The sequence below is a fragment of the Onychomys torridus genome, chromosome 3 (assembly GCF_903995425.1).
Source record: "Onychomys torridus chromosome 3, mOncTor1.1, whole genome shotgun sequence".
Classification (NCBI taxonomy): domain Eukaryota; kingdom Metazoa; phylum Chordata; class Mammalia; order Rodentia; family Cricetidae; genus Onychomys; species Onychomys torridus.
The window spans coordinates 143,048,578-143,120,666 of record NC_050445.1 but is presented as its reverse complement, the minus strand read 5'-3'; the positions used below and the strand labels follow the sequence as shown (position 1 = coordinate 143,120,666).

Sequence of the window (72,089 nt, the reverse complement as noted above, 5' to 3'; positions counted from 1 at the left end):
TTTCTCAGAAACTATTTATGGATAAAAGGGAAGGTTAAATCCCAAGGTGACATATGCTTTCCTTCAAATGTGTTCCTACCACTTTAACATGCTTGTTTGAAAATGTATTTATTGAGAAAAGACTGTTGTCTGTATGGGTATAATATTGACTGCATGTTTTTGTTAGTCGTGCTGAAATTCTTGGCTCTTCGACACTGAGAGATTTCAGAGTCCAGGGTGAGTTGTCATTGGCTGTGTCCCTTCCCTTTTCCCTGTCTTTCTAGCTGGGATCCCAGTGGAGGGAAAGGCTAACACCATTATTTTCATGCATGACAGTGTCACAGTGAAACCCAATGTCTTTCAATATACTAATAAAAACAAATAAACTCAATGTCCTTATTTTTTAAAAAAAAGAGCAAAGTTGGACTTCTATCAGATGCTTTCATACAAAATTAACCCAAACTATAGCACATACATGTAGGATTTTAAATTTTAGAGCTTTTAGCAGGAAATAGTCTTAGATAGGCACTAAAAGAAAAACTAGACACCATCCAATCTTATACTACTGTATCTGAAAAGAAGCCATTGAGAAAGTGCAAAGGTAAGCTACCAAGTGGAAGAAACTATTTGAAAATTGTATATCTGGTAAGAAATTTATGTGTAGGATATATATATGCCTTGTACAATTGATAATTTAAAAGATAACCCATTTTTAATGTATTTACAGGTCTGTACAAAGGCCAGAAGATAGTAATAGGTCCCCTGCAATGGAGTTACAGGAAGATGTGAGCCATACCATGTGGGTGCTGGGAACTGAACTCAGGTCATCTGCAAGAAAAAGACCTCTTAAACACTGAGGCACTCAAGCCAAACATTCCACTATTAAACTATTTAAATGAAAAAAGAGCCAGCCATAATGGCATATGCCTGTGAACCCAACACTCAGGTGTCAGAGGCAGAAGGTGCCTCACAACTTTGAAGTATAGTGAGCCCAGGCCAGCCCTTGACCACTGTTCACATATTTGTTTTCCCTCTATATTTACAGAATAGTTTTCTTCCTTAAACAGCTGGCCTCCACAGCCTTTCATAAACCCCTTGTAACTTCCTTAGTTTGTGGACACTGAAACGTCAAATGTTGTTCGGCTATAAATATATCTTTTAATGCAGTGAAATTGTTGTACGTGGATGTGATGTGCTCATTGCTGAAACTTGCAAGATTTTAATGATATTATATGTAGGTAATGCATGGTTTTAGACAACTAGCAGTTGCTACGTTTGATTCTTGTACTAAGGCCCATTAACACCACAGTGTGTAAAATAGATGTAGGCTCTGATATCGAAAAATGATCCTCCGCTAAAGGTCCAGCACTAATGTTTTCAAACAAAATGTCCAGCCTAGTTCCCTTCGCAAGTACATATAGTTCTATTTCCAGTATTGATAGCTTTATCATCATAACGCTATCATCTCAAGCCTTCTCATCTCTCTAGATAAGCAAATTCCCAGTGGACATGGGGTCAGTCTAACTTCCAGCAATACCAAAAATACTTTTAGTAATGTAGTGACTGTATAAATACAAATTAAGATTAAAGTTTGTAGGGCCCAAATTTACTCATCCTAAATACTTTAGGACTATGATCTTTTTAAGAATAATAGGTATTGATGTCACTTATAAGTTGTATGTAAATGGCCTAAGATTGATGCATTGGCAGTTTTATATAGTGATTTATGTAATCATTTGAAGATTAAAGGAATCAATCATAAATATCAAAGCCTCTAATTTTCATAGGCAGGCTATGAGGTACAGTTATACTCATCCAAGCAGACATGCATATTTTGATTTTGTTGCTGAAGTAAGAAGCAGACAAAGAAGTGTGGATTTCTCAAAGTAAACTCCAAGTTCCTGTCGCTTGTGACACTGATGAGGCTGGAATCAAGTCATGTTTTCTCAGCACAGTAGGCTTTTGATTCCAGGAGCAAAGCCTTTACAGTGTGCGATTTGCCTTGTTTTCCTTTGTGTCCAATCTTAATAAATGTTGCTGACATGAGTAAGCAGGAAACACTTGAAATTTCAGACAACATAGATTCAGATATAAACATCAGTATTGGATTTTCAGAGTGTATCATCATGTCTATTCAGAACCATTCATCCATTCCCAGGGTTTGCCTTGTCCCAACTCTGCCTAGTCCACTGGTCAGAGGGGCCTATGGACCTCAACAGGAAATGGTTCGTTCAAGATCATGACTGACACCCCAAATGGACAGCGCATGTTTAGTAATACCAGCAAGGCTACAATAACTGTGCTGACATTTAATTTAGTCTTACGCCTTTGTCTCCCCCTTTATACTCTGTCACACGTTACATCTTTAAATATCGGATGTTCATTTTTAATTTTCAAAGTTAATCTTTAAGCTAACATACTGATACGGCTTGTTATGGCATCTTCACACATTTTTCTCATACACTTGTGATGTTGGAATTTATTCTTATACATTTCTCTCCCATTACCTCTACGTGTCCTTTCCCCAATTCTGGTTAGTTTCCCCCTTTTCCTCCTGGGGACAACTATTTCTGCTTTCTCATCACATGGTGCTTCTCCTGAGAATCTCAAGGAGAAAAGACCAAGTCCACAATTGTCAAGTTAAAGCAAACTGTATTTTGGGGTGTACCGGGGAATGGCCAGCGAGCTGTCTTACTGTAAGTCGGGGCTTGAGAGAGCAGCCATCTTGCAGAACCTTTCTATAGAAGAGAAAAAGTGTGCCCAGAGATAAGAGAGTTGACTGTTATATATTGTTAGAAAACCACTGAAGGGGAAGGAACAAAGATAAGACTGTATATCATAAGAAGGGGGTCACAGTTTAATACAGGTCGAAAAACATGCTTTGCAGTTTTCATCAGATCTAAGAAACAGCAACTTATTCTTAATTACAAATAGAAACTTTGACTTGTAAGGACTTGACAACACAGGACAAGCAGGAATTTATTCTTTAAGTATAAACAGAAACCTTAATCTGCACAGGATAAAGAGGAACTTATTCTTAACTGTCTTAACCGCAAACAGAACCTTTAACCCGCTAGGGACATAGTCACTGTTTTTGCTCTCACTTCCTCTTCCTCCCAGGCTAAGATCTCTTTTTCATTGTTTACTGTCTATTCTTCCTCATCTGTTTTGTTGTTTGTTAGACAAAATCGTTTATGCAATCCTTCCTGTCCAGGAGCTGACCGTGTAGACCAAGATGGCCTCAAACTCACAAAGATGCCCTGTCATGACCTCCTGAACACCACAATTAAGGGGGTGTGTGCACCCCCATGCTTATATCCACTTCCTTCTTATGTTCTTTCTAGATTTACATGCTTATTAACATGAATCTTCAATTGTTAATTTATGCATTTCCATAAACTATATATTTAAAAAAGAGAGGTTGAAAATGATGCCAAAACACTGTAACTCTGAGAGGCTGTTTTTTTTCCTTCTCCCACCTGCACATATTGCTAAGATTAAGATCATTCTTTGTGCTACAGATCCACATTACAATCTGTGTCTTGTCCATTGCTGGGAAATTCTCCTTTAGCATTTCTCAGAGAAGTTCTACTGGTAGTGTCTTCCTATGTTGATTATCTGTAAATTAATTTATTTCCTTCACTTTTTAAAGGATGCTTTGGCCAAGTATATCATTCTTATTTGACATGGCTACAAAGCTATAGTCTGGAAGGATCCTGGAAGGTCTATGTGTTAAAGTATGCTTGTCAGCCTGTGCCTCTGTTGGAAGTAGTAGAACCTTTAAAAAGTGAGGTCATGCTGAGAGAGTTGGTTCTTTGGGAGGATACTCTTAAAGAGGCTATCAAAACCTTGAAACTGAATGCCCCCTCCCTCTACTATGGTTTTGGGCTACTATGAAGTGAACAGGAGCCCTCCACCATGCACTCTGTCCATGATACACCATCCCAAAAGCAATAGTACTAAGCACCTTTGAAGCCATCAGAAAAAGAAAATTTTCCTCCTAAGTTGATTCTTTCAAGTATTTTGCCCCAACAAAGCAAAGTTACATCTCAGGCATGGTAGCACACATCTGCAGTCCCAGCAATTGGGAGACTGAGGTGGGAGCCAGGCTATAAACATGATGTGAGTAGGCTACAGTGTGAAACCTTGTCTCAAACAGGCACAACTACAACAGTTCTGTTTGTCCTCTGTAGCATGAATCTTAGAGGTCTTATTAATGAAATCAAACCCGAGGCCAGTTATTGAGGTGAATGCTGAATGATCAGAGAAACAGAACAAGCCACAGCTACCTCACCTTGCCAGTTCCTCAGCTGATCCTGTTTCCTCAAACTGGAAGCTTCTGAGTCCTCATGCAAATGGGTCTCAGCTGAACTGTGCTACTCCAAAGCCTGAAAGCTTAACCAGCCAAATGCTTCTAGTTTCTGGTCTTCATGCCTTATATATCTTTCTGGTTTCTGCTATCACTCCCCGAGATTAAAGGCTCACTTTCTGGGATTGAAGGTGTGAGTCACCATGCCTGGCTATTTCCAATGTGACCTTGAACTCACAGAAATCCACCTGGCTCTGAATCCCGAGTGCTGGGATTAAAGGCGTGTGCTACCACTGCCTAACCTCTATGTTTAATATTGTGGCCGTCCTGTTCTCTGACCTGGCCAGATAAGTTTATAAGCGTGCACAATATTTCTGGAAACACAACACCACCACACTTCTCCTCCTCTAAATGTGTCCTCCCACTGTCTCTAGTATCTGCAGTTTCTCACAAGAAAGCAGATATTTTTAATCTTATTAAGGATCAAATTAGTTCAGCTCCTATACTCCTCTGGTCTGGTTGCTCTTTGGTTCCTTTTCATATTTCTAACTCCTTACTGACATTCTCATTTTGTTCATATATTATTTTTCTCAGCTTCCTTCTGTTCTTTGTCTACTTTTCTTTAAAGCATTGTAAATATTTAAGATGGCTGATTCAGTGTGCTTAAGTAATAATTCTAATATCTGAGTTTCATGAGGGATTATTTCTAGAAAATATTTTGTTTTGCAAACGGACTATTCTTTGTACATTTTGGAATGTTTTGTGGAGGACCAGATGTTACTAAGATTATATTAGGGTTGCTCTGATACTTTTGCTCTCCAGGGACTGTGCTAAGTCTTCCTTTTGAAGGAATGTAACTAACTGTAACTTTCTAAACTATTTTTGTAGAGGAAACATTGTTCACTTTGACATAGCCATCAAAATTTCTTGTCTGTTGTCTCTGCAGTTAGCCAGCTATCTGAGAAAGTCTTCATGGAATGCTCTTCCTCCAGAGTGCAGGGGGGGAAAGCAATGTAATTCCTTTAAGATCCTAATCCACTTCAGCCTATTCTGGGCCTATTTGCCCAAGAAAGCAAATGCCTCAAAAATCAGATACTTGGTTCTGATATTTGAATAAACAAGTCTCTGTTGCTCACTAGACTCCAGCACCTACACCAGAAACACAAACAACCGTCCAAGCTCATGGCATGAAGAAATGTGGGGAAATAGACTGAAATGTAATCAGACTTTACCCAAATTATGTTCATCAAAGTATTTGTTCAATGCAAAAACTGTTTATTTAAGACTTAAGGCACAAGTTAGACTCAAAAGGGCCAAGGAACAGGTAATCTTCAGCTCAGGATGACTTAGCATATGACTTGGGACTTCATGAAAGAACAAAGTGATGGGCTTCAATAGAAACTAAACTTTGAAAACTGAATTCTTAATTTTGGTGGGCTAGTTTTGTTTTTTTCTCCTTTTTTATTTATTATATTTGTGGTTTAATTTTACACATCAGCCATGGGTTCCCTTGTCCTCTCCCCTGCTGCCCACACCCCCAAATCTCCCCCAGCTCCTCCCCTAGATTCCCATTTCCTCCAGGGCTAAGATTCCCCTGGGGATTCAATTCAACCTGGTGGATTTAGTACAGGCAGGTCCAGTCCCCTCCTTCCAGGTTGAGCAAAATGTCCCTATGTAAGCCCAAGGATTGAAACATCCAGCTCATGCACTAAGGACAAGCCTGGGTGCCTCCCAAACAGTTCAAGCTATTCAATTGTCTCACTTATCCAGAAGGCCTGATCCAGTTGGGGGCTCCTCAGCTTTTGGTTCATAATTCATGTGTTTCCATTAGTTTGGCTATTTGTCCCCGTGCTTTTCCAATCTTGGTCTCAACAATTCACACTCTTACAATCCCTCCTCTTTCTCAACAATTGGACTCCTGGAGCTCCACCTGGGGCCTGGCTGAGGATCTCTGCATCCACTTCCATCAGTTATTGGATGAGAGTTCCAGCACAACTGTTAGGGTGTTTGGCCATCTGATCACCAGATTAGGTCAGATCAGGCTTTCTATTGACCATTGCCAGTAGTCTACACTGGATGTATCATTGTGGATTTCTAGGGACCTCTCTAGCACTTTGCTTCTTCCTGTTCTCATGTGATCTTCATTTATCATGGTCTGCTATTCCTTGTTCTCCCTTTCTGTTCTTGATCCAGCTGGGATCTCATGCTCCCCTGACTCCCTTTCCCTCAAACCTTGCCCTTCATTACTCCCACTCACGTCCAGGTTGTTCATGTAGATCTCATCCATTTCTCTGTCATTGGGTGATCCCTGTGTCTTTCCTAGGGTCCCGTTTTCTAGATAGCCTCCCTGGAGTTGTGTAGCAGTCTAGTCATCTTTGTTTTATATCTAGTATCCTATTATGAGTGAGTACATACCATGTTTATCTTTCTGAGTCTGGGTTACCTCACTCAAGATGATTTTTTATAGATCCATCCATTTGCCTGCAAACCTCATGATGTCATTGTTTTTCTCTGCTGAGTAGTACTCCATTGTGTATATGTACCATATTTTCTTCATCCACTCTTCAGTTGAAGGGCATCTAGGTTGTTTCCAGGTTCTGGCTATTACAAACAATGCCGATATGAACATAGCTCAACAAATGGCCTTGTGGTATGATTGAGCATTCCTTGGGTATATGCCCAAGAGTGCTACAGCTGGGTCTTGAGGGACATGGATTTCCAATTTTCTAAGGAAGCACCATATTGATTTCCAGAGTGGCTGTACAAGCTTGCATTCCCACCAGCAGTGGAGGAGAGTTCCCCTTGCTCCATATCCTCTCCAGCATAAGCTGTCTTCTGTGTTTTTGATCTTAGCCAATCTGACAGGTGTAAGGCGGTATCTCAGAGTCATTTTGATTAGCATTTCCCGGATAATTAGGGATGTTGAGCAATTCCTTAGATGTCTTTCAGCCATTTGAATTTCCTCTGTGGAGAATTCTCTGTTTAGTTCTATAGCCCATTTCTTAATTGGACTATTGGGCATTTTGATGTCTAATTTCTTGAGTTTTTTATATATTCTGGATATCAGCCCTCTGTCAGATGTGGGCTTGGTGAAGACCTTTTCCCATTCTGTAGGCTGTCGCTTTGTCTTGTTGACCATGTCCTTTGCTCTACAAAAGCTTCTCAGTTTCCACAGGTCCCATTGACTGACTGTTTCTCTCAGTGACTGGGCTACTGGTGTGATATTTAGAAAGTGATCTCCTATACCAATGCATTCAAGAGTACTTCCTACTTTCTCTTCTATCAGGTTCAGAGTAGCTGGGTTTATGTTGAAGTCTTTGATCCACTTGGACTTAAGTTTTGTGCACGGTGACAGAAATGATCTATTTGCAGCCTTCTACACATTGACATGCAGTTATGCCAGCACAATTTGTTGAAGATGCTTTCTTTTTTCCATTGTACAGTTTTGGCTTCTTTGTCAAAAATTATATGTTCATAGGTGTGTGAGTTAATGTTAGGGTCTTCAATGGAATTCATTGGTCCACATGTCGGTTTTTATGCCAGTACCAAGCTGTTTTTATTATGGTAGCTCTATAATGGAGCTTGAGGTTGGGGATAGTGATGCCTCCAGAGGTTGTTTTATTGTACAGGATCCTTTTGGCTATCCTGGGTTTTTGTTTTTCCATATGAAGTTGAGTATTATTCTTTCCAGGTTTGTGAAGAATTGTGTTTGTAATTTGATGGGGATTGCATTGAATCTGTAGATTGCTTTTGGTAAGATTGCCATTTTTACTATGGTAATCCTGCCTGTCCATGAGCATGGGAGATCTTTCCATTTTCTGACATCTTCTTCAATTTCTTTTTTCAGGGACTTAAAGTTCTTGTCATATAGGTCCTTCTCATGCTTAGCTAGAGTAACCTCAAGGTATTTTATATCATTTGTGGCTTTTGTAAAGGGTGATGTATCTCTGATTTCCTTCTCAGCCTGTTTGTCGACTGTATATAGGAGGGCTACTGATTTTTTTTTTTTTGAGTTGATCTTATAACCTGCAATATTGCTGAAGGTGTTTATAAGCTGTATCAGTTCCTTGGTTGAATTTTTGGGGTCACTCATGTATACTATCATGTCATCTGCAAATAGGGAAAGCTTGACTTCTTCCTTTCCAATTTGTATCCCCTTAATCTCCTTATGTTGTCTTATAGCTCTGGCTAGAACTTCAAGTACTATATTGAATAAGTATGGGGAGAGGGGACAGCCTTGACTTGTTTCTGATTTTAGTGGTATTGCTTTGAGTTTCTCTCCATTTAATTTGATGTTTGCTATTGGCTTGCTGTAAATTGCCTTTATTATGTTTAGGTATGTTCCCTATATTCCTGATCGCTCCAAGACCTTTATCATGAAGGGGTGTTGGATTTTGTCAAATGCCTTTTCTGCATCTAGTGAGATGATAGTGTGGGTTTTTTTGTTTGAGTTTGTTTATATAGTGTATTACATTGATGGACTTACGTATGTTGAACCATCCTTGCATCCCTGGGATGAAGCCTACTTGATCATGGTGGATAATTGTTTTGATGTGTTCTTGGAGTCTGTTTGCCAGTATTTTATTGAGTATTTTTGTTCATGAGGGAGATTGGGCTGTAGTTCTCTTTCTTTGTTGCATCTTTGTTTGGTTTAGGAATCAGGGTGATTGTAACCTCATAGAAGGAGTTTGGTAATAATCCTTCTGCTTCTATTGTATGGAACAATTTAAAGAGTATTAGTGTTACATCTTCTTTGAAGATCTGGTAGAATTCTGCAGTGAAACCATCTGGTCCAGGGCTTTTTTTGGTTGGGAGACTTATAATGACTGATTCTATTTCCTTAGGGGTTATTGGACTATATAAAAGGTTTATCTGGTCTTGATTTAACTTAGGTATGTGGTAACTATCCAGAAAATTATCCATTTCTTTTAGATTTTCCAGTTTTATGGAGTAGAGGTTTTTGAAGTATGACTTGATGATTCTCTGGATTTCCTCATTGTCTGTTGTTATATCCCCCTTTTCATTTCTGATTTTGTTAACTTGGATGCTCTCTCTCTGGCTTTTGGTTAGTTTGGATAAGGGCTTGTCTATCTTGTTGATTTTCTCAAAGAACCAACTCTTTGTTTCATTAATTTTTTTATTGTTCTCTTTATTTCTATTTTATTGATTTCAGCTCTCAATTTGATAATTTCCTGGCGTCTGTTCCTCCTGGAAGACTTTGCTTCTTCTTGTTCTAGAGCTTTCAGATGTGCTGTTAAGTCACTAGTGTGAGATTTCTCCAGATTCTTTATGTGGACATTTAGTGTTATGAATTTCCCTCTTAGCACTGCTTTCATAGTGTCCCATAAGTTTGGGTATGTGGTGTATTCATTTTCATTGATCTCTAGGAAGTCTTTAATTTGTTTCTTTATTTCTTCCTTAACCCATTGGCAATTCAGTTGAGCATTATTCAGTTTCCATGAGATGGTAGGTTTTCTGTAGATTTTTTTTTTTTGTTGAAACCTAACTTTAAACCATGGTGGTCTGATAGAATACAGGAGGTTATTCCAATTGTTTTGTATCTGTTGAGATTTGCTTTGTGGCCAAGTATGTGTTCAATTTTAGAGAAGGTTCCATGGGGTGCTGAGAAGAAGGTATATTCTTTTTTGTTCTGTTGGAATGTTCTGTAGATATCTATTAAGTCCATTTGAGTCATAACATCAGTTAAGTCCATTATTTCTCTGTTAAGTTTCAATTTGGCTGATCTGTCCTTAGGTGAAAGTGGGGTGTCTAAGTCTCCCACTATTAATGTGTGGGGTTGTATATGTGGTGTAAGCTTTAGTAATGTTTCTTTTGCATATGTGGTTGCCCTTGTGTTTGGGGCATAAATGTCCAGAATTTAAACTTCATCTTGGTGGATCTTTCCTGTGATGAGTATGTAATGTCCTTCATCATCTCTTTTGACTGATTTTGGTTTGAAGTCTAGTTTGCTGGATATTCGGATGGCTTCACCAGCTTTCTTCTTAAGACCATTTGATTGGAAAGCCTTTTCCTAGCCTTTTATTCTTAGGAGGTGGTTATCTTTGAATCTGAGGTGTGTATGCAGCAGAAAGATGGGTCCTGTTTTTGTATGCAGTCTGTTAGTCTGTGTCTTTTTATAGGTGAATTAAGTCCATTGACATTAAGGGATATTAATGACCACTGATTGTTCATTCCTGTTATTTTTATTTTTTGGTTTTAGTGTGTGTGTACTTCTCTTCTTTAGGGTTTACTGCTGTGGTGTTATCTATTGCCTGTGTTTTCGAGGGTGTATCTGACTTCCTTAGGTTTGAATTTTCCTTCTAGTGCTTTCTGTAGGACTGGGTTTGTGGAAAAGTATTGTTTAAATCAGGCTTTGTCTTGGAATGTCTTGTTTACTCCATCTATGATGACTGAAAACTTTTCTGGGTATATTAGTCTATGATGGCATCCATGGTCTCTTAGTGTCTGCATTATATCTGTCCAAGTCCTTCTGGCTTTCAAAGTCTCCATTGAGAAATCGGGTGTTATTCTGATGGGTTTGCCTTTATAAGTCACCTGGCCTTTTTCCTTTGCTGTCCTTAATATTCTTTCTTTGTTCTGTATGTTTAGTTGTTTAATTATTATATGGCAAGGGGACGTTTTTGGTGGGTCGTGTCTGTTTGGTGTTCTATAGGCTTCTTGTATCTTCATAGGCATTTCCTTCTTTAAGGTGGGGAAGTTTTCTTCTCTGATCTTGTTGAATATATTTTCTGTGCCTTTGAGTTGGTATTCTTCTCCTTCCTCTATCCCTATTATATGTAGGTTTGGTCTTTTCATGGTGTCCCAAATTTCTTGGACTCTTTGGGTCATGACTTTGTTGGCTTTAGTGTTTTCTTTGACTGATGAATCTATTTCTTCTAGCATATCTTCAACACCAGAGATCCTCTCTTCCATCTCTTGCATTCTGTTGGTTATACTTGCATGTGAAGTTCCTGTTCGTTTACTCAGATTTTCTATTTCCAGCATTCCTTCTGCTAGTGTCTTCTTCATTTTTTTCTATTTCCCTCTTCAGGTCTTGGACTGTTTCCCTCATCTGTTTCATTGCTTTTTCATGATTTTCTTTCAGGGACTTGTTTTCTTCTGCTTTATTTGTCCTTTTCTCTAGTTTTTGTTGTTGTTGTTTGTTTGTTTGTTTGTTTGTTTGTTTTTATAGCATTCTTCCCATTTTTTGTTTGTCATTTCATCCACATTATTTTTTGATTTCTTCTATATAAGGCTCTAGCCTCTTCATGATGTTACTCATAAGTTTGTTTTCTTGTGCTTCTTCCATTCTGTGATTGTTCAGGTCTAGCTGTTGGAAAAGGGCTAGGTTCTGGTGATGCTGTATTGCTCTTTATTTTGTTGTATGTACTTCTTCCTTGATGTCTGCCCATATCCTTGTGGATTTGTTCTTGGTCTTATCGGTGCACTTGGTCCAGACAGAGCTGACAGATTTAGGGAGCCTCTCTCTGGTCCAGATGGAAGCTCTGGGCCAGATGGGAGCTCTGGTCCAGATGGGAGTGCTGGCAGGATGGGAGGTGGGGTCTGTTCTTTGAGTTTCAGGAAGTCCCTGGGGTCTCCATATCTTGTCCAGATGGGAGCTCCTCTTGTCCAGATGGGAGTTCCAGGGCAAAATGGAAGCTCTGGTCCAGATGGGAGTTCTGGGGCAGATGGTACCTGGGGGCTGGTCTTTGAGTCTCAGGAAGTTCTTGGGATCTCCTTATCTTTCCAGATGGGAGCTCCTTTTGTCCAGATGAGAGTTCCGGGGCAGGATGGAAGCTCTGGTCCAGATGGGAGTTCTGGAGCAGACGGTAGCTGGGGGCTGGTCTCTGAGTCTCAGGAAGTGGCTGGGGTCTCTGGCAGATGAGTGTGGGGGCAGGATGTGTAGATTGCAGGGTCTGTCTGCAGTCTCTGGTCCAGATGGGAGTTCCAGGGAAGGATGGAAGCTGGGGACTGGTTTCTAAGTCTCCGGAAGTGTCTGGGGTCTCTGGCAGATGGGTGTGGGGGCAGAGCGTGGAGGTTGTATGGTCCACCAGAGGGTCTTGGAGAGGGGTAACCTTCCTGGTGGGGATCGGGGGTCCTGCCCTATGGCCAGAACCTGGGGCCAATTGGGCAGGTCTTCCCCAGACTGGCTGGTGCCCAGGTCTGGGACCTAGGGGTTGGTGTCTCTGGGTGTGACCCCAGGCACTCACCTCTTGTCCAGATGGGAGCTCTGGGGCGGGTCTGGTGGGCTAGTTTGTGAGACATGAGCTTTCTCATGATACTAGGCATTGAAGCCACACCTCCCTGTCAGCCACATGGTCAGCAACTGGTACTCAATTGTATACTGCATGGCTAAGCTACAATGCTCAATCTAGGGCCAGCATCCCGATCCAATCATCAGACAATGGGCACTGGACTTCAAGCAGATTATGAGGCATAAATCACTGTTAGACAGACGTACAGATTCCTGAAGCTTCCTACTCTGGCATCAATTCCTGCTTGTCTCAGTTTGAAATGTTACTGACTTCATACACAATGCTAATATGTTCTTTAACACTCCTGTTAAATGTATTGTCTTCTATAGGATGGTGAAAATCCCTGCAGACATGATATACCAAAAGGCAAAGCATCAATCCAAAGTGACACTATCTGTAGTCTGAGATCAGGAATAAGTTAATAATAGTATAGATTCTGGGCCTGCATTTAATCTGCTTCATCTGCTAAATATGGGTGTTTGGCACTATATACAGTAGAGACTCAGCTGCTGATCACATGTCTGACACAGAACTATGTCTAATTGCTACTGCCCTTGGTCATAAGATATTCTATCCCATTTTGCCAGCTTAGCAGATCTAAATTCAGCTTTCAAACCTTGCCTTCTTGGATTTCAGCTGTGTTGCATTTTCTTAAATATCAGAAACAAGAAAAGTAGCAATTGAAATATAGTTCTCAAATGCGCTGTATGATAAATTAAACAAGGCACATGCTATAATGCTCTCTTAGAAAAATGCTTTGGTGTGTATGGAAAGTCTTCTAGTTAATTATGTGATTTTTCTTGGAGCTATCAGATACTTAGATCTTGTTATTTGATCTGTTAGACTGTGCCTTTTAATTAATTATTTAAAAGCATTTATATTCTGGTTATAATTGAGACAGTTTTACTATTGTTAGGGCTTTGCTGTTTCTTGTTCTCATTGGTTGACTTACTGGGAATTCCTTTCTTCCTTGCCTGGATGTGTTGGATGTTTGCTGGCTTGCTGTGTTGACTATGTATGATTCATTTCTTACCTATTCTCCTCTATTCATCTGTTGCTTTCATGAAATGTCTTTTTTCCCCCATGTTCTTCCTTCTTTCTCTGAATCAATTATTCCTTAAGAATTTTCTGTGGTACTGACTTTGTTGTCATAGAGAAAATTAACTTGTGTTTCTCTTGAAATGGTCTTATTTCTACATCTATTTCAATAGATAATTGCTCAAGGTATATCAGTTTTGATCAACAGTAACTTATTTTCAAAGCTTTGAAATATATCATCTTTGCTTCCCTGGCTTTTATGATTACTGACAATGTTATTCCTGTATTTCTGCCTTTGTGTGTTAGTTGATGTTTTCCCTTATATCCTTCGCATTGTTCTTTTGAATGTATTTTTGAGGTCTTAACTATGATATGTTATAGAGAAGTTTCTTTGATCATGTCTTTTTGAGTTCTAAATTACTCTTTATATTTGGATATTTTTTGTTGTTGTTTGGGAAATTATCATTGAATAGCTTGTCTAAGTCATTTGTTTCATCTTTTATTTCTCTACGCCATAGAATCTTACATTTGGCCTTTGAGAAGATACCAGACTTCATGAACATTTTATTGACTGTTTTCTTTCTATGACTTTGTTTTCTTATATATGTATTAATAATGCAACCTTGTTCTCTATCCCTGAGACAGTTCTTCTGCTTAATTTCACCTGTTGATGTTGCTGTCTGCTGTGGTTTTCTGTTTCTTTGTTTGTCTTCAGAATATTTTTTATTCTTTGAAATTCTACATACAAATACAATGTAATTAAATCATATCCACTCAGACTTCTTCCCATTCTCTCCAAACACCCATTTAGCATATACCCTCCCACATTCATGTCAACTTGTTTTCTTCTTTATAAATCACAGAGTCCAATCAGTGCCACTAACTGGAATGTTGACTGGCCTCATCTTGCACAGGTTACCACACCTGTGAAGAGGATGAGTACAATGCCCATACTATGCAGAGAAGGTTATGTTTCACCACTCTGCCTTGTCTTTGTTTGACTACCTCACTTCTAGGATTTCTGTTTGGTTCCTTCCTTGCTGAATTTTTCCTCTGTATTTAATTTTTTTCCCTCTAAGTTACTGATTCTTTCATTCAATTTGGTAATTTTCTTGTCTATATCTTGAATCGATTTTGTAAGTCTTTTTGTCCAGGCATTGTATTAAATTCTTTATCAGTTTATTTTAGTCCTCTATTTGGTCACTGAACACTTTTTAAACAGGACTCTTACATCTTTTTCTGGCACAACATCTTTGTTTCTCCATGTTGAGAAGCTGCCAGCTTGTGGGCATATTTAGTGGGGTGTTGTAAAATTGTTTTAAAGATATACATGTTATATAAAATAAGAAAAAAATAGAAGTTAAAGCTTCAAAAAGTATGTGGTCACAAACAGCCATCAAATGAAATGGCAGGCATTAAGTTTTTGACCAATGCTTCCTCCTGTTCAAGCCTACCTCTGTTGTGCCTGTGTCATGAGACCAAGACCACCACAGAGCCAATACTCGATGCAGAACACAAAGGGGTTTATTAATAACAAGCAAGTCCAGGCTTGGTCTGTGTCCAACACTCTGACAAGCAGGTAGAGGAGGATGGCCCTGAGCTCTCAGGGTGAGGGGTTTTTAAAGGGCAAAACCGCAAGCAGGGTAGTACAAGCCTTTGTGTTATATGATTGGGTGAGGGTGTGTAACCTTTGAATTTAGTGGGTGGGGGTTACAGTTAGCATTTTAGGGCAGGCCTGGACAAGTCCCAGGCTTTGTCCTTGAGCTGCCATGGAGGCTGGCTTGCCTCACACATTCACATTGACCCATGCACATGCACGTTGCTCTAAGTTGATGAGAGGGTCTCAGATGTAAACAATTGGCTAACCTTTGAACAGTGGAGTGCATGCAGAAAGGGAGCTACTGCAAGGACTATGTCTTTTGCTCATGGCCCTCCCAGAAACTTCTTGCTCAAGTCTCAGAAAACTAAAATTGAGGCCTGATTTCTGAGAGAAGACTGATCAGCCTGTTATGGCGTCTGCTTGGTCCTTTCACCTCCCATGTTTCCTTCACCCTGTTTATCAGACTCTGTCATTTCCTTACACACACACACACCCTATGGTGGCTGTTGTTGGTGTGCTTTGGGGATTGTTTTTTCACACTTTTGCAGTTTGCTGTCTCTACCATTTCCTGCTATCCCTCCCACTCCAACCACATCCCCTGGGTTCACTGGCTCCCTACAGTGCAGGAAGAAGTGTGGTTTACTGACTTCAAGCCCCTTTTAATCTTTCTTTGAATCTGCTCTCGTTTGCTGAATTCTGTTGGGTAGAGGCTAGATCGGTGACAGAGGAGGGTGACTGTGTGGGCATTGAATTTCAGTTTTCCATAACCCATCCATCTTGAACTTGTGCAAATTCTTCTGGGGATCAGTTTCTGCTTCTCTGCCTGGGTTCAGTCTCATGTTTCAGTTTCTGGTAATGAGAACTGCTTCTCTGGTTCTGAGTCCAGTGGGTGCTTGCCCTTTGGGGCCACCTCCCTCATCTAGTGCCTTGATGCTGGGATTCGAGTCAACCCACCTGAGAAGCCAAGCAGAAATGGCAAGCTCCTCCCAGACTCTTAGTCACCTCTTCCTTGTTCCTTCTGCTTGATGATGAGGGAAAGGTGGGGCAGTGTTTGCCATGTGGGATCAGGTGCTGGCTGTTTCCTAAGAGGAGAGTCTCAGATTGCTATGCATCATTTTGTTTGTTTGTTTGTTTGTTTGGTAGCTGTCACTTCTTCAGTTTCTTTCTTCCCCCCACCCAAAGTTCTTCCTCTGTAGCTCCCCTTTTCTGACTTTCCTTATTTTGGCCCTCTCCTTTATTAACACACACTGAGGCAGCCTCCAGTCCCTAATCTTAGAATGCAGCCCTCTCTAATATATTATTAAGTTCAAATGGCAGGAAACGATAAGCCCATGTGGAATAATAAAAGGATTTGCACAGAAATGGAAATTACCTAAGTATGGAGTATCTCAAGTGTTGCTGACTATGGCTTGTCACAGGCATTAGAAGGCTCAATTTGCTATTACTTCTGAATACACAGAGGTTTGGGTTGCTATTCAGGTTTGGCCTGACAGTTGAGGAAGAGTTCTCATAATTCCCTGCATCCTTTGCTTCATGTCAGATACACAGTAGAACATATCTTCAATCATGAAGATTTCTCTTGGTGCTTCTAGAATGTGCTCAACAAGAAAGATTTTGTCCCCCAGGCAAGCCAGCTCTGATAAAATAAGTAAATAAATACAAAGACTGGAGCGTGCTGGACTAGCTAGAAGACCATGAGGCCATGAGGCATTAGTGCCTGCATGTTATTATAATACCTCCCCCAGTAGTTTTAAGGATTTGTTCTGTTTGCTCATGCATACTTAATAAGGAAGTAATATAAAATATATGTCCCTAGCCTAGAGAACAGCCAGATGGACATTAGCTAAATGTAAACAAACTTTCTTCATATTTGGTTTGCAAAGTTCAAATGTAATAAAGAGTAACCATTCGTTTTAGTTCAATGGTCACTCAGGGTAAATGTCATTTTGAGTAATGATTAATCCAGTGATCATGATAGGATTTACCCTGAACCTCATCTCTTCCTGGAATCTAAGACGGTGGTGGTGAGGCTGCCAGTTACAATAAGGAAAGCAAGAGCAGTTTTTAACGTCTTCTTTCTAAATAGTTTAAATAAATCTGTGCTTTAAATGAATTATCAGTTAGTTCTAGATGATATAGGGGTATGCCATTTCATAGTATTCTGTTAATCATCATAGTTACTTTAAAAAGTTGACCAATCAATATGAAGTATTATTGTAGTTATGGACCAGAGTCCAGAGGACACCTGTTAAGAGTTACAACTTTTTTTTTTTATCCTGAAACAGAGAAGTGAACCAGGAACACACTGATAGTGGAAGAAATAGGGGAAGTTTACTAAAGAAGAGAAAGGCCCTCTGGAAAGTGGACTTGGGCTAGAGAGCTAAGGGGCTAAAGGACTTGGGCTGACAAGTCCTGCCTCAGCACCATGAAATTTACAAGTCATTCACACATTGCACCCACCTTCCCCACAGGATTCCCCAGACCTTTTTTCTCACATGCTTTATTTTATAACCATGGGTGAGTTTCCAGTTTTTCTTTCTTTCTTTCTTTCTTTCTTTTTTTTTCCAACTAGCTTATTTCTGCCAAAATGAAAGCAAAGACCTAATCCATCAAAGTCCTCAGTTCTGGGAAGGTCCCTAAATGTACTAATCTTGCTTTTTTTTTTTTTTCTTTTTCTTTCTCTCTTTTTTTTGGCCTTTGTAGTTCTGCTTCTGGTTAACAGCTAACTGTTCTTGTTAACTAAAGTATGTCAACCTAGGATATGGCTTTTGTCCTTAAGTGCTCACCCTGAGAAAGGCTTGGTGGTGCAGTGGGATCCTGAATAGCCAGTGTAGTCTCCAGCTGGTTAATAAAGACGTTGTATTGGCTTAAATCCATATCCAAGCAGTGTTCTCTGGTGGGTACCCCATAAGAGTTTCTATTAGCCTTTGTTTAAGAAATCTACTGCTCTAGTGGACTTCATGGGAGCTTATTGAGGCTAGAAGTTAGTTCACGCCTCGTACTCTCCCACACCCAGAGTCTTCACCATCCAACAGGTTTCTACTACAGAGTTGACAGTTCAACTCAACGCTTAGTGACAGCTGCACTGTGGTTCCAAAATACCCTAAAGATAGGCATTTACGCATTGACTGACAGCTCATATCTGCTCACCCCTAGGAGAAAAAAAATTCTCTAACAGAAAGCCAGGACAATTGACAGCCTACCCTTGAGAACTCTTCTGTTGAGACAGCATAAAACTACAGCTACTGCTACCCAACTGTGCTCCAGAGGTAGTAATAACACATTTTAGTAGATGTTCTAATTCATACAATGAGGCTGAGAGCAATAGTTTCACCTTCCCGATGAGCTCTTGGGGAAGAGGTTAATATGTCCAAGTGCCCTGTAAATGATAAAGGTCATAGCCAAATGAGCTGCTGGAAACTTCTGTAAAAACAAGACAGAGGAAGAAAAGCAAAGGTCAAAAACGAATTTCTGTCACTCTTGATGGTTGTACTCATGTAAAGTATCTCAGTTTCTACATAGAGTTCGTATGATAAAGTTTATCTATAAATGAGTCATGTGGTTGTAAAGATATGAATAATCACTTAACACCATTTATCTCTAGACTCTGTTACCAGCTAGTCAGCAAGCCAGGTGTGGCCACAGTCACCCTTTGTAAGGGACTTTGTATGGAACTGAAAAGAATACCTGTGTTTGATTTGTCTTGAGAATTCAGAAAAGGCAATAATTTGCCCTGTCAACACTACTATGAGAAAATTTCAGGGGACTGGAGAGATGGCTCAGAGGTTAAGAGCACTGGCTGCTCTTCCAGAGCTCCTGAGTTCAGTTCCAAGCAACCACATAGTGGTTCACAACCATCTGTAATGAGATCTGGTGTCCTCTTCTGGCATGTAGGCATACAGGTAGGCAAAGCGTTATACATGAAAAATAAACAGATCTTAAAAACAAAAGAAAAGAAAATTCAGAGTCAAGAACTCATGTAAATGCTCGCACAATTTACAGCTGAAATATGTGTAAGAGTCAGCTAAGTAGAAGGAAAGTAACACATAGAGTTGATAAAAAAAAAATAGCTTTTAAAAAAGTTTAAAGAATTTCCAAAGAGGTAAAAGTGAAGTGAATATGTCTGGGAAACCCATAAAGCTTAATTAGACATGCATTATAAAAAGAAGGAAGACTCAAGATAACTCCAGTTCTTATGAATGCTGAACTATGGAACTGTCGTGATTTCTGGGTCAGTGTCCTGATTGTATCTGTATGCATCTCTGTGTTCAATAACTGATACAATATAAAGAGAGGTTTTTTCATCACTGGAGATGAAATAGGGCCTTGTGAGATCCATACTCTTCCATAAAATTGTACACCCAACCCAAAGCCATCCAATATACTATGACTCTCTATCAGAGTGGTCTACAGGGAGTTGCAGTGTGAAGGAAACACGCAGCTGGATTGATGGTAATGTCACTTAGAAAGATTTCTCCCTCCCAACTTTTCAATTAAGGGTTTACTTAGAAGAGAGAAATTAGTGACTTACTGAATGCAAAAGGAAAAGACAAAGGTCCTTTGGGTTAGTCATTACCATACCACAGAAGACTCTCCAGTGACTGATATCAAAGACCTGATATGAGAACTTGATTCATTGCAATAGTTGAACATATAATGGCAAAAAAAAAATCATGAAAATTACCCCAGGTTTCCTCAGCCTGACTGCACTTGCACCTTTGATAATGATGGATGATGGCAAAGATACCAAATGAGTAAAGACCATAAAATACAGCATATTATAAGACAAAAAGCCATATGCTTTATAGCAAAACAAGCCTGTCTTCAATATGTTCCATGAAGCCTGATAATTGTTTAAATTCAACAAACATAATAAACAAAATAGTTGCTCCAAAGACACACTTGTCCTAATCTCCCAAACCTCTGTACATGTTATCTCACATGACAGAGGTCCTTCCAAATGTGGTTAAATTAAGGATCTTGAGGTGAAGAGCTCTTTCTAGGTTAAGTAGATAGCCTAACCTAATCCTAGAGATACTCATTAGAGAAGACAGGAACATTACTGACAGAGAGAAAGCTGAAGGTGCTTCACTGCTGGCTTTGACATGGAGTAAAAGACTGTTGCCATGGCAAACAGATGGCTTCTGGGGACTGTCAAACCTAGGAAACAAAGTCTGCTCTCAACCCTCCAAAAGAAAAATGGGCCTAGTAATGATTTGGGCCCAATACAACTGATTCTGAACCTCTAGTCTTCAGAACTATGTAATTATGCTATGCTTACACCAATTGTTTTAGTATATTTATGTTGTCATTAAATTTATCATAAGCTGGGTGGTTTATAAACAACAGAATGTCCAACATAGTTGGAGTGGCAAATCTGACCTCATTTGACTCATGGATGATGTCCTCTAGTTGTGTTTTCACATGATAGAATGACAAGAGAAGTTCTTTTGTGCACTTTTATAAAGGCACCAATTCCACAGATGGGGATTCCTCCCCATGACCTGCTAATGTCTCAAAGGACACCACTCTTGATGCCAAGTCTGTGGGCATCTGAATTTCAATACAGGAAGGGAGAGCACACCCCTTCTGAGCATAGCACTGCTGGTTTGTTGTCACTATTATAAAATATTAGTTAAGATTTCTCATTCTCAGGATCTACTTAGATAACGTATTAGGTACTTTACTAGACAGGCTTGTTCTGAAGAATCAAATATTTAATCAGGTAAAATTTCCAAATTTATATGATATAAACATATTGATGATGAAGTAATCATTAGTTCTTATCAGCTTAAGTAATATTGCAGACCTCATTGTCCTAGTTGGCTTCTCTGTTGCTGTGACAAAACATTGATCAAAACTAACTTGAGTGGAAAAGGGTTTTTGGGTTTACACTTCCATGTCACTGTCCATCACTGAGCAAAACTAGAGAAGGAACCTGGAGGCAGGAACTGATGCAGAACTGCAGAGGAACACTTCTCTCATGCTTGGCTCAGCTTGCTCACTTACACAACCCACAACAACCTGCCAGAGGTGGCACCACCCAGAGTGGGCTGGGCCCAGCCACATCAATCATTAATCAAGAAAATGTCCTAGTCTTGCCTTCAGAGGTTCCTTCTTCCCAGATCAGCACACTCATCATTTAAAATCTTTCTGGAAAGAAACTTTGTCCTTTCTTTTGAAACAGGGTCTCTGTTCAGTCCCAGCTGACTTAGAACTCACCACAGAAACCAGTCTGGCCTCAGCTCACAGAGTTCTACCTAACTCTACCTCTGGAATGATCAGAGAAAGAAACTGTGAAGTCTTTTTGGTTAGATTCAATAACACAGAAGAACAACATGTTCTAGTCATAAACTGTCAAGAATATATATAATTTTAAAAATACACATCAGAAAATATATTACAACATGTTCAGTTGTGGATTGGCTGTTAATTGAGCCTGTACCACCTGCTAGGGATAAGGCCAAGCACTAAGACCATAAAGAAGGAAAAGGTGGCATGACCTCCCCTCTACATAGATCTACAGTTCTCATACTGCAGAAGATCTTCTCCTTAGCTGAGAAGCCTCACTTAGCCTAAGCTAAGCCAGGACTACTTCTGATACCTGATTCAAATATCAACACTGAGTTGCCCAAAGACTGAACCCTAAGTTCCACACAGCTGGCCTGCCACCTGACAGGTTGAAATATATTAATAGGAAGCTAGAACAAATACCTGCTCAACTAGATTAGAGTCAAGATTTCCATACCAAGAAACAGTACTCACCACCTGATGCTTAGTTTTCTTTACAAACAGGCAAACATGAATAACCAAAGTACTAAGTCTCCATAAAAAGTTAGTATTTTCAGAGTAATGTTCCCTAAGAAAAACAACTCAGGCGATATACAAGACAATGAATTAAAAAATACCAATACTGAAAATAAAGAATTCTCAGAGGATATAAATAAATGCCAAAACAAATACCACAAAACACAGCTGAATTAAATTATGAAAATAAGTCAAGAAATGAAAATAGAATTTAATTGATAGAACCTCTGAAGAAAAGCAAAAATGAAATAAGATTTAAAACAAAAAAATTCAGGAATTCAAACAAAAAAATCAAAAACAATATCATCAATTCACATTCTTACAGTCCCTCCTCTTTCTCGACAATTGGACTCCTGGAGCTCCACCTGGGGCCTGGCCAAGGATTTCTGCATCCACTTCCATCAGTTATTGGATGAGATTTCTAGCATGACAGTTAGGTGTTTGGCTATCTGATCCCCAGACTAGGTCAGTTCAGGCTTTCTCTCGACCATTGTCAGTAGTCTACAGTAGATGTATCATTGTGGATTTCTGGGGACTTCCTGTTCTTATGTGGTCTTCATTTATCATGGTCTGGTATTCCTTGTTCTCCCTTTCTGTTCATGATGAGCTGGTTGTTTGGAACCTTAGGCTTACACAGGAACACTTTGCTCAGCCTGGAAGGAGGGGACTGGACCTGCCTGTTCTGAATCTACCAGGTTGAGCTGAATCCCCAGGGGAGTCTTGGCCCTGGAAGATATGGGAATAGAGGGTAGGGGCTGGGGGGAAGGTGGGAGTGGGGAGCGGAAGAGGGGAGGACAGGGGAACCCATGGCTGATGTGTAAAATTAAAACACAAATATAATTTAAAAAATATTTTTAAAAAAATCACCATGAAAGTTGCATCTAAATGGATGGAGCTAAAGATAATGATTCTGATTTAGGCAACCCAAACCCAGAAAGACAAATGTCACATGTTGTCTCTCACTTGTAAATGTTGGCTTCAGACACTCCAATAGTTATGTTTCTCCTGCAATACTCACAGAAGTCAGGACATTGCCAAGAGACCATGGAGAGGAGCTTTCAATGATAGGGAGGCAGAAAACACTGATATGAAATGTTAAAATAGAACGATAGAGCAAGAAAGGTTTTAATCTTTTAGAGCGAAGATCAGGATGGAGAAGAGAATATGTGAAGAGATAAATAACATTAAAGGCTCCTTTAAAAAGTGATATGGAAACCTGCTACTGTAGAAGCATATGTATGTACATATGTATGTTTATGTATGCTATATATTTTTGAAATATTTTATTAATATTATTAATTATATTATAGGCAACAATACCCTTACTAGATACCACATGCTAGAACTAAAAAGGCCAGTGCCAAGAATAGTTACTTCTTTTGAGTTTTTGGACAGTGAAGTCCTATACACCCCCAACCAAACATGGCTAGTGCCATTGCTCATGATTGTCTTCCAGAGCTTGAAAGTAAAATCCTACTGCTAAAGACACTACATATTCAAATCATAGAACATGGAGAAACAAAGCTGGTATTGACCCAGGGAAAGGGCTATACATGCTATCATTTAGCAATTAGACCCAGCTTTAAACCATGCAAGTTACAATAATGGCTGGCCTGGCAAGACATGTCCATTAGTGCAATAGTGTCACAAACATCATAGGGATCACCAACCACTTTCTAATTGGATTTAAGTCCTGCTCTGGAAGATGAAGTCCAAAGCTGGAACCATTAGTGGGCCAAGAACTGGTAGGTAGACAGATCAGTGTGCATCACTTGAACCTCATTTGAGAAGCTTCTATTTGCAGCAGATGGTAATTATCACAAAGACCCACAAACTGGACAAGGTGTAGAGAATAAGACACTATAGAATACTCAGGTCTAAAGGGAACATATATAATGCACCTCAACTCCCTGTGCCCAGGGGTTGTTGTAGTAATGAGTAGAAAGAATGTAAGAGCCAGAGGTGGTGGATGACTACAAAGAAACAGTGTCTTCTGGACAGAGCAGGACAGATGCATTATGAATTCACAGCAGTTATGGCAGCATGCCCAAAACTTGTGCAAACTCAAACCTGATAAAACTTCAGCATGGAGGTGTTGATTAGACATGAAATCTCACCCCTCGCCGTAGAGCTATTGGCAGGAAGTAGTTGGGTGCTAGGAAAGGAAGAGATATATTTCTTCAAGAATGCTGCCCTTGGAGAGCCAACCATGCTCCAGATGAAAACATATATCTGGGAATACTTGGGCAGCATACACTGGTCTCGATGGGTTTTGTTTGTTTGTTTGTTTGTTTGTTTGTTTGTTTGTTTTAAAGACACAAAGGTGGGGGTGGTAAGGACAGATCAGGTAGAACTAGGGGTTGGGGAGAGTGTAAATAAGATCAAAACACACTGAACAAAATTCTCAAAGAGTAAAAAGAAAAGTTTTAAGAACAAATTTGATGGATTTGTACTTGGGGAAGGTATAAATGCCAGATTATTTGGATTTTGCTTCTGATAATGCATGTGAACCATTTGTTTTATAGCTATAGTCTACTTTTTCTTTACTTGTGTGAAATGTTGTCTCTCCCTGAACCAGATTGGTGACCAGCAAGCCCTAGGGATCCTCCTATCTCTATCTCCTGTAGACCTGAAATAACAGAAGTATAAGGAGAGCCATGGTTGGCTTTTTAGGTGGCTGGTGAGAATTTGAATTCAGATCCTTGTGTTTGTACAACAAAACTCTTACCCACTGACCCACCTCCCCAGCCCATAAAAACCGAAGCCAGGCATGGTGCCACACTCCTTTAAAGCCAGTACTCAGAAGGCGGAGGCAGGAGATCTCTGAGTTCAAAGCCAGCCTGGTCTACAGAGTGAGACTCTGTCTCAAAAAAGAAAAAGAAGAAAGAAAAAGATTGATTTACTATATGCTTTTTAAATGATTCATTTAACTACTGGTAAATTCTGTTGCCTATAAGAAAGTGGTTTGAACAGCTCACTGGAGGCTTGTGGGGGGATTCCTTAGAAGGGCCAATGCTCTTCAAAACTTACTGTTTCTTTCAGAATTATTTCCACAGAGCAATGGAAGAAAACTTGTCATGTGTTTACTATGAGCCAGATGGAGACACTGCCAGGACATTTTCCTGGGTCATCTCATCTGAATCTTAGGAATTGGAATGAGTAGACCTATTTTTTTTTCAAGTCTACTGCATACAAGATTATTGGGTCAGCTAAGGTCATACACCTATCAAATTTCTTTTATAGATTAAGTTCACACCATTTAATGATATAAAATAATTATTTTAGAAATATAGCTTTCTTTGTCAGGAACTTAGTTAAAACTAACCAGTATCACAGCTAAAATTGTGAGAATATGGTTCATTCCATGGGTCTACTTTGAAGACTCCTCTTTTGAACACATAGCCAGTCCCTGAGGATGTTTTCTACCTTTCTATTCAGATGCAGGAAGTAAAGTAGATTGCAAGGAAAACATTTTATTAGGGCTAAATGAAAGGGGGGCTGAGAAAGTCATTTTCCAGAATAAAATACACTTGTATTCATCTAATAAATAATGAATACATTAATCACTTGCACTTTTTTTCTTAATTAAATTCATTTACTATATACACCACTTCCCCTCCCTCTCCTCCTTCCATTCCCTTCCCCGAACTGTCTTCATCCCCACCCCTGTTCAATTTCTTTTCAGAAAGGAACAGGTACAAAGCATAGCATTTGCATTTTAAAACTTACAAAAACTAGCCAGGCGGTGGTGGCACATGCCTTTAATCCCAGCACTCAGGAGGCAGAGGCAGGCAGATCATTGTGAGTTCAAGGTCAGCCTGGTCTACAGAAAGAGTTTGGAAGATACATGCTACTTTTGCAAAGCTTTTAAGAAGTGTCAATAAAGAAAACATGGAGGAAGATGAGAAGGCTGGAGAGATGGCTCAGCAATTAAGAGCACTTGTTTTTGCAGAAGACCTGGGTTTCATTCCCAGGACCTATGTGCCCACTCAAATCAGTCTATAATTCCAGTTCCAGAGAGCTAATGCCTTCTGATCTCTGCCAGCTCAGTCAGTGGTGCATGTATACACACACACACACACACACACACACACACACACATATATATATATATACACACAAGCAATAGACATAAAAGAAGTAGATATAAAAGTGTTTTTTGAATAGAACAAGAGGGAGAGGAAAAGATGAAGAGATCAAGAGATGCTTTATAACCTGGTATTTCATCCTTTTTGGGACTCATCAGTACAGTGTAGCTACTCTATAAAGACTTTCAATATTTTGTTTTTAGGACCCAATAATATGTACACTATCGAGAAATTAATTTTTGAATGCTGGAGGAGTTTAACTAACTGCCATTATGATGTGAAGTAAACCCAATCAAATGGGGAAACTAAAATGGAATTTGTTTATAAGATGTACTTAGAACTGTATAATTGAAAACAAGTAGAGAAACATTTTGACAATATCCCTAATGTTTTAAATTGCAGAATATAAAGTAAATCTTAGTTTTAAATACTTTTTAAATTCTTCTGTATGTTGGAATGAATTTTGAAAAGAATGTATAGTGTTCCCCCAAATGGGGGATTCTCATCTTCACTATCATTGTTAAAGCATTCCCATACTTTCAGTCCCCACTTATGAATCTGTGACCCTCCTGTTTCAACCCCTAAGTAGCTGAGATTACAGGTGTGTGTCACCACACCAGCCGGCCATTCTGCTTTTCTTTTCTTTTTTCCAAAACAGGGTGTCTCTGTGTAGCCTTGGCTGTCCTAGAACTCACTTTATAGACCAAGCTGGCCTCGAACTCACAGAGATCTACTTGCCTTTGCTTCCTGAGTGCTGGGACTAAAGGCATATGCCACCACTGCCTGATGCTTTTCATTATTAAGTTCCAAGGGCAAGTGCACTTTGGGGAACTCATTTTGGTGGTCTGACATTGAGTGGCTGGCTCTGTCTGTGGGCCCCTGTCAGTGGGAACAGGATTTATCCCTAATGCATGAACTGGCTTTTTGGAGCCCACCCATTAAGGTGGGATACCTTGTTCAGCCTTGATGCAGTGGGGAAGGGCTTGGCCCTGCCTCAACTTGATGTGCCAGACCTTGTTAATGTCCCATGGGAGGCCTCACTCTCTCTAAGGAGCTGATTGGGGGTGGGGCGGGGAGAGGTGGAGGGAAAGCAGGAGGAGGGGGAACTGTGGTTGATATGTAAAATGAAAAAAATTAAAATAAAATGATATATCTAAAATAAATAAATAAATTCAAAAGGTAAACTGTCTGCACAAATACTTCATATCGTAAAAGTGAGGTTCACTAACCTTAATTGTACTGTAGGCTTAAGAAAAGAATGGCAACACCTATTTTAGACTCATCTATCTTCCTCTAAACCCGTGTATGTGCAGTTCTTCAAGATGGGTTTCATTTGTGATGTGGAGAAATATTAACAGTTCCTTTTGATAACAATGTTGGCAAATAGGCGACAGAGTAGCAACTGTAGATGCCAGGTTATAAAGCATCTCATAGAAAAGACTAGAAATGAGAAAAATGATTTTTGCATTGGAGGGTATAGCTGTTGAGCTTGCTACAGATCCATCTCTTGTCTGCATAGTCCCGGGCACTGCTGATGCCATTGTTGTTCAGGTAAGCATGTTCTTCCACTCCTCGGATGGGAAACCCTGAAAATAAACCCAAAACAGTAAGTCAGCAGAGCCCAGAACTGCATTCGCTCCCCCAATGAAATCTTGCCTGTCTCCATTGCTTGTTTGTAATATGAATCAAAGGAAGGCAGAGTGCAGGAGGAATCACCAGCACTAGTTTTACACCTAGTGACTTTTACATTCTCAGGTTCGATTTGATGACCAGACCTTTGTGATTCATCCATGTTGAATCCTGGACTGTGTGTACAAAGCATTGGACTGGTGGTTGCTGACACATTCAAATAAACTACAGCCATGGGTGGCCTCACTGAGGGTGATTTTCAATTCTGGTTTGAACCATTTTACATATGGAGAAACCCACTTCTTAGAAAATTGCTGAAAGGGCTTTAATGATGGACAAAACTGGGTCTGTGATCTACCATTCCAGTATAATGGCTCCCTCTTGGGTGCACTCTGATTACAAGACTTCAGTGGAGGTTTCCAATGCCCTTGGAGTCTCTGCTTCTGTGAATAGGTGTAGCCATGCACACAGTGGACAGATGAGCTGCAGGCTTGTGCTTCTGCAGTGGTTTCCTGAGGTTTCAAAGCCCTCATTGACCATCTGAGATCCTGTCCACATTCCAAACAGGGCATTTATCAACAACAAAACATTTTAAATTGGTGCAAGAGCAGACAATAGCCATCAGATGCCATCATCATGCTAAAGATTTTGAGTAAAGTCACACTAAGTAAAGGTTTTAAAAATGATGCCCAATGTACCTCCAAGGCAGTGCGGTTGGCTTCACATGCTACAGTCTTTCATCTTTTATAACCACAGCTCACACAAATACAACACATGAACATAGTAGAAGAAAAAGCGGTTTGAAAACATACAAGCTGTTATATTCAGTGTTGTCTGTCCAACTCCAAGAGTGCTCTGATGAGTTCCTGTGCAGGCCAATCCAGTGGTCAAAAATCCCTTTGTATCTCTTCAGGAAATTCTGTCATAAAACATGCAAAGCAAATATATGTGTCTCTCTTTTCAGATGATCCTTGAGTGTCCCCACCCCACAGGTTCCTCTTTAGATGACAGAAGGGTGTAATTGAGGGACACAGACTTTGGAGCTATAATAGCCCTCAGTTCTCAGTGGATCCAGTTGACAGCTATAATTTGTAAGTACCTCATTTGAGTTAAAGTACTGAGTTTAATGACATATCCCTCTGTGGCTGGGATAGTTCCTGGATAAACCTCCCCTTGCCATGATTAACAGTTATCATCTTCAGGATGCAACATATGCTGGCTTGAAGCAAAATGCTCACGAGACCAGCAGGTATCTCAGTAAAATGGCCTATCTGGCATTCCAAATTGACTATGGGCACTACATGAGAGAATGTTTCTTGAATGTCTCAGGGCTCCAATCAGAAGTGTTACTATCAGCAAATGACACACACTCACATGTTCCCCATGTCTCCATCTGTGTGGGGTGGAATCCTTCCTCATGCCTCAGCTTTAAGCTCCCTATCTCAAGGAAGTAAATATTCAACAGAATAAACAACAAACCAATTCCAGATCCTTTCTTACCAGCTCCTCCAGGCTGTCAAATCGAGCTAGCTGGGCCTCCAGTTCCATGCATAAGATCTGGCTGAATGTCCAACTACTTGTATTTTCAGAAAAATAAAAACATTTACTCCCAAATCCAATCCAGTCTCTTGGGCAAACAGCATAGGTGTTTTTGATTGAGACCTGTTCTTTCTTTACTAGAATTTGGACAACAAAATGAATTATAACAAGAATTGACATATCCTATTAAGCTCAGCTGTGAGGTGTGAATTTGACTATAGTTTTCCTAACTGATCTGTGGAAATCCTCTCCTTAGCATGATGGTCCTTTATCTAAAAGCATCCCATCTAGGGCCTGTGCCCCAATCTCTCTAGGTGCTCACTGAAAATAGAGCTCCCAGGAAGTAGGTTTCTAGATCATAACTTTTTGTGCTTTATCATTGTTCACTGCAGTAGGGTTACTAGAGCAACAAGTACTCTGTATGGACACCGACTTTGACAGTCAGACTGATAATTGAGGTAACAGTGAGGACTACTGGGAAGGTAGTGCACAGTGTGGACATGTTGGACTAAGGGATTGTTCATATCTTGGAATACATTGCTGGCTCGTTAGCGATCACAGTCTGCCATAGCACCTTTCTCTACAAGTTCAACAATATGGAACTCCCTCCCCCTCCAACAGAACTTCCTGCTCTCTACCTAGCCTTATCTGGAGGATGTCCCAGGGCCTAGAGGACTGACCTTGTCTGAAAGCTGTCTCTCAAACCAGATGGCTGATTCCTCTTTAGCCTCAGCCTTGATACAGGTCCTTGCTAAGAAGACCTGTGCTGGGAGCTCCACTCTAGGACCCTGCTGCCACATACCAAGCCTTGTGATAGTGGCGTGCCACTTAATACACATTAGGGCTTGTCCCCAGGCTCCCCAATCCTATATATTCCTTATACTCCGGAATAAAGTTGAGCTGATTCACTTAAGTCTACCTCCAGGAGGCCTCCCTTCCTCCATGCTCATGGGCTGCATACAAAGCTTTCTGTCACCCATCTCTGTCTCTCCCCTCTCAACCTGATGGCCAACAGGCTGAGAGGGAAAGAGGCAACCCCACAGATGGTGACAGTACAAGACTTTTAACACTGTTCTGAAGAGTGTGTTACTAAAATCCTTTAATTGATCATTTCAAAAACCTTTCATTGAATACTTTCAAAATGCAGTTGAACATGGCAACTAAAACCATGGGTAATGAAGGGAGGTGCTGTATCTTCCTGGCCATATTACTCTTCTCTGTTCTCATACTTCCTTGATGTTCCTCCTTTGGGTATTGTTCTCCTTGTTCTTCACCTTGACTAGTTCCCCCAAGTAGACATATGTCTCCTGCATCTCTGTCTAGAGGTTGCTGAATGCCATCTTCCCAGGGATGCTGAACCTGGCCTCCTGTGCACACCACAGCCTGTGCTGTTCCCTCACTGCATCTTCCTGCTAGACCCCAAGTTCCCAGAGAACAGGAATTTCTAGTGTGTTTTCTCTCCAGCCCTTCCCACAGTGCCTGGCTCACAGTGGTCAGTAAGTAAAAGTGACAGTGTGGATGTGGAAGACTGCAGAATCTGGAGATGAGTCACTCACCTGACACAGCAACAGACAGTGCAATTATAGCTGCAGTGAGGACCATGATCACTGCACAGCAGCAGTAGAGCTTAGCAGGAGACTCAGGGGAGATTATTCTGTGACATTTTCCTTGGAGCTTTTTACCTGAAAATGTAAGTATGAGAATATCAATCTCAATAACCTTTTAAGGAAAAGATAAATTTTCCCAGAATCATCTGTAGATTTGGCTTGTATTCCTGTTGCAAACACCCTTCACAGAAAGTCTTGGTCTATAAATGATCTTTATCACTCACAGAAGACTAGAAGAAAGAGAAACAGAATTGTTGCCGTGGAGTCTTCCAGTTATTGAGCCAAGAGCCAATGAAGGAGCAAGAAACAGAAAGAGTGAAGATCAGGATGAAAAAGAATCAACAAAAAAAATCCACCCTTTGTTCTAGTTCCATAAGAATAGACTGGCTAGGACTGAGGGATCAATAAAAGACTAGAGAGATGGCTGAGAGGTTAAGAACAGTTGTTGCTCTTTTAGAGGACCCAAGTTTGGCTCCCAGCTCCTCCATGCAGCAGCTCATGACTACCTGTGTATCTCCTTCTCCAGTCAAAGAGACAGACATGTCGGTACACATGTGCATTTCCAGTGTTAAAGAGGCAGAAGCTGGAAAGTCAGGAGTACAAGGCCAGCCTTGACTACATAAGGAGTTTGAGGCTAACCTGGACTACATAAAGATCAGTTTCAAAGAACCTAGTAAGTAAATAAATTAAAAGACACACACACACATAAATATAATGGAATATACTGACATAATTAATGGATGAAATATAGGAGCATTTTAACGAGTTTGTCAAAATTGTGTGTAAAAAAATTATTAGTTCAAAAAAACAAAAACTCTCAACAAGTTAGGAATTGAAGGAACTCTTCCCAACACATTTATGGATATAGGGCATTTCAAAGAAACAAATAAGGCATTTATTTATTTTATTCATTTAAAACTTATTTTTATTTTATGCATATGGTTGATCTGTATGCATATATTTCTGTGTTGCAGAATATTTGTACATTGTGAAGATGTGTCTTTGTTAAGGGACATTCTGATTGGTTTAATGAAGAGCTGAATGGCCAATAGCTATTTAGGAGAGATAGGCAGGATTTCTGAGGAGAGAAAGGAAGAGGAGAAGGAATCAAGATGCCAACAAGACACTGAGAGAGCTGAACATACAGAATGAAAGAAAGGTAAAAAGCTACAAGGCAAAACACAGATTAATAGAAATGGGTAAATTTGAGTAAAAAAAAAAAAAAGCTAGTTAAAAACAAGCCTAAGCTAACGCCAAGCTTTCACAATTAATAAGAAGACTCTATGTCATTATTTGGGAGCTGGAGGAATGAAGAAAGACTCATTACATGTCTGAGCTTGGTGTGCATACTTGATCTACAAGGAGACCAGAAAAGGGTGTTGAATCCCTTGGAATTGGAATTACAGTTGAGAGGCTGTGAAGGTACTAGGAGCTAAACCTGGGTCCTCTGTAAGAGCAGCCAATGCTTTTAACCATGTGCCATCTCTCTCCAGGACAAGATAACTTTCAAATTGCATGAAAATGCAAAAGAATTAGTGTAGCTGAGCAGTTTAGAAAAAAAAAAAAAAGCCAAATTTGCTGAAATGATACCACCTAATCACAGACTGACAGAAACAAAGACTTGAAAAGTACAGTTCTGGCCAAAATGTAGATGCATAAAGCAAAAGAATGGACAAAAAATAAAACAACTTGAGAAACAAGTCAAACACGTGGGCCTGACATTTAACTGAGCTGGACATATTTGGGGAGATGAAATTTGATGGGGGAATGCCTTTCTGTATGCTGCGAATAGGTGTTGCTCCAATTGGTTGATAAATAAAGCCATTTGGCCTGTGGCAAGGCAGCGTAGAGGTAGGCGGGGAAATTCAGAGAGCCAAGAAGAAGATGGGGAAAGATGTCAGTGAGCCCCTGAAGGAGCAACATGTGATATGACACAGGTAAAGCCAGGGAACATGTGGCGATACGTAGATTAATAGTTATGGGCTAATTTAAGATATAGAGCTAGCTAGTTAAAAGCTTGAGCCATGGCCATGCAGTTATGATTAATATAAGCCTCTGTGTGTTTACTTGGGGGACGAGAGTGGGAGAGATTTGTCCCAGACCGCCAGCATTTCCCGCAACAGAGGTTACTGATGCCATCGCCCCAGAAGGCTGATCTTTGCATACACTGAATTCAGTTCTACTCTTACTTCTTCCTGCATGCGCCTTCTGCCTATAAGCTGAGACAGTCTGTATCCACGTGCTAAAAGCTCACTCCTCCTACCTCCTATAAAATGTTATCCAAGCATGAAGCCTAGGACTATAAAACTATCTGAGGAAAAGAGAAAAGAAAAATCTCTGTGAACTAGTCTTGAGTAGAAATGTCTCAGGTATAATACCAATATACTTATCCACCCTATAGAAAATGGAACACTTGGATTTGGGCCTAATTAAGAAAACCTCTTCTCTGAGTTCTGCAAACGGAATTTGAAAAACATTTTTTTGCAAGACATGGATCAAAAAGAAGTTGTATCCCAAGAGTTTGAGAATTCATTGGTTTAAAAGAGAGAGGGGGGGGGGGAATAAAAATGAGTCAAATATTTGAACACTGGCTAACAAAGATCATGCATTAAATATGCTCAGTGTTACCAATTTGAGAAAAGACAGTTGAAAACATCATCAGTTTGTTAAAATGAGAATACACTTACTATATGCCCTGGCCCTGCTACTCACATATTCCCACAAGAGAAATGAAAACCCATGTTTCCACTAAAAAACAAAATCTGCATGTGAATATTGACAGTAACTCTGGAGATTCTTGTAAATAAATTTTAAATTTTTTTTTTTAATTTACACCTCGCAATAAGCCAAATATCCTCCAACTTTGACAATGTAAATCAGTATTACTGAGCACTGTGGGTAGGGCATTCCAAAGGAAAAATTGGAGCATATGCTTGCCCCTGCCCATCTCTCACATTGTCCAGATGTTTCTTAGGCTTAGGTCATCAACAGTTCTAGAGCAGTGAGCTACAAAAACAGCTGTCCTGAGCCTATCTTCAGAATCTGATCACAGAGTTATGTAGTTTTTTGTTTGTTCTCTTTTTTCTTTTCTTTTTTACAGCTCCATCTGTCACTAAATTGTTTCTGCTTGAGCTAATCTAATACACAAGTTTTCCCATTGGCTTTTCTTAATCTTCTGCAAAATAAAAGCAGATGCATTTTTTTTGAGCTGCTTTTATATTTCTGAATCCAGAACTATTCATGGACCAATGATGCTTGGAACATAAATCTAAGACCAACTATTTGTATTTGACACACAAGTGTCACATGTGGATGACTACCAGACTGTAGAATCTACGTAAACAGCTTCTGGAAAAGGAAATGTCAGGTCAGGGGTGGCCATGATTTGGGAAAAGAGGAAGGGAGTGTCTGGGAAGAATCTACAATGGACCTCAGAGGAATTTGGGTGGAGTTATAGGTCTGAATTTCACTGCGATGGAGACATTATGAGTAAGTAGTATATGTTTTTAAAACTCAGAAATGTACACCAAGTGAATGGATTTTACTGACATAAATTCTACTTTTTTAAAAAAAAAAAAAGTTTCCACTGACTTTAACCACTATATTTGCTCATTTTCATATATTTCCAAGTCAGAAGAGAGCTTATGCTTAAACTAATAAGAAAGACAATATTTAGGATTACAGGACTGTAAGCATTATATAATGACCTTTGGATTTTGACTACATATAAAGTTCTTCATTTCTTTTTGTTTATATTAGACAAAAATGTCTTTAGAAACTCAATTATCATGATTTCTATTTTTTAAAATTTCTACTAGGTGATATCAAAGCATCTTTTAATGTCCCCAATAATGAGCCATTTGCTTTACTGGTCTCCTGAAGGTCCATTCACCTGTAAGTCCTCATGTTTTCTTCTCTTCCCATCTATTTTTTAACATTTAAAAACAAAGCATTTACTGTAAGGAATTGCAAGCCTATACAAAACCAGAGAAAACAATATGCTAAATTCTCATGTGCTCACTACCCAGCTCCAACACTTGTCGGCATGTGAGAAATTGATTTTCACCAGCTTTCCGTTCCTCCCATCACCCCCATCCTTAAGATTACTTCTTAAAACATATCAGATGTCTAAACACCTTCAAATTTGAAATGTCTAGGCTTACCTATGATTTCTGAGTTTAGCATCGTGCTTAAAACCTCTTCCAAATTCTAATTAAATAATATATACTCCTAGTCAATTCCTCTAACTAATGAGCAGAGTGAGGCTTTCAGTGCCTGACTACTTCTACTCAACGTGTCACCCAGATCTACCCATGTTATCACAAAAGACACTGTCTCATCCTCTCTTATAGTATGGATCACAATTTTCCCCATTTATTCACTGCAAGATGCAGGCCGGTTCCATGTTCAGGTTACTGTGAATAGTGTTACAATACACACTCAGGTATAAATATCTCTTACCGGGCTTGGGAGAGTAGAGAGGGAGGAGGCAATATTTGCTATAAAGAGATTATAAACTCTGGTATCAAAGCACAGTAAGAAAGAGTTCACAATACTGTATAGTGTTTCTGAAAATAGCTGAGGGAGTTTCTAATGTAGTCTCCTTAATGAAACAATAAAAGGGCGTGTTAATTGTAAAATGTCAATTTTTTAAAAGAGGAAGAAAAAAAAGAACCAAACTGAAGAGTTTGGGGTTGTGTTAAAGAACAATACCTGATATGTCTTCTTGAAGAAACTTTCAGCATCTAATCACCCAGGTTCCAACAGGATTCCACACCAGACATTTCTTATACGTTATTAACAGCAGGATTTACTGAGAATTCTCTGTATTTACATCAGTGTAAGGTCTGATACAGTCTTTTTTCATTTTGATACATAAATGGTCATTTTTTTCTTCCACTTTTCTCATAGTGTATACATTTGTGTCTCCTAAATTTGAATGCTTCCCTCAGCACAGTTAGAACATAACTTTCAAATCTTTATTAGGCAGCAATATTAGAAATGATCTCTCAAAAAAACAAAGAAATGAAATATTGCTGATCTGATTTTGAGCTTTATTTAAAAAAAAAAAAAAAAAAAATCCAGGTGGTGGTGGCTCAAGCCTTTAATCCCAGCACTCAGGAGGCAGAGGTAGGCGGGCGGATCTCTGAGGTCAGCCTGGTCTACAGAGTGAGGTCCAGAACAGTCAGGGCTACACAGAGAAACCCTGTCTTGAAAGAAAAAAAAAAGTTGCTTCACTCGCAGAACTAGTCATGGTTTCAATAGAATGGAGTTTTGAAATGCCTTATACAACAGGTATAACCCTTGGGGCGGAAGCTCCGCATTAGCAACAGGTCTGTTACCATTGGATAAGTATCTGGTTTCAAAAGTCAACCCTGCTGGAGCTAAAGGGAGCAGGAGTTTGTAGTAGATAGCCATCCCAGCATTGGCCTGGAAGTTCCAACCCCCATTGAGGCTTCGGTAATGGTCACGCCCACAAGGCGGGGCGAAGGAGGAAGCAGAAGACCACAGATAGAGAGGAGAGGGCGCTCACTCGATTTCGGGACGCTGGACACAGGAGGTAGACTGAGCAGAGTTCTCCAGAGAACACCGCCAGACTGCGCCATACGTTTGCTAGACCCTACAACCTATCCCTTCACTTGTAAGTTACCCCACAAAATAAACCTCCCTTTTCACTACGTGGAGTGGCCTTAATAATTTCACCAATAGGAGTTATCAGCCAGCCTGGGCTATAGTATGAGACTTCCTCAAAGAATCAACAGCAGACAGTAGCAGCAACATCAATAGTTAATGTTAATAATAACAGTAATAATTTCAGTTAGAAGAATACTCGGTGTAAGTAATAAGCATTAACATTTGTCATGGATTTTGCATTTTGGTAAATATCAATCTTGTTTTCTCAAAATCCAATATTCTTTCCCTAAATGAAAAAAATTAAGGTTAAGGAACAGGGAAGAAGGAAAAAGAATGAAATGTAATGAAACATAGACCTCAAAATGCAAGAAAACACAATTTTGCTTCCTTTCTGAAGATTGAAGTAGAAAACCCTACTATTCTCTCTCCATAATTTACAATGAGCTCAAAATGCAAAGGATTTAGTCCTGCGTGGGGGTCAGCCTCCCACCCCATGCCACCGCCTTACATTCCTTTTTCCTTTACAGTGGATCTGCAAAACAAAAGCCCCAGCTTCCCAGGCAACTGCTGCCACTATGCACTTCGCAAAGCTATTGTTTGAATTTGCCTTTGTTGTGGGACCTGTAGAGCAAGCTTGTTCCACAGGGACTTGGTGCAGTTCTCCGGAGTATTTTACCGGAGCCCAGGGAAAAGAGTGCACTAGCAAGCTAAGTACGAAGAGAAAAAGCTGTGGCGCCGGCTTTTGTAAGGCAATCCACTGTTCATTTCGCTTGTGCGAGAACTACTTAAGCATTATATGCTCCAATGGAATGACTAATGTAGCAACCTCTCAGCTAAATTCCTGTCTGCGTTCTCTGGTTCTGCAGCGAACCTTTGTGACAGGCGTGAGGTTCAGCTCCTCTGCCCTCCCCGGTCCGTCCGTCCCCGTCCCTAGCGAAGCACCTGTCTGCTCTTGTAGTTCGGTTCCAATATGCATTAAATACATACCCTCTTTCAGGCAGTCTGTGGTACTGAGCATGCCCACAGAAGCCTCTGCAGTCTCGGCAGCACCCATCTCGGAGCCTAGACTCTGTTTCAGCCACAGGAAGATAGAAACGTAAAGCTGGGAGGAACAAATACCCTTCAGTTGCTCCTCCTCTGTCCTTGTTCCTCCTCCTTCAGAATTACCAACCTTTCATGCGCTGTCACGTGTCACACAGCCAGGCAGTGATCTTTTGGATAGGTGATCTTTTGGATAGGTGATCTTTTGGATATAGCCTCATGTTGTTACAAGTCTGAGTTTTGAGACTATCTATCGCTTTAAGAAGGGGCACCAGGGCCAGGTCAGAGGATTCTATGTGCTAAGGTTCCAGAGACTGGATCTCTAGGAGACAGAGTCAGGATGGAGAGAGCTGAAGTGAGCACACTTTTCACCTCTTTGAGAATAAGAGATCATTTATTCTGGAGCCAATTATAGGAGACCATGACCCAGGACTATGGATTCAGGCTGTCTCATACAACAGACTCCAATCTGGAAATGTTTTTGTCGGTGGTGTGGGGACAGAAAGATACCTCCCAGCTCCTTCTCTCTCATCTTGTTCTTCCCCATCTGGCTCTTCCTCATCTTCCATCTTGTTCCTCTAGTTCTCTCTTTTAGCCTTCAATCTAGTTCTTCCCCACCTAGTTTGTTCCTCTCCCGTTCTTCCCCATCTAGTTCTCTTTTTGTCTCTCTCTCTCCTTCTCTTGTCTCTTTATTCTCTTTGTTCTCCTCAAGTCTCCCCAGGAATCCAGTTATAACCCCAAGCAATAGCAATCCTCTGGCAGAGCAAGGTCACCAGGCTTGAATTCTTATGGGGTGGTCATAAAGGCAGGTAAGAATTTTCCTCAGGTGGTGACCACCAGGCTTACTTTTCAACCCAAAATGGGAGTGGTAGAAGAGGAGGTCAACTGAGTGCTAGTGACCGGTTAGTGTATCAAAAAGGGGATCTATGTGCTCAGTATACATTTCTAGAAGTGGTTAGGTAAGAAGTTAGGGGTCTGTTAGTAAGGTTGTATAAGAAAGGAGGGTCTCATCTTAAATTGCACAAGAAATAAAGCTATCCACCTGACTTAGGAGATAGGTGTTGTTTTGTTTGGTCTTGGGTGCTTGATAGGCATTTTAGATAAATACACTGTTTGGAGTTCTTAGAAGCATACAAGAAAATCATTTTAGGAACCAGCTTTTATATATATTTATATTTATAAGCTAAAATATCACCAAGACTTCTTAAGCATGACTTGACCTTTGGAGAAGTCTTTGACTTTGTGATAGTAGCTGAATTCCATTACATTTTCCTGCGGCTAGCTGCAGGTGCGTAACAGGCTGACGTGGGTGGCCTGCTTGCCATTCTGGACCCGGTTGACATCTGGGCCCATATTTCCACCAAAGGCCACAAGGATGCCCAGGGTCTGGGCCACTATCTGTTGCCATTTCGGTGTCCAAGGACCATGATGATCTGAGTGGCCTGTACTGTCATCAGAGGACATGATGACATCCAGGCCTGAGCTACTGCCAAGGGCCATGTTTGGGTCCATGGCCCTATAGTAGCCAGGGTCTGTGTTGATGTCCACAACCTCAGTAACCACTGGATGCCTAAGGTCTAGCCATCCACCAGATGCCATGCTGGTGTCTGAAAGCCATGCTGTTCTGAGTGGCATGTACTACCACTGGGGCCATGCCCTGGATACAACTTAAGAACATGTCTGGGTTTGTGGAGCACTGACCCACCTCCTCGTGGGAGAGCTGGCCCCTACACTTCGAAGAGTGGTCCCACCCCTCACCAAGGGTGTGGGACAGCTGGCCCTGATGTTGTGGGCATAGAAGAGCTGGCTCTGCTCCCTGCCTGAGGGAGAAAGTGGTACCAATAGCCCAGACAGACCAGCTCAGCTACTACCCAGACCCACATCCTGGGTCTTGGGTTAGCCCACCCTAACATCTACCCCATCCATGACTTGCTGGACTGCGTGAAGAAGGGCTGGTCCTGTGGAGCGATAGCCTCAGGATCTCCATGACTCAGGGCAATAGCAGGAAATTTGAAAGGAATTTTTGTGAGGGTCCAGTGACGATGGAGTGCCAGAGGTCTTGAACCAGACCAATGACTCATTGCAATGAACTTTTGCAGATGTGGCTAACTGGACAAAAGGGTAGAAAGCCTGACTTACACAGCTCCCAATGCCACTAGAACAAATGAAGAGGGGTTGGAGAGATGTGAAAGATGGAGGAGCAAGGTGGGTTTTTGTTTTTGTTGTTATTGTTCATTTGCTTTGTTTTGTTTTTAATTCATTTTGGGAAGGTTCCCCTGCCCCACTAGGGGAAGGATGCTGCAGTGGTGAAGGTATAGATATGGAGGGACAGAGAGAAGTGATTGGGATTGGGGTGCATGATGTGAAATCCCCAAGGAATCAATAAATAATTGTTATAAAAAGTATAAGTACATAACATCTTAAGACCTTTCTATTTAGGTTTATTTATTCTTATTTTGTATATATGAATGTTTTACCCACATATGTGTACAGGCTCCACATGTATGCCTGATGCCTGAGGAGACTGGAAGAGGTGTCGGACGACCCCAAACTGGAGTCACTGGCAGTTGTGAGTTGACACGTGGTGCTGGGAACAGAACCCTGGTCTACTACAAGAACCTCAAGTACTCATAACCACTGAGCTGTCTCTCCAGGCCTGTACATAAACTTTAGGGGTAATATTGAAGGAGTGGGAGTTAGACATATTTCAAATAGGCAAACAGGTAGGAAAAGGAGCCATAACTAAGTAATAAGTAGGTCACCTTCCAAGATGGCAGCTTCTTCCTCATCTTCTTGACCTGATACAAAAACCTAGCAGCTTAAAATAAAGGCCTGGGAGGTTTTTAATCTGGCCAGTAGCACATCCCGTTCTCCATAAACCCACCTAACAACTTCAAATGCTGATCCCTCTCCCTGCCTCACTCTGTCCACCCTCTTCTGTCTCTCATCTCTCTCCCCCTTCTGTTCTCTCCCTCTGTCCTTCTCCCTCCCCCCTTTCTATTTCTTTCCCTCTCTCCCTTCCCCTCCTTCCCTGATCCCCTGCCTTCTGCCCCTGCTGGAACAGGGCCAGCATCCACAGCAGCCAGAATGGCGCCATCTGGAGACTGACTTCCTGTTTCCTGCTTTGTGTTTCGTTTCTCTTCAGAGCTCTGACCTCTAACTTAGAATGAAACTGTTAACACAAGCAGACCTTACTAAGGCCCCAAGGACTTTCAACCCCCCCCTCCCCCTAGCAGTTAGGCCTCTCCCAGAACCCCAGAACTCTGAACCAGAGATAACAGACCTCTTCCTGCATCAGAGTGTGGCCTGGCCAGGGATGATAAAGACAGAATGTAGCCTGGGGAGGGGTGAGGACAGACTGAACTCTAGCCAGTGATAAGGACCTCCGGTCCTCCTCTTACCCCAGGCCTGCAGCAGTTCTGGAAGTTGAGGAGCCCAGGAGAGGCATAGGCAGAGCCAGACTCCTGGCCTAGGTTAGGGAGACATACCACTGGAAGCCCAGGGGTGCTTAGGCAGTGAGGCTAGGTGGTATGGAAAACAGACACCAGTGCCTGTCCATTTTTCCAGACCCACAGAAGTCACATTGCCAGGAATCAGAATGGCTTAGGTTCATAACAGTCAATATTTATCCTGCACTGAGCATGTGTGCTTCTCACTATAGGATGTTGACCTCAGGGAAACGGATCGGGGAAGGACAGTAAATGTAAAAAGTCTCAGTACTTTCCACTCAGTTTTTCTGTCATACTGGAACTACTCTTAAATTCTACTTTTTTTTTTAAGGCGTGAAGGCTTTGTGTGATATCGAAATTGCTGGAATTGTTTGTCTCCAAGCACGTCAGAGGTTCTATTCTTGAGCAGGAGTTTTCCCTTGAAGGGCCTTTTCTGTCAGTGTAACGATTTCAGAAGTCAGCGTAGTTTGTCTGCGGTGACTCTCAGGAGCTGGAAGACTGCAGTGATGTTAAGAGCCAACTTTAGCCGGGCGGCGGTGGCGGCGCACGCCTTTAATCCCAGCACTCGGGAGGCAGAGCCAGGCGGATCTCTGTGAGTTCGAGGCCAGCCTGGTCTACAGAGCGAGATCCAGGGCAGGCAACAAAACCACACAGAGAAGCCACAAACAAACAAACAAAAAAAGAGCCAACTTTATTCCTTAAAAAAACATATTTTACTGTACAGTAAATAATTATACCTAATAGCCATATTCACCTATTTGAAACATCAGCGAGTTATCCATTGGCCCGTTAAAAAATTAGTTTACTTCCTGCTGATGGGGGGCACATCCATGCCACAGCATATGTCAGAGGTCCTGTGGTCACGGGAGCCAGTTCTCTACAGCTTCCTTAGGTTCCTGGGATTGAGGTCAGGTGGTTAGGCTTATGTGGCAAAAGCTTTAAAGCCCTGAACCATCTTCCTTGCCCATCTTTTTTTAAAAAATAAAATGGTAGCTTAGTTATATTTTCTGCCTTGGTTACAGTTTCAGCAGAAAGCTGCCTACTCTTTATTTAATATATGCAAATATAGTAGTGAGTGTTGCTTTATGATTTATTAGGAACTTTCAACTTCTGACTACAAATTACTTTTTTGGAACTAGGACTTTCTGGGCTGGAGAGATGGTGGCTCAGCAGTTAGGAGAATTTACCAGAGTTCTGTCACCAGGCCCCACACTGGGCAGCTCATAGCTACCTATAACATCAGTCCCAGAGGATCTGTTACCATGCACACATGCACATAAATCTTAAGAACGAAAGAGAGAGAGAGAAAGAAAAAGAAAGAAAGAAAGGAAGGAAGAAAGGAAGGAAGGAAGGAAGGAAGGAAGGAATGAAATAGGACTCCCCCAAACTCCCCATTCAGCCAGCGTCCTGGAGTTTTGAGGGCTTAGGCTTGGCTGGGTTGGTTTTGTTTTGAGGCAGCTCGGGATTTGAAATAGACCCCTGCTTCATCCAGCCAAGGACTTTCCGTGCTCTTTGTGTTTCATTTTTCTGCAGAGCTTGTGGCAAAAGAGAAATGAAAGTATAAGCAATGAGGAATCCAGATCTCTAACTAACTCTAAATACCTTTCCAAAAGGGGGAAGGAGTGGTTGAGGCTGAGAGCAAATTAAAGGATTTTTTTCCTGTTTTTTTTTTTTTTTTTTTCCTTCCTCTTTGAAATTCCAAAGGATAAGAGTCAGCAGTTAGACTCCATGACTGCATTCTGACTTTGCTTCCAACGCTTCAGGAGGAAGGCTCAGCCAGGCCCTGCCTATTATCTGTAATCAAGGGCAGGGCACGGGGAGGAAGAAGGGAAAAGAAAAAGAAATAATAAAGTACCTAGCACAGGTTGACCCATCCTGGAACCATGTTCAATATCTTGTCCTCTGTAGGTAAGGATAAAGACATGTTCCTTAATTGTTACTTTGTTTTTTAAGACTGGTTCTCTCACTGAATCTGGAGTTTACAGATTAAGCTGGGCTAATTGACCAGCAAATCCCAAGGGTCCGCCAGTCTCTGCCTTCCTGGGACTGAGTTTCCAAGCTCATGTCACCAGGCCCAGCTTTCTTATGTCAGTTCTAAAGGATGGGATTCATAGCCTCATACTTATATGGCAAGCACTTTAATGAAAGGGACATCTCCCCAGGCCCTGAAGATTATGTTTAGGAAAAATGTTCAGAATATGTTCATTGCCTTTTGAATGAAATAGTTGTATACAAAAGCCATTAGAAACTGTTTCAAGAACGGCCCCATTCTCCATTCCTGATTGCCAACTTAGTGAACGGATCATAAATTTTGTGTGAAAAGTGACATCTTAATGTGAAGTGCTAGGTGGTAATGGGGTTGTCATAATAGGGCTCATTAAAGAATAAACAGCTGTAGGACAAGGAGGTAACACACCTGTAATCCCAGCACTGGAGAGGTAGGGGCCAGAGGATAACAACTTTGGCTACTTAAGACATTTTCTCAAAAAACCCAAGAAAACAAAATGATAAAAATATCATTGGGTTTCATTGATCTGCCTATAGTAACACACACAGATGTTGGGGGCACAGAGGTTCTTGTGCTGACAGAGAAGCACTAGGGGAACCAGGAATGTTAAAGACGTAGGCTTTCTCTTCAAAGGAAGAGATCTATAACCTGTATTCTACCCAGAAGTCTGGAAAGGAATGTAATTGAAAACCTGGTGACCTCTGTGCTGTCTGTTGGGCCAGTCCACACCTAGCTTCCCCAAACTCTTCCTCCTTAGACCCTTATCTTGAGCATTGTTTTTCCGTAAAAGGAACTCATCTCCTTGTGGGAGATGTCACATGTACTTTACAAATGGGAGCAAAGGTGGTTAATAGCCTAGGGGACCTCTATGCTCCCTGTATGACCATGTCTACACTAAGTCATCCCCCAGACCCTTAAGATGTCATATGTAGTTAATACATAGAACTCATCTTTATGGAAGAAGTCACAAGTACTTTTCAAAGAGGTTCAATGTAGTCATACCTTAAGCTTTATTGTGCACATGGGATTGAATCAATTGCTACCAGGAAACGTTCTCCTAAAATTGTGCTGTTTAAACATGCCTTAAACACTCTTCCTGCTGTTAGATTCTAGAAGTCTGAACCAACAGTGCCTACTGAGTCATGCTGAGCTGGATCTGCTTGCTTCACATAGACGGTTAATCTGCTGGCCACGGTGGTCACAGAGAACTCACTCTTAGTTTCTCTAATAATTGTGAACAGAGCCGTTACAATTTGTTCACATCTATTTCTCTTAAAATAATCTTACTTGAGGCATACTCCTTGAACAAAGAGCCCAGAGATGTTAAAGTTGTCAAAACAATGAAAGCAAATATTTGAGTTTTAAAGGGCAAGTTGACATTTCTCTGACAACCAAACCAGAATCCACATCACTGAACAGGAAACAGACCAGTAAATCAATAGCAGATTTGAATCAACACAGCTGTGGACTGGGTGTGAGCCATGGGAAATGGGACACACCAAATGCTAAGTCAAATAAGGTTATTTTCTCAGCGTCAGCCCACGAATAAAAAGCTGAAATCCATTTACATAATTTTTTTCAATGTAGTGAAAATTAATCACATAAAATCACAATATAACCTGTTAGAAATGGATATCAATGAGTTTTTGAACATACAATTAAGTATGTCACCTTTTGTACCACTTTAATAATATTTAAAAAATAAAAACCTAGCCCTGCTGAGAAAACTCACAATGTCTTCTTTCACTCTCTTATGAAAGACATTGAAATGAAGTGCACACTGGAGAGATGGGCCCGCAGTTAAAGGCTAAGGTTCACAACCCAAAGGACTAGGGTTCAGTTCTCAGCATCCATGCTTGCCTCTCTAGCTTCCTCTTTGCCAGACATGGCAGTAGATATTAAAAACAAACTAATAAACAAGGACTGAATCAACAATTGATATGTAGTTACACACACACACACACACACACATAAAGATGGACATGGCAGCATACATGTTAGATCCGGATTAAAGCAGGCTGTTCTTTAATAAGAGTAATGAAGGATGCCAGTTCTCTATGGAAGTGAAGACCATGTACCCAGGAACTTCTGGTGAGGAAAGTTTTGCCAAAAGATGTTTTCTTTACAGTCAAGGCTGAATAACGCCAGCAGGTGTTCTGTTACTATATTTTCTTGTCAGGCAGGTTTTCTTTCTTCCTTTCTTCCTTCCTTTCTTTCTTTCTTTCTTTCTTTCTTTCTTTCTTTCTTTCTTTCTTTCTTTCTTTCTTTCCCTTCCCTTCCTTCCTTCCTTCCTTCCTTCCTTCCTTCCTTCCTTCCTTCCTTCCTTTCTTTCTTTCCTTTCTAAAGAAATTTATTTTATATCCAGAACACAGGTTCCCCTCTCTCCTCTCCTCCCATTCCCTCCCCTCCGCCCTCACTCCCAACTGATTCTTTTCTATTTAGAAAAGGGCAGGCCTCCCAGGAGTATCGACAAAACCTTGCATATCAAGTTGCAGTTAAGACTAAGCACCTGCTTGTCCTTGTATTAAGGCTGGGCAAGGTGAACCAGTGTAAGGACTAGCCAAGGACAAAAGTCAGCCTAAGAGTTAGAGACAGCCCCTGCTCCCACTGTTAGGAGTCCCACAAGGCTAAGGTACTCATAGATTTGTGCTTACCCTAATTGTTCTCAGAGAGGCTTCATCCAGTTACTGATGTAAACAGATGTAAACCCACAGCCAAACACTAGGCTGAGCTGAGAAATCCTGCTGAAGAGAAGGAGGAAGGATTATAGGAGACAAAGGGGTCAAGGACATTACAAGAAACCCCATAGAATCAACTAACCTGGGTTCATAGGAGCTCACAGTCTGAACCCACAACCAGGGAGTCTGCATGGGACTGATCTAGGCCCTCTGTGTGTATGTTATACTTGTGTAGCTTGGCCTTCTTGCAGGTTTTCTTATTGTTATGCTGTGTTCAGAGTTTCTTAGTTCATCTGAGATTTCTTGTTTTAGGTTGGCTCTGTCCCCAGGATCTAAGGGTACACAGGTCAGATTGACTTCATGTAGCAGGAGGAGAGTTTGTGTAGTTCATAAGATGAAACCAAAGATTAGGGACACAGTGGGGAACCTAGTCAGGGTAGCCATTGTCCTAATGTGAAACTAGTGATTTGATCCAGGGAGGACTTCATTTAAAAGTTTTAAAGACAGGATGAAAGCATAAGTGTGAGGATAATAAGGAGAAAAGGATTGACGAAGAGGAGGAGCCTGAGTGGGAGCGATCCCAAAGCACATCCTTAGAAGGAGGCTTGTCATTGATTTTTTTCTCTGTTCCTTAAGTCTCAAGCCAGTTTGCATTTGGTGATGCAGAAGCAGCATCGTTCCTGGAGGAGGGCTTAAATTCCACCATTAGCAGTAGTCAGGAGACCTAGTCCTCTTTAATTTTGAATTATTTCATCAACCAAAGCATCAATCTGGAATTTCTTTAAAGTTTCCTGAGAGCTAGTGAGACAGGGAGGTTAACTGATTCAAAGAAGCCCCTCAGTCCAGCTGTTTCAGTTATGCACAGCTGGATGAAGGCATAACACACATAACACACATTATACACAGTACACAGTACTTTGTACTTCTTATAAACACACCACTGCCTTATACATTTACTATACCGTTGTTCAATATTTTAGAAAACATCCCCTTTACATGTAAATACGAACACAGCAAGAGATCCATGTGGCCTTTAAGCCTTTGGCAGCCTATGCCTCATATCCATTGTGTCTCAATTGCAGCAAGGGGCCTATGGGGTGAGGGAGTACACTGCGCTGCCATGGTAGGTTGGAACCCTTATGAAGTATGTGCCCTTATCAATCTTTCCTCCCCGAGGTGCTTCTTTCAGGCCTTTTGTCACAGTGATGAGATGGATAACTAATGCATCATCCTACTGCATTTTCCAGTTACTCAGTTGCTGGAAAATTTTTCCAGTTCCCAGTCATAATGGGAAGCTTTGTATTTCTCACCATGGAGCATGGTGCTGCCGTTGGTGTTTCATGCATGCTCCTTATCAAGCTGAAGTCATTTCCTTCTTAGTTTGCATCTATTAATGTAATCATGTTATTTATCTTTTTAGACAGCTAGTGTGTTAAACTGCATGACTTGATTAAATTTTTTTGCAGTTTTATGTTTTTAACTGGCCCATAATTGTAAACATACATGTGATGTGGTATCCTATTCCAATACATGTATACAGTGGGTGTTGGTCACATTAGGTCCTTACTCTATCACCCCACAAACATTTATTGTTTCTCCATGATGAGAACATTTAAAATCTTTGTCCAGCTACATTAAACTTGCATACCTGAGAGAAATCTCACTTCATGTTGCTATATAATCCTATGGAAGCATGGTGGTATTGAATCCGCAGTACTTTGTTGAGGACTTTTGCATGTATAAATTAGGATGATAATCTGTAACTCCTTTGTCTAGGGTGAGTCTTCCCACCTGAGGTAAGATAATCTAGTTCATCATGGCTTTGTGTCTTTGGTGATTCTAGATCCTGTCTAGCTGAAAGTCAGTGTTAACCATCCCAATAAGAAAGAGACATCTGTTTCTTATGTTACACAGATGCTAAATGGCAGAGCTGTCTGCCATCCACATTTAGGTCTACTGTCAAGGACCAAGATGTCATGAACCATGGGAAGTACTAGCTAGGCCAGAGAACAAGTCATAAGCCCACTGCCCCTTCCCAGAGCAGTAACACCCGTTTACTAACCAGAGGCCCCCAAAGATAGGAAGATATTTCACAGTCAGGTGCCATGACAACTGAATGTAAAGAGCATTCCATGGTCAGGTAGCCTAGCAACAGAACAAATGGCCCCTGACCAGTGACCTTAACCGACATCTTGCAGTTGCATGATTTGCATGTCCCCCACATCTTGTACCCCTTTCATGTCCCTTCCCCTTCCCTCCTTCCTGCCCCCTCCCCTCCTATGCTATATAAGCTTTGTGGAGGAAAACAAAATCTGCAGCTTGATCAGAATCCTGTCTTGCTGTCGTCTTTCATGTCCCCTGTTTCTTTCATTCGCTTCCACAGGTGGGTCGCCCCCTGTTGAAACCCTGCTGGCTGGGGCAGTCTACCTCTAATACATTCAACACTCTGATGAGCAATTCCCTGTAGTAACAAATCGAGCTGTCCATTTCCTTTTAACTGTAGTCTTGGCTATTAGGTTCCCAATCTCTAGGAACTATGAAGATTTTATATAGCAAAAATAAATTATAGAAAAATGTTCATTCATAAAATCAACTTCTGCTTAAAATGGCTAGATACTCACAAGCATTTATAAGAATGGTATTAAAATGAAAGCCATCAAACATTCACAGAACAAGGTTATTTTTGTTTCATTTCTGTGGTAAACAACATGACTAAAAGCAACCTGTGTAGAAAGAGGTTTATTTGACTTACACATCCCCATCATGGGCCATTATTGAGGGAGGACAAGGCCAGAGCTAAAGCAAGGCAGGCACCTGGAGGCAGGAACTGAAGCAGAAACTATGGAGGAGTGCTGCGTACTGACTTGCTCCCCATGGCTTGCTTGGCCTTCTTTCTTATGTAACCCAGGACCACCTGCCTAAGGTTGACCACACAAAGTGGGCTGCGCCCTCTCACCATTATCATTAATCAAGGAACCACCCTACAGATTTCCCTGTAGGCCAAGCTGATGGAGGCATTTTCTCAGAAGACGTTTCCTCTTCCCAGATGACTATCAAGTTGACAAAAACCTAACCAGCACAAAGATGTTGTGCAACATTGTGCAAAACACAATTATGTGCCAAGCAATATTGCTGCCTTAGTTGAGTATACACGCAATCTTTCCTTTCTAGTCCCCCCGCCCCTACCCCTTAAACAATCACAATGTGGAGTACATGATGGCCTGTAGCCTGCTGTGGAATACAGGCTTGCCTGAAATCATGGTGATCCTTGTACCCAATCCTCCAGGTACTGGGATTACAATAATGAGCCAACAAACCCAATCGACAGTCTTTTCTCAAGTGTTTATAACATGACACTGAACACTACCGAACTATAGCTATCTTACAAGTCTCGCTGTAGGAAATATGGAAGAAGCAAAGACTGAGCGTAGTGGAATTAAAGATAGATTACCATATGACCCATGTTTGTTCTTTCTAACCGTGTACCCAGACGACTTCACAGCTCACCACAGAGATACTTGAACATCCATGTTACAGATGCTCTATGCACAATAATGAAGAAATGCCATCAGCCTAACTGTCCATCAAAGGATGAATGAATAATGATAAGGTTATAAAAAGACACAGTAGAATTTTATTCATCCATATAGAAAAATGAACTTTCAGGAAAATTCACAGGTCTGGAAATTATTGTATCAAGTAAGGTAGCCCAGACTCAGGAAAGCTAATACCACATACTGTCTTTCATTTGAAGATCCTAGATGTTTATTTATATATTTTAATTTGTACATGTATTATATAATCTACTTAAGTTATATATATATATATATATATAATTTTTAAATTTGCATACATAGGATATATATATATATATATATATATATAATGTGTGGGGTGCGGGAGTGTGAGAGAGAGAGGGGCTATGAAACCAGAAAGGGGTCCATAGGAGAGCAGCAGATGCTTTGTGAAATACTTTGACATGAAAGGGAAGTACAGGGTGTAGAAATGTATGAGTAGAGGTTACAAGATGGGAGGATGTTAGTCTTTTGGCTTAGGGCTTACTTACTTGAAGAACTAGTTATTGCTGAGAATGTTATGAAATATCTGTATAAAGGGTCAAGAGATGGCTCAGCAGGGAAAATCACTTGCTGTGCAGGCCTAATGACCTGATTTTTATTCCTGAGACACATTTAAATGGCAGATGATGTGTGTGGCAAGCGTCTGTAATCCAGCGTTCCTCTTATGAGATGAGAGAACTGCCCAGAAGCTGTGGACTAGCTAGCCTGGAGTATGTTAAGCAACATAAACAAGAGAGAGCCTGTCTCCACAAGGTGGAAGGAGAGAACTGTCTTTGTTAGGGTTTCCATTGCCGTGATAGAACATCAGGACCAAAGCAACTTGGTGAAGAAAGAGTTTGTTTCACATATACTTTCATATCACAGTTCATCATTATCTTAGTCACTGTTCTCTTGTTGTTAGGAGGCACCATGCCAAGGCAGCTTTTACGAAAGAAACCATTTAATTTGAGGTTTGTTTACAGGTTCAGAGGCTTAGTCCATTATCATCATGGCTGAAGAATTTTTTGAGAGCTATGTCCTGATCCACAAGCAGAGAGAGACAGCCTAGGAGGCCTAGTATGGGCTTTTGAAACCTCAGATACACCCCCGTGATACACTTCCTCCAACAGAGCCACACCTACTCCAACAAAGCCACACCTCCTAATCTTTCTAATCCTTTGAAATAGTACCACTTCATGCTGACTTAAGTCTTCAGATACTTGAGTCCATGAATTCATTCTTATTCAACCACCATAATCCTAAAGGCAATCAGGGCAAGAACTCAAACAGGGAAGGAACTCAAGAGTCAAGGAAAGATGCAGAGGCCATGGAAGAGTATTGCTTTTTGATTTTCTTTCCATAACTTCTTCATACTTTCAAAATCAGTAACACTTGGGTGATTCTTAAACATTACTATGCTTGGCTGCCAGCACAAGGTACAGCTTTGGTCCCCTCTGGATCATAGCTTCTGTGTGTGCTGACCCTGAAGAAGAACTTCCCAGAAGATTTTGTTTCATTTATGCTGGTCTCTTTTTCATCTCCTGCCAACCAATATCAATTGTCTCAGCAAAGCAAGGGTTTCATTTTAATAAAGCTGGTCTCTTGTTAAAAACAGTTGATTCTTTAGTGCCAGTAACTCAGAACCACAGACTCTCAATTCAGTTCTTGAACAGCCCCAATCAAGTCTGCATTGTCCTCTCTAACTTCCCAAGCTTCACAAGCCAAGCCTCCATCATCTGCATTTCTCCCAACACTCTCAACTTCTACATCTCCACAAATCATACCACTGAGCTCCTGAATATCAATGGCATTTTCATTCCAAAGTTCAAATGCCACTACAATCCTCCTAAAAATGCTTAGTCAGATGTGTCACAGAAATAGCCTACTCTTGATGCCAATCTCTGTCTTAGTTAGGTTTTTCTATTGCTGTGATAAAACATCATTGGGAAGAAAAGGTTTATTACAGCTTACAATTCTTAGGTCACACTCCCTCACTGAAGGAAGTCAGGGTAGGAACTCAACACAAGAATCTGGATAGGAACAGCTGCAAAGGCCATTAAGGAGTTTTTCTAACTGGATAGCTCTTCCTGGGTTGCTAAGTCTGATTTCTTACAGCACCCTAGACTATAAACTCAGAGATGACACCACCCATAATGGGATGGACACACCTATATCAATCACTAATTAAGAAAATGCCCATCAGGCTTGCCAAAGTATAATCTTACATAAGCATTTTCTCTATTGAGGTTCTCTGCTCTCAGATTACTCTAGCTTATGGCAAGTTGACATAAAACTATCCTGCACAATAACAAACTAATAAATGTTATCCATTATACATATGGCCTCATTCACATACACACACACACACACACACACACACACACACACACATACACACACACGCACACACACACAAAATATAGGTACACAACAATAATAAATACAATAAAATAATTTAAGTGGTTGTTATAAATATTTGTTCTTTATTAAAATTAATTTCATCTATCACCCGTCCAGCAAAAAGTAGAGACAACAAAGTACTCAATCACAAAATGTGTCAAAGCTTTCAGAAAGTATAGATCTTCAGTAGTTTAAAAGGAACACAATATTGATGATAAAGACTCATTTTGAGGGATTAAAGGCGGGCCACATATCGCCAGGTGGTGGTGGCTCATGCCTTAATCCCAGCACTTGGGAGGCAGAGCTAGATGGATCTCTGTGAATTTGAGGTCAGCCTAGTCTACAGAGCAAGATCCAGGACAGGCACCAAAACTACACATAGAAACCCTGTCTCAAAAAAAAAAAAAAAAAAAAAAAAAAAAAAAAAAGACAGGCCATACTAGCCATTTAGTCTATATCTTTATCATAAACAGATGGTGTTTCTGAAGTTACCAAGGTTTGGAAACTGAGAACCAGCAAGGTTTGTCCATCCATCCTTATTAAGCCAATTAAATAAACAATAACATTTTGGGCAAATAAATTTAGTGACTCTTCCAAGTCTATCTTCAGGGTCCTGGAATGAAGTTTAGGTTTAAGTAAAAGGTCAGAACAAGGCATAGCTAAGAAATCCTGGTCAAGATAGGTTCTACTGGGTATAGCCAATCTTACCATTAAACAAGTAAAAATATCCTTTCCTAAAATAATGAATCAAGCACATCCCTTCATGACTTGAACATAGAAATTTAGTTTTTACAAAGTCATACATACTGAGGAAAAGACAAGAAGAATGGGTCATTCTCAGTGACTTCTGAAAGTGAAGTCTAACTCTAAACTGTGACTACTGGAATGGTTGGAAGTGTTCCAAAATGTCTAGCAGATATTTTAGTAAAACTCAGAAAATTCAGATCTAAAATTTATCTTATAATATATTGCTGGTGGTACTACCAGTAGCTGGTGAACTCTGGGAAGTCTACAGAGCCCATGGATTGGATAGTGGATCCCTATTTTCTGTTCATTTTTTTCCTCTCCTCTTGTGGAGAGGAAAGACAGAGAGCAGCAGTGAAGGGTAAGGTTTTCAGCTCTCAGCTATTGCTCTGACCTGTTGGCTTTTAACTCTGCAATTGGCTCTTTGTTTCTTATTTAACAAGTCGGTTACATCTACAATATATGATTTATGAGGTGTTTTTTTTTTTCTTATTTTTATTTCAAATCATTCAGAATAAAAGTCATTAATAGGCATTGGTGGCTCATACCTTTGATCAGCACTTGGGTGGCAGAGGCAGGAGGATCTCTGAGTTTAAGGCCAGCCTGGTTGACACAGTGAGTTCCAGGACAGCCAGGGCTACACATAGAAATTCTGTCTACAAAAACAAACAAACAAACAAAGGAGACAAGAGAGAGCTAAAACACATTTAGAAAAACTGCTATAGGTTAAGTATAGGATTGAAGAAAGAGAGAATACTGTTGACTCAACAGTTCAGAGCTTTTGCATAGACATGAAATTTCTCTTTGAAGCACTGTGGTTTCTAAGTCATAGATATGCATTATGATCAGAAGGGGCAGTAGACCTCATTTTGAATATAAGTGAGACTAAAACTGTAGTTTAATATTCAATAGCTTTTAAAGCATTCCAACCTTTCCACTTTAGGCATCACTTCCTTTCTTCATCAAGACTAAGGTGCATTCCCTAAAAATATATTTTCAAAATCAGTGACATATATTTCATTGACTGAAGTTCCCTTCTTGTGTGTGTGTGTGTGTGTGTGTGTGTGTGTGTGTGTGTGTGTGTGTGTATGCATCTACACACATGCAAGCATGCAAATGCATGAATCTGGGAGACCAGCAGAGTGTCAGATGTCCATTTCTATCATCTCTCCATTTTATTCCTTTGAAACAGGGTTTCTCATTGAAGTAGGCTGGCAGTACCCTGTTATCCTGTTTGTAGACCCTCCTCTCATTGTAGTGGGTAGCCATTCCAGCTTTGACCTGGAAGTTCCAACCCCCATTGAGCCTTTGGTAATGGTCACAAGGCAGGGCTGAGAGAGGACGCTGAAGACTGGAGTTCCGGATGGGGGGGCTCTCTTGGCTCCTGGACCCTGGATGCTGGAGGTAGACAGAGCAGAGTTCTCTAGAGAACACTGCCGGACTGTGATACACCTTTCCCAGACCCTGCAACCTACCTATCTCTTCATTTGTAAGTTACACCACTAAATAAACCTCCCTTTTAACTACATGGAGTGGCCTTAATAATTTCACCAATATCTCATGCCCCACAGTACTACCATACACAAAGCTTGAGTCACAGTCACATGGACAACCACACCCAGAAATTTTGACGTATGTGTTGGGACTGTTGTTTTTTGAGAGAGGGTCTCATTTAATGCAGGCTGGCCTCAAACTCACTATGCAGCTGAAGATAACCTAAAACTACTGTCCCTCAGGTCTCTGTCTCTAAGGTGCTAGGATGATAGTTTTAGACCACCACTCATGGCAGGAAAGTACTTACTTTCAAGGCCATCTAGTCCTAACAGACTTACCCACACATTCTTTCTGGAGTTTAGTACAAAACAAAATAATATTAAAGTTTTATATGGTGGAATTTAAATAAAAGTCCTAGTTCCCTGTCTTTCCTTATATTCATGCCATTTGTAACAGGACCTGAAACTCCTTCCACCAAGGAAAGATGATAATTCCCCACCCTTGAACTTGGGTTGAACTTGGCTCATCCAGCAGAATGTGCATGAGAGTGCACAGAGCTGCATGGAAGGCCAAGTCTTTTTCTGTCTTCCAACTAAGTCCAATGACCATGTAAATAAGCTGTTGAAACACTGACTGGACATGTGGTATGTCAGCCAGTCCTCAGATGACCACTCAAGATTCCTTGATGAATCAGCCAGGGCAAAGTCATCAGAGACTTGACCTGTGGAAATATCTAATCTAATCACATGACAAAGCTGAAGCACTGTATATTCAGCTACAGAATGTGGAAGTGATTGCCATGTTGACTAGGGCACAAATGTCAATCTCATTTATAGTTATTTGTCCCATTTTAATTCTAGTTTAGTGTTATGTAATTCATGAGGTAAATCTGAAATGAGTATGAATCACTTGCTACTGATTTGTTTGTTCTAGTTAAAATACTTAGATTTTTGAACATCTTTTAGTTGTTCTTGTTTTGATGTTGTTGTTGACGTGGATTCTGTACCACTGGTAATTACCATGAATTCTAATTTAGGAAAGCATATAGCTCAACCAAGCAGCTTGATTATGTGCTAAGCAAGAGGTAAGTAGTGTGAAAATGTTTACGCAGCATATGGCCCTAAAGATCCACATTTCACTTTGTGCAATAAGAAAATAGAAATAAAATGAGATTCAGGATATATGCACTACAAAGTTCATGGCCAAGATTGGACTTTCAGTGTGATTGCACTGAAAACAGGATTTCCTGTAGTCAGAAATAACCATAGGCCCCATCTTAGAGGACAGAATTAGACATTTTTTCTCTAAAGATTTGTTTTTATTTATAGGTATGTCAAATGCCTGAGGGCTCCCAAGGAGGCCAGAAGAGGGTGTCAAGGGGGTTTAAGTTTCCATCATGGGTTCTGGGAACAGATGTCCTGATGAAGAACAACAAATGCTCTTAACCACTAAGCCATTGCTCCATCTCCTAGAGTTGGATTTCTAAGCAATTATTTAAAATCTCCAGTGGGCAAAGGAGAAAAGAAGGATATCAAAAAAAAAAAAAAAAAAAAGGAACATGAATAAACAACTCACATTCCTTTAAGCTATCTCCAAAACCAATTATCCAGCAAAAAACTTAAAATTCCTCTTCAAATTCTCATTTATTTGCATTTGCTGAGCACCACACACTAAGCCATCTTTCCCTGTTGTTAGGATACATTGGTGAAAAAAACAGGAAAAGAAAGATGTTGTTGAAGTGTTTACATTGTATACATGAATGTGATTCTTGACTACTGTTAAAAAAAATCCCATCTAATTAATGTGTTAAATAACTAATTGGAATAAGGCAGTAATAATCATATTATTTTTACTGCATTAATCCTGAAATTGTTGCTGACTAATATTAAAAAAATAGTGAAAGTAGGTTAAAGAAATTCATGGCCAGCCAGGTGGTGGTGGTGCACATCTTTAATTCCAGCTTTCAGGGAGGCAGAGGCAGGCAGATCTCTGAGTCTGAGGCAAGCCTGGTCAAAAGAGTGAGTTCCAGGACAGCTAGGACTGTTTACAGCGAGAAACCCTGTCTTGAACACAACAACAACAGCAAAAAAACTCAAACAAACAAAAATTCATGGTCACCAAAGGAGCTCCAAGAGAGCTCCATAGAAGGTATAGAAAGGAATCCTTTAGCCTGAAGATAAAGACAAACAGACTTGTGAGGCCATAGAGAAGGGGGGGGAAAGTTTGAATATAGTTGAGAAAGGAATAAGGAAAAAAGCAATATACAGAGACAGGAAATAATACACACCTTTCAGTAACTCAAATATTAATGGTCCCTATTACTCGGTAAAGAAAACAGACTGAAAGATTGGATTAAAAGATGGGGTCTGCCTATTTATTGCTCCAAGAAATACATCTCACTATCAAAGATCGACACTATCTTAGAGTAAAAAGAAAGAAAATTATAATCTTCCTGCATCCTCCTACTTTCAAAATTAAAATTTAGAACATCTATCTCGTTTCTTTATTGGGATATATGGAGAAAGAGAGAGAGTGCTTGATGGTATAATGGATGTCTTTATAATTTTTGAGGAGAGTATTCCCTTGATCTTTTTCATGGCAGCCATATTAACTTTCATTCCCACAAGGTGGACAGTTTTGCTTTGCTACATAACCTCCTCAACATTTTCATCTCTTATTTTGTTTGGCAACTGGTAGAAGGCAGGATTTGAATATCACACTAATCATAGACTTTTGCAGTGGATTCCAGTCATAGTAAGATATATCAATAAACACTGACTCAGATCTACCAGGTGAGTGTATACACATGCAATAATCTCAATTAGACTTGATATTTTTAGCCTGTTGAGATACAATGAGACATGCCTTCCTGGTTGGATTTCCCCTTCATAACTTAAGTATATCTCAGTAGGATCCTATCCAATAGTAAGTTAATGCTGTAACAAAAGTGACAGAGATAGGTAATTTACTTTTTTGGGGTAGGTGTCATGGGAAAGCATTCCTACCAACATGCCTTTAGGATTACTTGATTTCAGATCTAACTTTAATGTGTGATGGATCATGTTCCATTAAGAAGGACTGAGCTCATCTTGAATAGCAATCAGGAGGCCTGAACCAATACCATCCCAAGATGCAGTGTGCACATTATCAATTATGGGAATATTTCCTTCTGATTTGTGTTCTGATGGTGTCATTGTTACAAGTGACAGTTTCTCCTCTATTTTTGTTTTCTCACAGAATTTGGCCAAAATAAAATTTGAATGGAAGATTGTTTAACAGGGCAAAGTAACTCAAAGTGAATGAGCACTCCAGAGCAAGATTAGAGCAGGCCAGCCTGAAGGGGAACAGCAGCCCACTGGACTCTGCATGGTGGAGTTTACAGAAGTTTCTTTTCGTCTCAACTCTATGATGTCATTGTAGAGTCATAGCCAGGAGCAGAGACTTTAATCAAGATTCTACAGCCTAGATGTAAGATAGCTTGGGGTGTGGGGCCAGTAGAAATGAGGACTTTGCAAACAGTTTTCTGCAGCTGTCTGCAGATGACCTCATGCACAGAGATCATCAACAATGGCCACACAAGGCCTCCAGTACCCCCTGCTGACCTGGACTTCCTTCTCTATAGAACACCTCTCTTTGGATGGCACATCTATGTCTGTGTACATTTACATTTACAGAATAAAGAAACTGAAAGTGAGCATTGGGTAAGAGTCACAGTGGTTTCATAGTCCATGCTCTAACTGTGCACTGGGAGGGCCAACAGCATTGACAGATTGATTGCAAGGGTCTAATGAGGATGGTAAAGCAATAGAGATGAGATTGGCAGACCCAATGGTTGTCTGCAGAGTGTGAGTCAGAAAACACTTCTGTCCCTGAGATGAGGGCACAGCTGTTTTCTTCGTCTTCAAAGTGATTCATAATCTAAAGAGCAAATAATAGTGACTCCTAGTATTTAGGACATTCTTACAATTATCACATCAGTCATTTATTTTTCTTTAGACTTAGAAAGACTCTGTAGATTACATACTATTTAAGCATGGTAAACACATAGTAATAACATAAACACATACAAACATAGATACAGCTGATAGAAACTCTATAATTTTCAATTGCACCCTCACAATAGAAGAATTCTTTTCTTTTTCCATTTTTCTTTATTAAGAAATTTCCTACTCACTCTACATACCACCCACAGATCCCACCTTCTCCCTCCTCCCACCTCCCAGGCCTCTCTTTCAAGCCACCCCACATCCCCACCTCTACCAAATCAAGGTCTCCCATGAGGAGTCTGCAGAGCAGCACACTAAGCCTAAGCAGGTCCAAGCCCCTTCCCACTGTACCAAAGCTGCACACAAAGTCACACCACAGGCACTGATTCCCAAAAGCCTGCCCATGCTCCAGGGATGGATCCTGATCCCCCTGCCTTGGTGCTCCCCAAACAGTTTTAGCCAAACAACCATCTTTCATGTCCAGAGGGCCTAGTCCAGTCCCATGGGGGCTCCACAGCCACTAGTCTACAGTTCATGGGCTTCCACTAGTGTGGCCGGTCATTTCTGCATGTCTTCTCATAATGATCGCAACATCCCCTGCCTGCAGAATCCCTCCTCTCTCTCATTGATTGGATTCCTGGAACTCAGCCTGGTACCTGGCCATGGATCTCTGCATCTGCCTCCATCAGTCACCAGACAAAGGCTCTATGATGACAGCTAGGGTATTGGCTAGACTGGGCACTAAAGTAAACCAGACCAGGCCACCTCTGGACCACTGCCAGCAGACCAAGGTCTGGTCATCCTTGTGGATTCCTGAGAGCCTCCCCAGCACCCTGCTCTTCGTATTCCCATGATGTCCTCATCTATCATGGTATCTTCCTCCCTGCCTTCCCACTCTGTCCCTGCTCCAGCTTGATCCTCCCATTTCCCTATGTTCTCATCCCCCACTTCTCACCCTCTGCCACCCCTCCCCCCAGTCCACTCATGTAGATCTCATCCACTTCTCCTTCACTGGGTCATCCATGTGTCCCTCCTAGGGTCTTTTCCTGTTAGCTATCCTCTCTAGAGCTGTGGGTTGTAGTCTGGCCATCCCTTCCCTCACATCTAGTATCCACTTATGAGTGAGTACATACTATGTTTGTCCTACAAATAGAAGAATTCTTTCAGCAAATATCTTCACAATGATGTACAAAAGAGAAGGTTTAGGAATGTGAGATGAAAACTCCTTGTTGTACTACTATCATGTCATGTGATCATGGGAAAAGCATCTTCATTTTGCTGAGCTTCAGTTTCCTTAAAAACACAGGGTATCACCAGCTAATGTATAGGGAAGCCACTGAGATATGTGTGGTGATATATTGTGTCTCCCAATACATTGTGCATCCTAATAAACTTATCTGGGGTCAGAGGACAGAACAGCCACTAGATAGACATAGAGGCCAGAAAATGGTGGCACACACGCCTTTAATCCTATTACTTGAGAGGCAGAGATCCATCTGGATCTCTATGAGTTCAAAGCCACACTAGAAACAGCCAGGCATGGTGACTCACACCTTCAATCCTAAGAAGTGATGGCAGAAAGCAGAAAGGTATACAAGGTCTGAAAACCAGGGAACTAGAACTGGTTGAGCGTTTAGGCTTTTGAGTAACAGTTCAGCTGAGATCCATTCAGATGAGGACACAGAGGCTTCCAGTTTGAGGAAACAGGATTGGCTGAGAAGTTGGCCAGGTGAGGTTAGCTGTGGCCTTTTCTGTCTCTCTGATCTTCCAGCATTCACCCCAATACCTGGCTTCAGGTTTGATTTTATTAGTAAGACCTTCCAACAACTTGTGCTACAGATATGCTTGAATGTACGACAACAGTTACACATAGTAGGTGCTCATTAAGTGTTCAACATACAGAGTGAACACAGTGGGTCTAATAATTAGATACAGAGAAGAAAAGAACTTCAACTCATGTGGAACAGAATCAGGCTCCTACCTGTCTCATTCCAGAGCTGGTGGGTCTTTCCTTTATCACACTAGTCTCACACGTAGGGTTCCTAGAGTTCCTGTGATCACTGCAGGTGGAAATGAGACCAGAAGTCAGCACTAACTCAGGCATCTTCTGGAGTGATTACAATGAAGGGGTGAGTTCAAGACTAGCCAGTCTCTATAGAGGATGCCACACATTAGGCAGCAGGCAGAGCTCCCTCACAACTGATCTTTGCCTCTGTTCTTTACTTCAAGGAATCCCTTGGGCCTGAGCAGCAAATTTGACGTTACCCTAGTGCCCAGTGTAGCATGAATCTTAAAGGTACTTATTAATAAAATCAAACCTGAGGCCAGCTATTGGGGTGAATGCTGGAAGATCAGAGAAGCAGAACCAGCCGCAGCTTCTTCACCTCGACAGTTCTTCAGCTGATCCTGTTTCCTCAGACTGGAAGCCTCTGTGTTCTTATCCCAATGGCTCTCAGCTGAACTGCTGCTCAAAAGCCTAAAATCTTAACCAGCCAAAAACTTCTAGTTTCTGGTCTTCATGCCTTGTATATCTTTCTGGTTTTGCCATCACTCCCTGGGATTAAAGGCTCACTTCTTGGGAGTAAAGGCATGTGTCACCATGCCTGGCTGTTTCCAATGTGGCCTTGAACTCACAGAGATACAGAGGGATTTCTGTCTCTGGAATGCTAAGATTAAAGGAGAGAGTGCCACCATTTTCTAGCCTCTTTATCTAGTGGCTGTCTGTTTTCTGACCCCAGATAAATTTATTAGGGTGCACAATATTTTGAGGAACACAATACCACCACATTTCCCCTTTTTTGTCTAAAATTTAAAAAGCTTATAACTAATACAAGAAAAACTATCCAATAAGTATACACAATATATACAGTCAAGAATTACATCAACAATGTGTCGTCCATTAACATTTGACAAATTCAGATAAAAATTCCATTATATATATTAAAAATGTCCAGTCCAGTAACATTTGCTAAACTCAGACAAGGGTTGATGTCTACTTGTACATGAAGTTTCAACCAATTTTGGAATTGTCCTTTCATCCCACTCTGACCTCTCAAGAATTTATAAACTAAATTAAAATTACAAAAAATAATTTAATTTTCAGCCAAGTGTATGTGAATTGACTATTCAAATTAGGTCATTTAAAATTTACAGATCAGGATTTAAAATAGAGCCATTTATGCACTTCCAGATCTTCCCACTGACACATGATGTAGTCCAACAGTAATAGAATCCAATAGAATCTAACTGTTGTTTCCTTTAGGCAGTTCTGCATGAATCGCCAATCAAAGATTAGAGTGAGAGATGAAAGCTACAATATGTTTGTTCACGACATATTTTCTTCTACTACACTTTCTAAAACACTGTTACTCCTATTTGAAGTCCTTCCTAGCTTGCCATAATTCTCTCTGCTTCATGAAATTACTTTCTATATATTCATACTTTTAATTGACTTATCTCACTATATTCAGTTATTAATTCATTATTCCTATTAGTCTCTCTAATTATGAGCTGCCTAAAATCCAAGTCTCCACTGGCTCAGACAATTGGTTAAAGTCCAGAGTTGTCGACATAGCTTCAAGAAAGTGTTATGTTCTAAATGAGCAATTTTATTTAACAATTTACCAATTCTTCTTCATCTTCAATGAACAGCAAAGTGGCATCTTTCACAGAGCAGTCAGCAAGACCTTCAGCCCAAGATCTTGAGAAATAAATAAGCATTTATCTGATATGGATGCCAATCTGTCAGGCATGTTAGTATGGCTGATCTCCCTGGAGTAAAAAGAAGATACGTTCTATTTCTGCCCTGTTCCTGCTGCATCACAATCACCCCCTCCCCCACACACACACACAGTAGTTGCTTCACTAGCACATGCTGGAACAAGGTTAATGCTGTCCTTTGTCAAGGAATCATAATTAATGACAAAAGATTCATATTATGTTTTGTTTATATTAATTAACTTTAGACAAAGTAACTAAAGATGAAATATTAGCAAACTGGATTAAGGGACAAGTGTGGAGATATATGAACAAGAAAAGCACAGAACACATGGATTCAAATGGCTCTGAGGCTGCATATCATCTGATTGACAATCTGTGGGTGTTGCTGAAACTCTCAGCCACTCCCTGTCACACCTGAGCTTGCTCATCCTCAATCACACCTACTCCAAGTGGAGGCTTAGCAGGTATGCTAAATATGGGGCCTTTTAGTTTTCTTTGTTGACATATTTCTGTCACAATTGTGACTTTTACTTTCCACAATTCTAGATGCACATATGACATATCTCAAAATGGTTCTCAGAAAAATTAAGAGCATGGAAGAACTGTGAAGTTTCTGTAGTGGACAAGACATGTTGTCCTGTAAACATTAGATGTCACTGACCTCCCCTGCCCTCGCTAGTCTCAAGGTGGCCAGGTGCAGTGAAGAGGACAATGTTTATGTGGAATTTATGAAACTAAAGCTCTTCCCTCGCTTACCTGAGACACTGAGTCCAGTCAGGCTCAAGACAAGAAGGATCAGCCCAGCACAGCCAAGTTTCAGAGCCACCCAGTGCCAGCGTGGGCACCGACAGGCATCTAGGAAGTGCAAAGAGTACACTTGTTAAATCCACTTGAGTGCATCTGGGATAAAAGTCAGAGGTGATTTTGTTACTGCACAGGACCTCCTTTAACTACAAGGACTCTTTCCAGCACTCCTAGTGGAGAGACTGGAACTAGAGATAGTGCTACACTCTGTGTGCACTGTTTTACACACACACACACACACACACACACACACACACACACACACACACACACAAACACATGAGAGCCATTGGGATGAGAACACAGAAGCTTCCAGTCTGAGGAAACAAGACCAGCTGAGGAACTGTCGAGGTGAGGAAACTGTGGCTTGTTCTGTGTCTCTGATCTTCCAGCATTCACTCCAATAACTTGCTCGGATATGATTTTATTAATAAGACTCTTTAAGATTCCTGCTATAAACACACACACACACACACACACACACACACACACACACACACACGAATTTTCCATCTTAACTAAGCCCAAACTACATCTGGTGGCTCTAACTTTCACAGTTTAATATATGACAGTAAGAACAATTTTTTCAACTAAGTGGAGTACTTTGTGCTATTACCTTTCATTTAGAGGAATGCATTATGGCTTCTCTTTAGAATACTGGGCTGTTGGTCTCTCTACTTTTTCAGTTGAGGCCATCACTGAGTGAGTGAGGGTTACTGGGACACAAGCACTGGTGACTAGTGAGTCACTTCTTGACCTAGATGCTTTGAGATCTCATCATTGTTGCTCAGGACTGTGTCCAACTTAAAACACTGAGATACTTCTTCCTAGAATTTCATAGTTAGTGGTTTAAGACCACTCTTAAAGCAAGTAACAGAAACGACAGACACTGAAGTGTCAAATAAGGAGGTACTATAACATGCCATACACTATGTCTATAGCAGATAAGGGGTGCTGTGATGTAACACTGTGTGGTACCAGAATTGCCTGTTTGCCTGTTTCTGCTAGTTCTACTTCCTTTCCTTTTTTCTTTTTTTTGCATTATCTTTGGTGGCTGCATCGTAGGATTCAGATTTCAGACACACACTAGTGGTCTCAGGACTTTAGAGCAGTTTTAGGATGCTGACAATCATTAAGTAAGTCAGCTCATTTTAAAATGTTCTTGAGGAAAAACTAAAAGAGAAAGGAAGTAAAGCAGAAAGAGTAGAAATGTTCCTAGGACATAAGAGACAGCTCCCCTTAGCCTTAAAGTCCATCCAAATCTGAAGACACTTTTCACTGCTGAGTAAAACTTTACACACACATACATACACACACACACACACACACACACACACACACATATATATATATATATATGTAAGTTGCATCTATTAAACAAGAACAGATATTTCCCATCATTATTCTTTAGACAAATACTTTTAACAGCTATTTGCATGGCATTGAGATCATCTTAGATGCTGTTGTAGGTAATCTGGAGATTATCCAAAGCACACAGGGATATGCACATACGTCTGTAGTCGGTAGCTGTTCCAGCTTTGACCTGGAAGTACCACTTCCATTGAGGTTTTGGTAACTGTCATGCCTACAAGGCAGAACCGAGAGAGGGTCCTGAAGACCCAAGATCCGGATAGGCTGGCTCTCTTGGTTCCTGGATCCTGGACGCTGGAGGTAAACTGAGCAGAGTTCTCCAGAGAACACCACTGGACTGCACTTCACCTTTCCCAGACCCTGTTATCTATCCCTTCACTTGTAAGTTACCCTGTGATGATACTGTGTTCACCAAAATATCGTGTACCCTAATAAACTTATCTGGGATCAGAGAACAGAACAGCCACTAGAGGCAGAAGCCAGAAAATAGAGGCATTCACACCTTTAATCCTAGCCTTCTGGAGGCATGGATCTCTGTGATTTTAAAGTCACGCTGAAAACAGCCAGGCATGGTGACTCACACCTTTAATCCCAGGAAGTGATGTCAAAAAGCAGAAAGGTATATAAGGTGTGAAAGCCAGGAAGTAGAGCTGGTTAAGCTCATAGGCTTTTGAGCAGCACTGTTCAGCTGAGAGGCATCCAGTCTGAGGAAACAGGATCAGCTGAGGAATTGGCAAGGTGAGGTAGCTGTGGTTTGTTCTGCTTCTCTGATCATTCAGTGTTCACCCCAATACCTGGTTCAAGTTTGATCTTATTAATAAGAACTTTTAAGATTCCTGCTACAGTTACCCCACAAAATAAACCTCCCATTTTAACTACGTGGAGTTGCCTTAATATTTAAACCAATATATGTCCTGTGCAAATACCGTATTTTATAGAAGTTCTGTAAGTAATCTTCTATTGACAATGGGGAATGATGAGATGATACAAGACTGTCATGGAAGGAAATACCGAGTGCATTGAACTTATGGAATGGGACCAAGGATCATCAATTCCTGCTGTGGGGGACATGCTGTTTGCTGGAAAAGGAGATAGGAGCAGATACCAGAGAAGACCCCAAGTTCCCAGGGATACTCCAAATATGAGGAGACTGGTGTTTATAACAGCCTAGAACTTTTCCTGAACACTAGGCTTGACAGAAAGAGATAAAGTCCAGTAAATAATCCTAACACGTCGTGTTTCATGTTCTATATGTATGTGCTATTTCATATTTCTCTTTTATCAATCTCTCCACCTTTGAAAATCCATTGTTTTTTATAGAATAGAGAAAGCATCATACAGTCGCCATTTTTATAGTTTTACTAAAGCCTAGGAATAAGAATACTCACATTTCAAATTATTGTAATATAATGCAGTCCACTATAATATTGGGGCAATCTATTTAACCTACATAAACCATAAATGTCCCCATTTGTGAAATGTCTCGGCAATATCTATTTCACAACCTTTTAGAATTTATGAAACAATTCTTATAAATTCCAAAGTTAAGTGTCTGGTATAGGGCACTATTTAATAAACGGTAGTTTTGTTTCCTCTTTTTCTTTTCCTTCCTTCCTTCCTTCCTTCCTTCCTTCCTTCCTTCCTTCCTTCCTTCCTTCCTTCCTTCCTTCTTCCCTGAAAGTGTTTTTGTTTGCTTTTTTTGTTTTTGTTTATTTTAACTAAGAGTAAAAGTTATTTGTATGACTTTAGAAATTTCTTATCACTAAATTTCTCTATTTCTTATCACTAAGATATAAGAAACTACATAGATATTCTGTCCTAAAAGATGGGCTATGTGTCCTGTTGGGATTCTTCTGTATGAAATTAGATTGAATGAAACATACAATAATCACTGAAGAGGCCACATGAACATTGGTTATGTGAGGTACCTGCTTTGGTATCCCTAGAATGCTAAGTCATCTCCACTGTTCTAAGCATTTCAATGACTCCCCTGAACACATGCACCTATGGAATGTCTTGCAAACCCCTTTGCATCTGTCACCATTCCTGCTAACTTGATCTCCACACCACATCAGGCATGCATGTTCCCGTACAACACCACAGGCATGCTCTCCTTTTGCATTTGCAGGCCCAGCTGCCTAGAGGAATCATCTCTCTGATATTCATCTTTAGTCCTAGCGACTTCTAGTACTTGACTCCATCATCTTCTCTCAGAAAGGCCTACCATAATTACTCTGCTTGCTTGATGTTATTCCATCTATAATGGCAAAAATCTTAATTTCCATTTAAAAGTTTTTCTTACTGGCATTCAACATCACACAGTCTTTGAGGCAGGTGTTCATTGATCACTGACTGCACACCTATAGTCATATAAGCTCTAAGAGGAAAAGAATAGTCCCTTTTATTTACAGCTGCTTCCTCATCATCTAGAGCAACGCTCGACATATAGTAGGTGCTTATTTCTGAGTGAATGAATGAGCTCTGTACACATTTTATTCATTCTACTCTCAAGCAAATTTTTGGTCCTTTAGCTACAAAGCAGGTCACTATCCACATCCCTCTTTCTGTGTTTATTTGTTTGTTTGTTTGTTTGTTTGTCTAATCACTATGCTGTAGCTAATGGGTCAAGGTGGTTTTATTTCTTTCACTACTGGGTCAGTGTTTTGTCTTCACTGGTTTTGCTCTGGCCTTTATTCTACTGCTTTCGTCCTTCAGGTTTCCATTCAAGCTGATGGTTTGTAGGATAATAATCACAATGAGCATAGGTGAATTTTCAAGACTTGATTTAGGATCATGGATAGTGGCATTGAGGAAAGCTTCATTATCTTTCTCAACCTTCATTTTCTTACATCCATTTCAACAAGCCCTTTCCCATCCTTTTGCTAGACAGGAACACAAGAAAAGAAATGCATGCTTCTTCCTATCATGTGGCTCACTGGAATCCTTGCAGTGTCAAAGCCTTACTTTCCCTGACCCTGATGTGAAGATGATAATGAAGTTGGTTTGATGATGCTAAGATGGTTTCCTGATTTTAATCTTTATAATGTAATAGTTTCTAACCAAAAGTCTTTTAATATTGATAATCACATAGTTTTCACCATATAGGAATAATGTCAAATTGAAAATATTGCAATGTTACTGATATTAGTAAGTTCGGTTAAGTGACAGAATGCAATACTATCTTATGACAAATTGAAACATTTCTACTTCAATTTCTGGACCTTTTTCATACTCCCTCATGTCATTCTGTCCTTTGAGTATTACCTCAGTCTTTCTCATTTCTGTCACTCCAATTACTAAACTCTCTGGCAGAGAAGAGGGCTGGTTTGCCCAATGCTAACTGCCAGGGTTGCAACTGCAGTAGAGCTGAGTCAAAGTGTTTGTTCTGAACCTGGACCTGGAATGGGCAACTATTACAGCAAGTCCACAGTGTCTCTAAAAACACTTTTCTCTTCATTTGTGAAGTATTATTTCTTCGGGCCTTGTACTAAGGCTGAATAGGAGAAGCCTGTTCATGTTTCATGAAGACCACTTGAATAAAATGGCAATGTGGAAGCCTTTTCTCTCTGAAGTTGTAGTCAGTTATCTGCAGGCAATCTGTCCTACATTAGCCAACACTCATAGAACCATTGCTTCAGAGCAATACTTTCAAATTATTAGTGTGTGTATGTCTGTGTGTAAGAGAACATGATATTTTAGTCACAATGTATATATCAGAATTTAGAACTACCTTAATCTTGTTACAATAAAATAGATGGATAGACAGACAGACAGATAGAGAATGAGTGAGAGATTGCAATGTGCTGTTATATACAAATAATGTGATATTAAATTAAAGTAAGTCAAATGCTGAATGACTGTAAACAATTCAGAGTTTTAGAGTGTGGTAATAGTAAAGTAATATCGAATATCTCAAGAAGAAATAGAGACAAGATTTTAACTAGATGCCTATTTGATACAACTCTTCCAGGTTCATAATGGGAGTTGGGATGTATAGAAAAATAGAGCAAAATGTAAGAAATAGTACTCCTTAGTGTGAAAAATGTGATAATGTAATAATTTTATGCAAGAAGGTAAAAATATGGGCCAGAAAGTAGTAGTTATGAGGTGAGATCACATGCTGCAGGCTAAAACTTCAAAGGAATGGTGACATGAGCAGAATGGTTCACCCAGAAGCCACAGGCCCTCCTCCTCCACAGAGGCATTGCTTTAGACATTGCCAGAGACCAGAGCACCTCGGTGGGAAGTCCGGAGACTAACTGGGAAGCCACAGGCCCTCCTTCTCCACAGAGGCGTTGCTTTAGACATTGCCAGAGACCAGAGCACCTCGGTGGGAAGTCCGGAGACTAACTGGGAAGCCACAGGCCCTCCTTCTCCACAGAGGCGTTGCTTTAGACATTGCCAGAGACCAGAGCACCTCGGTGGGAAGTCTGGAGACTATCTAGGAAGTTGCAACCTCAGCTTATTTTAAAACCAAGGGTATATATTACAGAGAAGGGGGTGGGCAACTGGTGCATCTCTCTCATGCTTCATCCTGCAGAAGGTCTGGAAATATCCCACACTGCTGAGAGCCAGACCTACCCAAGACTTTCTCAGAGGCCCTGATAAAAGGGTAAAAGTAACATAATGCTTTGTCCTAGCCCAGGGGGTGAACTTGGCAAGACCAGTCTGGAGTTGGAGCCAAGCCCTCAAATAACTTATGGTTTTGTTCCTTAGAACATGGATTTTCCCTCATATAAGGTGGGAATGATCAGCCCCTAGCCCACTGTGTACCTGTTCCATCATGCACATTAGATGCTTCATGTTCTCTTTGTGCATCATTGCTTGTTTAACTTCCTGCTGACTCTGTCCCATTTCCCCCAGCAATATTGTCTAAAATGCTGTATTTATTAATATGCTTACTTGGCATAAGACATAACTTCAGTAAGACCTCCCAAGCTTACCTGTTCTACCTTTTTATCTCTGATCCTCTGGACCTTCCTTCTCAGGACCTGTCACTGAAAAACAACCTGTTGGTCAGGGTCATCACAAATAGGGCCCTCTTTTCCAAGAAACATAACAAAGGGCATGAATGGAATATTCTGGTTGGCTTCCAGATACCTGAGAACTGTTTCTGTCTTATCATACTTGGATTGCCGATGGGCATGTCCCCAGTTTGGAGCCCACAGATAATGAAGAAAAGCCGCATGTTTGAGACACAGTTCATGGGTAGGAAGTTCAAAGAGAAGGAGGCAAGAAACTAGGTTTGAAAAATAAAATAATCTTAAACTGATGAAAATTTACCACAGATGAAGAGCCCATGCAAAGACTAAGAGAGATGGAACTGATTTTTCAGATGCCCTAATCATAGAAAAAAAAATAGCAAAAGATAATCCAACAAGAGAAAGGAAAAGAATACATAAACTAAAGCATCACAGATACATAAGCTAGCTTGTAAATTTTATTTCTGTTTTTGCATGTGTATATGGTATGTGTAAATGTGAATGAGTGTTCACATGTGTGTAGGCACACATCTGTGGTACATGTGTGTGCATGTGGAGGCAAGAGTTTGATATCAAGTTTCTTCTTTGATCATGCTCCACCTTGTTTCTAGAGGCAGGGTCTCTTAATGAACCCAGAGCTAATTGATTCCATTATTCTAGTTATTCAGCTTGTTCCAGGGATCCTCTGTCTTCACCTCACAAGCACTAAAGTTGTAGATAGGCTACCATACCTACCAGGCATTTATGTAAGCGCTAGGGGTCTGAAGTCTGACAATTGTGCTTACATGAAAGCGAATGACTTTCTGAGCCTTCATTCCAGTTACTGGACACAGAATCTTTAAAATGTGTCATAAAGATGTTCATTGGCACCACAAAGAACTATAGAAGAGCAATTCATGGATAAATTATACCAATGAAGATGTAGAAACAGCAAATAGAACTAAACAGAAATAATTCTGGAATAAAAAATATAATAATTGAACTGAAAATTATGTTGTTTTTAAGCAAGGATGGGGCTAAGGGTGGGAGCAAGAGGTAAAGAATTGGTTGGCTAAAACTAAGAATATATGAGGAAGTCTCATGGGAACACAAAAATTTGTAAGTTAATTTGAAATTGATACTTTTCAAAAGTAGTTTGAATGAAGTTACTCTGCATAGCTAGGCAGTGCTGCTCCCAAAAGACAAGGGTTATTAAACCATTATCTCAATACCAGGCATGGGATACCCTACAAGCTACTGATCAAGGCGGATCCAGATGTTCCCAAAACAATACAAGCCATTGCCATTGTTCTTGATTGTTCACAATTACTATTATGCCAGTCCCTAAGCTGAAGATACCACATGGTTTCAGAACACAAATAAACTAGTCTAGAACAGACCAGGAAACGTCCAAGTTGTTGGTCAGCTTTCATAATGCTGGAAAGTTCTGTTCAGGCTACTGAGGGAGAGGCTATCAATGGCCTTGCCCTACAACACCAATCAGCCATACAAGATGACCACTGGTACAATGCTGGTATGAAGGCTACAGGGTTATAAAACTGATATCCCGTTGAATTTAAGGTCTTTTCCTCCACAGGAGAGAATCCATGCCTGGTTCTGTAGATGTATTAAAACCCACAGCTATGGTGATCTTAGGCCCAAGGGAAGACCCTATTGTTCTTTTGGTGAACAGTCATGTTGTCATACTACCTTCTAAAATCTATGTTTATCCCCATAGACTAATGATGCTCTCCACCTTCATCAGTGAGGCTTTTATTTTCCCCTTTGAGTGAGCAATGATCAATGCAGTATAAGTGTAACTGCTCAGTGTCCTGAGAATAAGTAACTGTGAGTGCTCAGCCTTAAATGGAGTATTTATATTAATTCCCACCTAGTGAACATCATGGGAGAAGTGGGTTAAAAGAATGTAAAAATATCCTAAAATTTTGCTGGACATGACATGGTTATTACATTTACCAACTCACAGCAGCTGTGGTTATTTGCACAAAATCAAGCCAGTCAAAGTTCCAGCATGGGCCAGGTATGGTGGCACATGCCTGAAATCCTAGCATTTGTGAGGTAAAGATAACAGGTTCTCTGTGAGTTCAAGGCCAGCCTGATCTTCACATGAATTCCGGGACACCAGACTACAGAGATACAATTTTTCAAAAATATAAATAAATAAATAAATCATGGTTGGTGGAGGGGCTCACAAGGCCCCCTGAGGAGCTATTAGCAGTTGATGGTTATTAGGAAAGGAAGAGTCGGTATTCTTTGTGGCTGTGGCCACTGGTGGGTTGCTCATGCTCTAGTGATGGCCCTACACTAATGCATATACAGGTAGCATTCACTGAACTCAATGGGTTATAAGTAAGAAAATAACGCCAGACAGTGGTGGCACACGCCTGTAATCCCAGCACTCAGAAGGCAGAGCCAGGTGGATCTCTGTGAATTTGAGGCCAGCCTGGTCTACAGAGCTAGTCCAGGACAGGCTCCAAAGCTACAGAGAAATCCTGTCTCAAAAAACAAAAAGAAAAAAGAAAAAGAAAACAAAAACAAAAACAAAGGAAAAGCCATTCAGTTGGGAGATGATGTGTTGAAGAGGGGTCTGGGATGAGTTGGAGGAGAATGATATGAGAAATGTATATGATCAAAATGTACTATGTACATATATAATCTCAAAGAATGAAAACCTCTGTGTCTGTCTTACACTATGTCTCAGACATACACACAAACTCATTAGAACTGATAACACAATTTAGCATTACACAATATTAAATTAAAATGCAGAAAATATTATCTTTTGTACAACATGCATCATTTAAAAGCAATTTAAAAGGAAAAATTTTTAAAGTTCCATTTCCAATATTATGAAATAGACTGAAATATTTAGGAATTAAGTCAGTTATAGATATCAAAGATTTATACAGTGAAAATGGTAAAACATTGTTGAATGAAAGTAAGCAGACACTAACTAATGAAATCTTGAGTTAATAGGCTGAATGACAATATTGTTGAGACTATCATATTATACAAAGTATCTACAGTTTCAAAGCAATCTTTATCAAAATCTTAATAAAATGTTCACAGAAATAAACAAATTCATCCTAAAATCTAAATGTATTCTCAGAGGGTTTTAAACACTAAAAACAGACTCAGAAGACACATGCTGCCTGATTTGAAAACATATTAATAATATATTATAATCAAAACAATGTAGTATTGGCATAGACACAAACAGACCAAAGGAAAGGACCACAGAACAGAAAACAAGAATAAAATGTTGTGTGTGTGTTCAAATTATCTTAACAACTTATGCAACTGCAGAAAATAGTCCCTTCAATAAATAATGTTTAGAAAACTGGAAATCCACATACAAAGAATGAAGTAT

General features: G+C 40.5%; 1 protein-coding gene across 1 annotated transcript; it reads right to left on the bottom strand.

The window, feature by feature from the left end:
- Positions 1 to 27,209: 27,209 nt before the first annotated feature.
- Positions 27,210 to 37,557, bottom strand: LOC118580428 (C-type lectin domain family 2 member D11-like). Its single transcript, XM_036182139.1, has 5 exons — positions 37,473 to 37,557; positions 30,801 to 30,926; positions 29,206 to 29,381; positions 28,518 to 28,624; positions 27,210 to 27,662 (listed from the first exon to the last, which is right to left on the bottom strand). The coding sequence occupies exons 1-5, from the start codon at positions 37,537 to 37,539 to the stop codon at positions 27,569 to 27,571; spliced, it is 570 nt and encodes a 189-aa protein (XP_036038032.1). The 5' UTR covers positions 37,540 to 37,557; the 3' UTR covers positions 27,210 to 27,568.
- Between the last annotated feature and the right edge of the window lie 34,532 nt (positions 37,558 to 72,089).

Excerpts from the sequence above, each read along its gene's own strand:
- LOC118580428 (XM_036182139.1), bottom strand. The coding sequence starts at position 37,539 with ATGGGTGCTGCCGAGACTGCAGAGGCTTCTGTGGGCATGCTCAGTACC. Across the intron at positions 29,382-30,800 it reads ACTGTCTGTTGCTGTGTCAG|TAAAGAAAGAACAGGTCTCA; the intron begins GTGAGTGACTCA and ends TCCAAATTCTAG. Across the intron at positions 28,625-29,205 it reads TTGACAGCCTGGAGGAGCTG|AATTTCCTGAAGAGATACAA; the intron begins GTAAGAAAGGAT and ends GTTTTATGACAG.